Source organism: Rhinoraja longicauda, chromosome 26 (genome assembly GCF_053455715.1).
Source record: "Rhinoraja longicauda isolate Sanriku21f chromosome 26, sRhiLon1.1, whole genome shotgun sequence".
In the NCBI taxonomy this organism is placed as follows: Eukaryota; Metazoa; Chordata; class Chondrichthyes; order Rajiformes; family Arhynchobatidae; genus Rhinoraja; species Rhinoraja longicauda.
The window spans coordinates 5,359,305-5,431,393 of NC_135978.1; the positions used below are offsets into that span (position 1 = coordinate 5,359,305).

General features: G+C 44.6%; 1 protein-coding gene across 1 annotated transcript; it reads right to left on the minus strand.

The window, feature by feature from the left end:
- Positions 1-3,248: 3,248 nt before the first annotated feature.
- On the minus strand, positions 3,249-38,986 carry abhd15a (abhydrolase domain containing 15a). The gene is made up of 3 exons (XM_078422285.1): positions 38,204-38,986; positions 10,207-10,559; positions 3,249-6,707 (listed from the first exon to the last, which is right to left on the minus strand). The coding sequence occupies exons 1-3, from the start codon at positions 38,657-38,659 to the stop codon at positions 6,173-6,175; spliced, it is 1,344 nt and encodes a 447-aa protein (XP_078278411.1). The 5' UTR covers positions 38,660-38,986; the 3' UTR covers positions 3,249-6,172.
- Positions 38,987-72,089: the final 33,103 nt, after the last annotated feature.

The window sequence follows — 72,089 nt, forward strand, 5'->3', positions numbered from 1 at the left end:
CTATGTGCCCACATTGTCTGTGCCGAACAAGACACCAAAACAAATTATAATCATGTGCCGGCATATGATCCGTATTCCTTCATTTCCCACATATCCATGTGTGTATCTAAAAGTATGTTCATGCAACTATTGTACCTTCCTCCACTACACCCTGCCAATGCGTTCCAGGCATCCACCATGCTCTGTGCAAAAAAGAACTTGCCCACACATTTTGATCTTCTCACCTTTAAAGCTATGCCCTCCAGTGTTCCACCAAGGGGAAAAAAAGGTTCTGACTGTCTACACAATCTCTGCTTCTAGTAATTTTATTTACTTCTATCTGATCTACTCTCAACCTCCAGAGTTCCACAGAAAATTCCAGAGGATTTGTCCAATCTCTCCTTGTAGCTAATACCTCCTAATCCAAGCAGCATTCTGGCAATGTGTAGGAAGGAACTGCAGATGCTGGTTTAAACTGAAGATAGACACAAAAAGCTGGAGTAACTCAGCGAGTCAGGCAGCATCTCTGGACACAAGGAATCTTCAGCAACTGGTAAATCTCTTCTGCACCCTCTTCAAAGTCTCCATATCCTTCCTGAACAACGTGTAATGCTCCAAATGCGACTTAACAAAAGTTTTACAGATATGTAGGCCCTTACGAACTGACGACAGATGATTTTCCATCTCTCTATCGGCATACTGTTCACCCGGAGCATGCTGCATCATGGGAACTCATCTCTGCTGTGCAAATATGAGGTGATGTGGAAGTTGAGATGAGATTCCTGCTCGCTGCTTTACTGGCCGCTCCTGTCCCTTCCCCACTGACCTCACGCTGGATGAGCAAGGTCACAGCTCTGGTTTCTGCTGTTGCTGACACATTACAGTTTGCTTTTCTGAAACATGATTTACTATTGGCATTGCTGGTTAGGGTTGCCAACTGACCCGTATTAGCCGGGACATCCCGTATTTTGGGCTAAATTGTTTTGTCCCGTACGGGACCGCTCTTGTCCCGTATTAGGTCCGGGGGGTGCTGTAGGCCCGGACGCTGTAGGCCCCGACACTGTAAGCCCCAAAACTGTAGGTCCCGACAGTTTAGGTCCCGACAATCTAGGTTTCTGACATTTTAGCTTCAGACAGTCTTGGTACGGAGGCCCGGGCGCCGCCTAATGGAGGTTGCGTAGCAACCCGCCTCCCGGCTCGGGGGGCCGCCATTGGTGGAGCGGCAGCACGTGGCCGCTGGCTGGGTGAGGTCACGTGGGGCGGTGACGTCACCTTGTCCCGTATTTGGGAGTGAGGAAGTTGGCAACCCTATTGCTGGTTGACACCAGAGATCAGAGGTCTTCTCGAAATTCTCCTCTGCATTGAGCGGTGGGCTATTGTGGAATGAAAAGTGCAATTTATGATTTGATTGCACTTTAAATGGTGTATTTGACAGGCATTATGTAATATTGTCATATCAACAAAAATCAATGCATGGCCACAGGCTGCTTCTAACTGACTGTGTAAAAGCAGAAAGGTTGAAAGACGGACATTGATAAACTCTCAGATAGCTATTTTAATAATATTTGAGCCTCTTCCCCAGTTGCGCTTGATTTAGTTAATTAGTAACGGAGACAACATTTATTTGCTAAACATATCAATTTTGCTGTAGTTATGCTGAGAGAAAATTTGTGGGATATATGAAACACGAGCATTCTGCTTGCTCAAACAGCACAGGGACTTAATGTATCTTACAAGATATGATAGGGGCCAAAATGAACAATCATCTTTCCAACATGAATATTAGCAGAACAAATGTAACAAAAAAATTACTTTCCCCATTACATTCCATCTAATTCACAGCCATGCAAGGGGCAAGGGGTGATGTAAGGGGCGACTATTGTGAATACAAATCATTTTTAAAATTTAAAATGGGCAATGCTTTATCCCGACTGTCACATGTGATCACTTTAGTTTGATGTTCTGGAGGGAAACTCGGGATGACAATTTTTTTCCTCCCTGTTTATAATTTTACAGTGAACTGCTGGATCATTGTACAAGACATTGGCGAGGCCACACAATAAGTATTGTGTTCAGTTTTGGTCAACCTGTGACGGGAAGGATATGGTTAAGCTGGAAAAAATGCAGAGAAGATTTACAATGATGTCGCCAGGACTCAAGGGCCTGTGCTACAGGGAGAGGTTGGGCTGGCTAGGAGCGCAGGAGGCTGAAGGCTGATCTTACGGATGTGTATGAGAATAGATAGGGTGAATGCAAAGAATCTTTTACCCAGAGTATGGGAATCAAGAACCAAAGGCCATAGGTTTAAGGTGAGAGGGGAAAGATTTAATCGGAACTGGGGCATTTTTTTCACTTTGTGGTGGGTATGTAAAACAAGTTGCTGGAGGAGATCGTTGAGGCAGGTACTATAACAACATTTAAAAGACATTTCAAAAAGGTACATGGATTTGAAAAGTTTAGAGGGAGATAGGTCAAATGAGAGCTGGCAGGGCTAGTGAATAATGGGCATGTTGGTCGTCATGGGCCTGTTTCCATGCTGTATAACTCTATTACAACATTGATGTTAAATGAATATTGGGGCTACAGAATTGCTCTGAATTCCATCGTTCTTTGATATATTTGTAATACTACAGCTTAGGAATGATTAAAGAATCTATTAGAGGTGTATGATTTGCTCTTAATTTTTCTCATTCAGTTCAAATTTGCCAAAGTTGCTGTGGTTACGTTGTATTCACTCTCACAGACACTTACCCTCCAAGATGCAGCACAGAACGCCACAGGAGATCCTTCTTCCCTGTGGCTATCAAACTGTGCAACTCCTCCCTCTTCTGTCGTGGGGTAAACTGAGACTGACTCCCATCCCATCCCCCCCCCTCCCCAATCTTGCACATCCCCAATCCTTTCCACTCGTCACTTTAATTACACGTTTCATGTATTTTGTGTTTTTATGACTGTTGGCAGATCAATTTCCCTCCTGGGATAAATAAAGTTATATCGTACCGTATCGTATTGTTGATGCTGTTGAACAGCATTAGAACGGGCCTTAGACTTTGTGCATACAATTTTCCTCATTGAAGCCTTCACGATGACCCATTTTGTTGCTGTGTCATGATATCATTGCACCTTGCCTTGATTTGCTCTCCCATTAAACTAAGGGCTGATTAAACTACATCAGCAAATGGGAAGGTTGTCATTTGACTGCAATTATGATTTGACTCAATAAATGGTTGAAGTACTGCAATCAAAAGCTTTAATAACAGTTAGGGTTGGATGATGGACATAAGACAATATTTAATGTAATTAAAAGCTAATTTACTGTTGCCGTTATAATCCAAACAGAAGTTAGTTATCAATAATGAGGTGAACCAGTCCTTACCAGTTACACTTCAACATCATAGAAAAACATAATTGTGAAATCAATGGCTGCAAATTTCAAGTTCTCAGAACAGTCTTTTTAGATTTTTTTTTAGATTTAGAGATACCGCGCGGAAACAGGCCCTTCGGCCCACCGGGTCCGCGCCGCCCAGCGATCCCCGCTCATTAACATTATCCTACACACACTAGGGACAATCTTTCTGCAACTTAATTCTGAGACTTGTGAGATGAGACGGTAAGAAACATCAATTCCAGGAGTGCAATCGTTAAAAGAAATACAAAGAGAACTTACCCACTGGGTAATTTAATGAAGTGCATGACTTTCACATCGGTCAGAACAGTTATTCTGTCAGCCTTTGTAAAGTGAAGTTCACAGTCGGCGTAGGTTAGAGAGATTAGTCTCCCAGGACTATGGATATAATGATGACGTTTTCAAGCTGTTGTTTCCAGCAAGTAGTCTCCTTTCCTCTTCATATGGTCAATTATTCCATAGTCATCACATCCATATATTGTAAATCTTTCAACTGCTATCTTTTCACAAATTGATCTGCCATTTATTTCAACATTGTCATTTTAATATTCTGGTTTAAAAAATTGTCCTCTTGACTTAACTCTAAGTTCCTGGTTTCATTCTGGTGAATCTACAAATCAATTCCCTGAAAGTACAACCATTTTGGGGGGTTAGATATTTTAAGGATTATAACATGATCCTTGTGAGCAATTTTGGGCATCATATCGGAGAAAGGATGTGCTGGCTCTGGAGAGGATCCAGAGGAGCTTTACAAAAATAATCCCAGGAATGTGTGGGTTAACATATGATGAACATTTGATGGCACTAGGCCTGTACTTGCTGGAGTTTAGAAGAATGAGGGGGTACCTCATTGAAATGTACCGAAAGGTTTGGATAGTAGATGCGGAGAGGATGTTTCCACTAGTGGGAGAGTCTAGGACTAGAGGTCATAGCCTCAGAATTAAAGGATGTTCCTTTCGGAAGATGAGGAATTTCTGTAGTCAGAGGGTGGTGAATCTGTGGATTTCTTTGCCACAGAAGGCTGTGGAAGCCGTCAATTGATATTTCTAAGGCAGAGATAGATAGATTTTTCATTAGTGCGGGTGTCAGGGGTTATGGGGAGAAGGCAGGAGAATGGGGTTAGGAGGGAGAGATAGATCAGCCATGATTGAATGGCGGAATAAACTCGATGAGCCGAATGGCCAAATTCTGCTTCTATCACTTATGACCTTATGATGAAAGATTTTAGATGCAGAGAAATCTTCCAACTTGCCAACCAGTTCTCTATCCATGTCCATGGACAACCCCAGTCACATGTGCTTTCATTTTGCATTCTAACCTCTGATGTGGGATGGTGTCAAAAGCTATTTGGAAGTGTCGTACATGAGATTTGCCCCCTCTGCATTCCACTGGTTATATGTACAAAACAGTTGTTCAGCATTTTTCTTTTGCAAATTAATGCATGCTATGTTACAGAACAATAATGAGGTTCTACCAGTTACGCATAAACATCACAGAAAAACATAATTGTGAAACAATAACAAAGATAATAAATCTGGAAGAAATGTAAAATCATCAATTGTTGAAAAAATGCCAAAGTTAAGTACAGAAGCATGCCTGTCCTAGGTGAAATTAAGGGCAATATTTTACAGTTGCAACGAATATTATGATTGTTTATCCAAACATTAAAGAGATACGTACTTCTATGCTATCTGGAAAATTGTTAGCTAAATGCAGATTTAATTGGGAATTAAAGTCAGATCAATAGTATGTAATGAAAAGTATTACCAATTTTCTTTTAATGTGGATCTTTGTAGCCAGTTGTTGTCTCTTAAATTCTATTTGTTCCTTGAGTAGTCAGTGACAGAACTCTGGTATTACTGAATATTTTATTTCAAAGATGAGAATTAAACGGAGACGTCCCTCAGTCTTTAGTTGAAAGTGGGAGGGTTTCAAGTCAAGAAACACATTAATGTGTAAGCACATTGCACAGATACAATAAATATAGCTGAAAACCCACAAACAAGATCGCTATGTAATATTTTCTTAAAACACATTAAATATACAAACGTGTGTGTTGTTTTTAACAGCTGCACATATTTTGTTTTTAAATGTCCCCTTCCTTATTTTAATAGAACAATGTAATTGCTGTGGATTTATTAATAAACATGTAAAATCTCAAATTCTTAGATCGCTAAAAACATAAATTTTGTTCCTAACACATTAAGCCACAAAGTAGTAATCCGTAACCCCATAGTTACTTTTATTTTAATAAATAGATTGCAGATAATACAAAATCTAAGGCTAACGTCCCTTGGGTCTTGGCAGTGTCGTTTGATGTATGAACAATGGATAAAAGGTTAATCGCCAACTAAGGTCCACCCCGGGACAGAATATAAAAGTCAACGTTAATTACCACAAACAGTTGCTATAAGCAAATTCTACCCTGTTCTTAGGGGAAATATTAAACTATGGATAAGACTCACAAATACGTTGACGCGTTCTATAGCTGACGATCATTCTAGCCTAGTCGTATAAATTACGTCTTAGCTTAAAATATTATTGAAATGTTGTAGATTCATTTCCACGAACAATCAAAAATAATGGGCATATTCTAGCTGCCTGGAAATTAAGTTACCAAAATAAAAAAGTTTAATCATCAACAACAGGAGGCGTCTGTTAAAATTGCTGCTCCCATGTCCATATTAACGACAGGGCATTTTATGGTGCTAGTAAAACAGAGCTGCTTTAACTTTACCTTTAAAGTCAATAAGAACCATAATTTCCTGATGGATCCTAATTTTTAAATCACCTGGTGTAGGACCTCTGCCAGCTAAAAATTTCATGAATATTGTGGGAGCAAAATGAGTCCCCTCTGTAGCTATTATCTCTGCCGCATTTGTAAGACATAGAGTTTACAGCTGCTGCACATTTTCTTTTTGAAAAACTTTTTGTTCTTTCCTCCGTCACGAGGAATTCACTGACGGATTTAAAATATTCCAGCAACACTTCGTGGCTCCATGCCGAGGACCTGCTCTTCAAGAAGCCGCAATGGCCACCGTGTTTGGTCAGCAGCAGGAAGAAATGAGGGTTGGTTTCGAAGAGCTCGAAGGGCAGGGTTGTGTCTGCGTCTCCTCGGCAGGGATCATCCTGGCTGCAAATGCACAGCACCGGCACGGCCACCTCGTCCACGTCGCGCAGAGGATCGTTCTTCTCCCAGTACGCGTCCCACGACAGGTTGCTCTTCTTGGTTTGGCAGAACAGCGCTTCCTCGAGCTCCTTCAGAGTCTGAGTGGCAAACAACTTATCCATGTCGATGATCTCTCCCAGTGCAGTGGTGTACCTGGAGTTGGCAAGGATATTAACAAAGAGGCCTTTAACATGACATAGAAAAGTACAGCGCAGGAACAGGCCCTTTCACCCAAAATGTCTGTGCCGAATAGTGGTTGCAAAACTCCCTCACTCCCAAATACGGGACAAGGTGACGTCACCGCCCCGCGCCCCACGTGACCTTACCCAGCCAGCGGCCACGTGCTCCCGCTCCAACAATGGCGGCCCCCATTGGTGGAGCGGGAGCACATGGCCGCTGGCTGGGTGAGGTCACGTGGGGCGTGGGGCGCTGGGCGGCGACGTCACCCGATGTCCCTTATTTGGGAGTGAGGAAGTTGGCAACCGTACTAATACAGGTCAAGGGCGGTCCCGAACGGGACAAACTAATTTAACTCAAAATACAGGATGACCCGGCTAATACGGGACAGTTGGCAACCCTAGTGCCGAACATGATGTCAAGATAAACTAAACTCATCTGCTTGCACCTGATCCATTTCCTCCTTTCCCGCCATATCCATGTGCCTATCTAAAACCTCTTAAATACTACGAACGTGTAATCTTCCACCATCACCCCAGGCTGCATGTTCCAGGCACCCACATCACAAATTCACCCGTCACATTAAAGCTATGCCCTCTGGTCTTTGACATTTCCACCATTGGGGGAAAAAGTTCTGACTGTCTACCCCATCAACGCCTCTCATAATATTATACACTCCTATCAGTTCTCCCCTTAACATCTGACGTTCAAAGAAAATAATCCCTTTGTCCAACCTCCCCTTGGAGTTAATACCAGCTAATCCAGCCAGCATTCTGGTAAATCTCCTCTGCACTCCATCACTTTGCAGAGTTATGAACAATTCCCTGGGGGGTAGTGTGAATTGTGAGGAAGATGCAATAAGGCTGCAGGGTGACTTGGACAGGTTGTGTGAGTGGGCGGATACATGGCAGATGCAGTTTAATGTAGATAAGTGTGAGGTTATTCACTTTGGAAGTAAGAATAGAAAGGCAGATTATTATCTGAATGGTGTCAAGTTAGGAGGAGGGGGAGTTCAACGAGATCTGGGTGTCCTAGTGCATCAGTCAATGAAAGGAAGCATGCAGGTACAGCAGGCAGTGAAGAAAGCCAATGGAATCTTGGCCTTCGTAACAAGAGGAGTTGAGTATAGGAGCAAAGAGGTCCTTCTACAGTTGTACCGGGCCCTGGTGAGACCGCACCTGGAGTACTGTGTGCAGTTTTGGTCTCCAAATTTGAGGAAGGATATTCTTGCTATGGAGGGCGTGCAGCGTAGGTTCACTAGGTTAATTCCCGGAATGGCGGGACTGTCGTATGTTGAAAGGCTGGAGCGATTGGGCTTGTATACACTGGAATTTAGAAGGATGAGGGGGGATCTTATTGAAACATATAAGATAATTAGGGGATTGGACACATTAGAGGCAGGAAACATGTTCCCAATGTTGGGGGAGTCCAGAACAAGGGGCCACAGTTTAAGAATAAGGGGTAGGCCATTTAGAAAGGAGATGAGGAAGAACTTTTTCAGTCAGAGAGTGGTGAAGGTGTGGAATTCTCTGCCTCAGAAGGCAGTGGAGGCCAGTTCGTTGGATGCTTTCAAGAGAGAGCTGGATAGAGCTCTTAAGGATAGCGGAGTGAGGGGGTATGGGGAGAAGGCAGGAACGGGGTACTGATTGAGAGTGATCAGCCATGATCGCATTGAATGGCGGTGCTGGCTCGAAGGGCTGAATGGCCTACTCCTGCACCTATTGTCTATTGTCTATTGTCTATAAATCCACTCTAAGATCTAACAAACAGCTTTGCATATGACAATATGAGCTTTATCTCCGTTAAAATAATCTTACATCAAATGCGCAATGCTTTGTTGCCTTTAGAGGTGCCTGAGAGCTTTTCATTTTAGGTGGCAGCTCTAGATTTCATGTCCATCCCTGACCACCCTCTCAGTTTGAACCACGCTGTTTATCCTGGCATTCTATTTAACCCCAAATGCATATCAGTTTCATCACAAAGTAAACTGTTTTCATCTCTAACATATCGACATTTGGACCTTTGCATCAGCCCATCTGCTGTTAAAATAAAGAAATATGTCTTTCTGACTTCCAAACTCAACAAGTCCTATGTCCTAGGTGGACACAAAATACTGGAGTAACTCAGCGGGTCAGGCAGCATCTCTGGAGAGAAGGAATGGGTGATGTTTCGGGTCGAGACTCTTCAGAGTCTGAAGAAGGGTCTCGACCTGAAACTTCACCCATTCCTTCTGTCCAGAGATGCTGCCTATCCAGCTGAGTTACTCCAGCATTTTGTGTCTACCTTCGATTTTAACCAGCATCTGCAGTTTTTTTTGCTACATTAAGTTCTATGTTCTGCTGGTTAGTCTTTCACCCACCTTCCACACACCACAAATCATTCAAAAGTTGTTACCTAAATCCAAACTAAGTTCTTATCAATGTCCACACACTCACTAACCTAAACTGGAATCCATTGTTAGAGCTCCAATAAAAGATTATTTTCCTTTATTGCCAAATTCCTCCCTATCCCTGTTATCTTCTTCAGTGCTATATACAATGTGATCACATGGAGTTCAGTTCAATTTATCACTCTTCAGATAATGAAGCCGATCGTGCCTGCATGTAACAAAGTCCTAAACAACTTTGAAACTTGAACTGATAAAAGTCAAGTAACATTTGTACCACTTCTCCACTGTGTGAGTGAAGCGTGTTTTATTGTCATATGTCCCGAAATGGAAAAATGAAATTCTTACACGCAGCAGAACAACAGATACGAAAACATATTACCCTGTAAAACCCATAATAAACACCAAAAGTTCAATATATATATTTTAAAAATGGCAGTAGCATCATCAAATTGGCATCAAAAATATCTTACCCAGACCAAATGATGTTGTGCCTGATCTCCATAAAATAGAACATAGAAGAGTGCAGCACAAGAATAGGCCCTCCGGCCCACAATCCACTGCGATTTTGCCTCAGACTTCATTTGCATCTCACAAACATCACCCATCTACACTAGTTGCACCTGCCTGCATTTGGCCCATATCCCTCTAAACCTGTCCTATCCATGTACCTGCCTAATTTTAGCAAATTGAAAAAAAAAGGAAAATGTTTCATGGTACCCAAGTCCTTCATCTTTTCATGAAAATTGAATAAGTGCTGAATAGTGAGGTAGTTCACTGAGAATGGTCAATAATCATTGGGAAAGCCTGCAGCATGTTATGAAGTGACCTCCCTGCAGTGTAGGAAAAGGAGCTTCCACAGTACAGGAATAGGTTCCGTAACAAATATTAACTGCAGCATGGGTATGAAAAAAACCTGCAGATGCTGGTTTAAATCGAAAGTAGACACAAAATGCTGGAGTAACTCAACGGGTCAGGCAACATCTCTGGAGAGAAGGAATGGGTGACGTTTTGGGTCGAGACCCTTCTTCATGTACTGTATACCTGCCAAGTTCACAGTGAGCAACAAATACTTTTCAAATCACTCACCTGCTCAGCCAAGTTTTTTGATAAAGGAGCAGAAGCCAATGATAAAGCCAGGGAGATCCTTTCTCAAACCACTCCTGGCATCTGAAGATGGGTGAGATGCAGGCAGCACATGTCACATAGCTGGAGGATCCACACTCGCCAAGGTAAGAGAGCAACAGCCCAGCGCCTGTGCTCTCACTTACAGTGAAGAGCCTGGCATTTGGATGTTTGTATCGAATGTATTTGACTGCTTCTCTGAGATCAGATGGATCACCAAACTGCTGCAGCTTCAGTGTGGTCAAAAGGCATCCATTCTGGCATCTTCTATTAAATATTACTGGGCGGTGGCCACAATCCAGGGCTGAGGCACAAAGCTTCAAAGACAAAATCAGAATTAGCACAATTTATAGTATTGTTTAGTTGAGCCAGATATTTAGCTCCATGTGGCTACAGACCATTAAGGAGCACAAATTTGGAGATGTGCATTGCCTTGGTCTCACACTCTCTAGCACTGTGGACCAAACTGTCAAGAAGCAAATTTTGGTGTGTACTTAACGTTAACGACCATTAAGAACCTCAGTTCAGTATCCATGTTCAGATACTTTCACCAGGATGACCCTCTTGAAGGGCAGTTCATGTGTTAGAAAATACTTTACCATCCAGTTTTGGTTCATTCATTCATTCATCCATTCATTCATTCATTCATTCATTCATTCATTCATTCATTCATTCATTCATTCAGACATCATGAACTTTTTTCTACTCGGAAACGTTTTCTTTCATAATTTGTAAAATTAGACAATCTCAAGACAAAACGGCAGGTTTGTAAATATATTCAATAACATCTTAGTTGAAGTAGGCTTTCCAACATTTCGGGGGTTATGGGGAGAAGACAGGAAAGTGGGGCGAAGAGGGAAAGATAGATCAACCATGATTGAATGGTGGAGTAGACTTGATGGGCCGAATGGCCTAATGACCAAATGCTCCTATCACTTATGAACTTATGATTTTTACTCATTGCTTTTCTCATTATTCAATCACAGACATGGGCATTTCTATGGACATCATCATACAATGGTCATCTTTAAATGTCCTTGATAAAATACCATGTACCATCTTCTTAATATTTGAGTGTCTTTCTCAGCAACTTGGGTCCAATTTCCCACAGTCCCTTTAAGGCTTACGGTCTTGTAATTTGGAAGAATGAGAGATAACCTCACTGAAAGATAATATTCTGACAGGCTTTGACAGGGTAAATTCTGAGAGGTTATTTTTCAAGGCTGGAATGACTATGACAAGGTTAGAAACAAGAAACTGATGATGCTGGTTTATTAAAAAAGGACACAAAGTAATGGCATAACTCATCGGGTCAGGCGGCATCTCTGGAGAACATAGATAGGTGACCTTTCATGTCAGGACTCTTCTTCAGACTGATTGTAGGGGAGGAAAGAAAGCTGGAATAGTGGAGGGGCAAGACAAAGCCTGGCAGGCAATAGGCAGATACAGGTGAGGGGGGGGGGGGGGGGGGGGGGTTGATAGGCAGATGGTTGGACAAAGGCCAGAGATGAAAAGACAGGACGTGTAGATCAGTAACTGTATTCCTGATCCAGTCACTGTATTCCTGATCCATGTCGGGTATTCCTTTGGACTGTTCCTGGAATGTCTTATCTAGCGCATGCGTGCTAGGGAGGTTCAGTTGGACACGGGAGTATTCAAATGGAATGTACGGGCTTGGTCTTTGTTCTGCAGCCTCGTGGTCAATAAAGCACATTATGAAGTTTAACAACTTGTCGTTATTCACACAACTTCATACAGGAGGTATGAGACACAAAGGTTGAAGAGTTGTGAATTGTGAAGCTAGAAGAGGGGATGTAGGTGGAAAGTGTTGGGGAGGGGAGAATAAATGCACTGGGGAGAGAGTGGAGGGGAAGAAAGGTGGGATGGGGGAAAGAAGGGGCGGGGAATTCGATGAAGTAAAATTGGACCATTCAATGTTCATACCATTGGGTTATAATCTACCCAAGCGAAATATGAGATGTTGTTCCTCCAGTTTGCATATGGCCTCATTCTGGCAATGGAGCAGGCCCAGGACAGAAAGGTCAGAATAGGAATGGCAAGAGCAGTTAAAATATCGGGAGAACCAGTAGACCTTGGCAGACCGAGCGCAAATGTTCAGCGAGATGGTCGCCGAGTCAATGCTTGGTTTCGCCAAAGTTACGTGGACACGAGGTAAAGAGTAGACCTGTATTATCAAAGAAGAGGGGAAACTTCACGACTCATCAAATTGAGAATCTTCATTTTCTCCCCCAAATATTTGTGAAATATTTAATAAAGAGTATAATGAAGAGTGCTGTTGATAATTTTTATTCCCTTAAAGGTATATGGCCATTGAATGGGAAGGTGTAGTTGAGGACAGGAATTAATCTTGATCTTATTCAAATGGTAGAGTAGATGCAAGAGTTCAAATAAAGTAGTTCACATTGCAGCACAAAGGTGGCACAGCTAGTGGAGCTGCTGCCTCACGGCGCTAGAGACCTGACCTGACCTGACCGCAGGTGCCTTTTGCATGGAGTTTTCATATTCTCCCAGTGACTGTGTGGGTGTCATGCGAGTACTTCTTTGTAATACTGCCTCTGTAAATTTGCCTCTGTAAATTGCCTTTATTGTGTGTAAAGAGTGGATGTGAAAGTGGGATAACATAGAACCAGTGTGAATGAGCGATCAAAATTTAGCATGGACTTGGTGGGGCCAAAGGCCTGTTTCCATGCTGTATCATACAAATAAATCGATTAACACCTGCATACAGCATGAAGGCAAGGGCTAATAAATGACAAGTAACATTTGTGCCACAACAATGAATCACCATCTCGCAACAAAAGAGTCTTACTCTATAAGTGTCAAGCCTCTGCTATCATTATCATGGTGATCACTATTGGCCAGAAGCTCAACTGAGCCAGACACATGAATACATAGAAACATAGAAAATAGGATCATGAGCAGGCCATTCGGCCCTTTGGCCATTCAATATGTTCATGGCTGATCAACCAAAATCAGTACCCCATTCCTGCTTTCTCCCCATATCCCTTGATTCCGTTAGCCCCAAGAGTCTGAAGAAGGGTCTCGACCCGAAACGTCACCCATTCCTTCTCTCCAGCTTTTTGTCTATCTCTAGCTATATCTAACTCTCTCTTGAAAACATCCAGTGAATTGGCCTCCACTGTCTTCTGTGACAGAGAATTCCACAGATTCACAACTCTCTGGGTGAAAAAGTTTTTCCTCATCTTAGTCCTAAATGGCCCACCCCTTATTCTTAAATTGTGATCCCTGGTTCTGGACTCCCCCAACACTGGGAACATTTTTCCTGCATCTAGCCTGTCCAATTCCTTGAGAATTGTATATGTGTCTATAAGATCCCCTCTCATCTTTCTAAATTCCAGTGTGTATAAGCCCAGTCGATCCAATACGATGGCTACAACAGTTGGTGAGACACTAGGTATTTTTTGGGGAGCAACTCATTCCTGGTATCCCATAACCCTCCCACAGTCTACAAGGTGGAATACTCTCCACTTGGAATCATGCACTTACAACAAACGTCAAGAAGGTCTATACCATTCAGACCAAAGCAGTCTGTTACCTCCACTGCTGTTACCTTCTTAAACTACTCGAACAGCACCTCTCGAACTGGCAACCACTGCCACCGAGAATAAACGAGGTTCGTGCATATGGGGATAACACCATATGCAGATTCCCCTCCAAGTCACACACATTCATAACTTGGAAATATATCATTATCACAGCATCTAAATCCTGGAATTCCCTGCGCAACATTGGTATTGTGAAAATACCTTCACTGGAAACACTGCAGCGGCTCAAGAAGACAGCTCACCACTGCCTTCTCCTGGGCAGTTTGGAAAGAGCAATGAAAGCTGGCCGAGCCAGTGATGCCAAGATCCTGAAAACCGACCGAGTCAAAACAGGACTGTTCTCAATATCTACCTAACTGGTAGTCAGCTTTTCTTTAAAAAAAAAAAATGTCTTGAAAGACACCACATTACAGCTTCTCAAATCAAAGAGAGCTTACAAAAAAAAACAACATACGGCGAATGAGTCTCTAACCAATGCAGATTAGATGCATTTCAAGAGCCTTTGAAGGAACATCAGAGCATTTTCAGATTCCTTTATTATTGATGAGTTCGTGAATCGCACGGCAGAAACGAAGTACAGTAGCGGAACTAATTTGTATGTGAATGTGTAAATTGAATGGCGCACATGTACTCATTATAGGATTACATGTTGCAGTCAGTATAATCAAACCCTTTGATTTTACAGTAACATTATTATAAATGGTGCTGTGATAAGCAAAATGTAGATGATTATCTTTCAACGTAATATTTAATTTTGAAATCCTTGCACCATCTGGGCAGAATATATCTTGTCTAGTTATTCGAAAACTAAAATTGCCAGGTTCAACTTTCAGGCTTGGTATTTAATCCTGTAAATAGAGTACAATTTTAAATGGGAAATGTTGAAAAGCTTCCTCTGGTGCAGATTTGGTTAAGATTCTACAATCAAGGTTCTCTCCCATTGCTGCTGCGTGAACGCAGTGTGCTTTTCCTGTGGTCACTGTAGGGCTGCCAACTGTCCCGTATTAGCCGGGACATCCCGTATTGATTCCCGTATTTTGAAAGTGCATTTTAATCATCTTGAATAATTGATTTCAAAGCAGGAATGCAATTTCTGAAGCTTTCACGCAAGGGATATTTTTGGGCACATTTAAGTTATTTCACATTGTGTTATCAGTTCTTCAGAAATCAATCGACTGTAGATTTGCACTCCTTGTGGTAGCCTAAGTGATGCACAAATATCTTAGTAAAATCAAAAAAGCAAATATATTTAATCAAACACAAATATGAATTAAAATCCACCCTCGCCATAGTAAGTATAGCCTGAATTAACTGTTGAGTCAGTTTGGGTTAATCAAGTGTAAATCCTTGTTCCTGTTTCACAGCAAATGGGGGGACTGTCATATGTTGAAAGACTTGAACGGCTAGGCTTGTATACACTGGAATTTAGAAGGATGAGAGGGGATCTTATAGAAACATATAAGATTGTTAAGGGGTTGGGCACGTTAGAGGCAGGACACATGTTCCCAATGTTGGGGGAGTCCAGAACTAGGGGCCACAGTTTAAGAATAAGGGGTAGGCCATTTAGAACGGAGATGAGGAAAAAAAATTTCAGTCAGAGAGTTGTAAATCTGTGGAATTCTCTGCCTCAGAAGGCAGTGGAGGCCAATTCTCTGAATGCATTCAAGAGAGAGCTAGATAGAGCTGTTAAGGATAGCGGAGTCAGGGGGTATGGGGAGAAGGCAGGAACGGGGTACTGATTGAGAATGATCAGCCATGATCACATTGAATGGTGGTGCTGGCTCGAAGGGCTGAATGGCCTACTCCTGCACCTATTGTCTATTGTCTATTGTCTAGCATTGTGGCCAGACATCACATCATATTAACACAATATATGATGTACATGGAGGCTACTTTCACATTCACTTATTGTGTGGCTTAATACACTGGTGGTTAGGAAAAACAATTACAGGAGGGCTCCTTGGACTCTTGTGTGCAGTCCATGTTAAGTGGAAGTAAGTTTCTCCAGGCCTTAGAACCATGGAGTTTTTTTTCGAAGACAGACACAAAAAGCTGGAGTAACTCAGCGGGTCAGACAGCATCTCTGGAGAAAAGGAATAGGTGACGTTTCGGGTCGAGACCCTTCTTCAGACTGATTTTTTTTGCTGACTACAGCAATAGACTGCGCTATGAAATGCCTGACTAACTCGTGCGAGTCTATCTCGTTACTGGGCAGTTTTTCCAAGGCTTTCGAAAAAATGTAAGCAGAATTCCAGCAGAAAGTTACCAAGCAGGCGGTAATGGATGGCACTAGGGTTGCCAACGTCCTCACTCCCAAATAAGAGACAAAGGATGACGTCACCGCCCCGCGCCCCATGTGACCTCACCCAGCCAGCGGCCACGTGCTCCCGCTCCACGTGGCCGCTGGCTGGGTGAGGTCACTTCGGGGGCGCGGGGCGGTGACGCCACCCTTTGTCTCGTATTTAGGAGCGAGGAAGTTGGCAACCCCAGTGGTCAGTCATGTCATCGTGCAATCATATCCTGTCGGAGGAGGTCAACTCCCAATTCTTTTGGGAGATAGTCGAGATCTGCTTTTAGATCATCACTAGATGAAGCTGTGAACTCATAGACGTGTGGGTTTGTAGGTTAATTGGGCTCCATGGCATTGACCTAAGTGGGTACGGAATCGATGTGAACTTAGGATAACATGGAACTAGTATGAATGGGTGATCAATGGTTGACGTGGACTTGGTAGGCTGAAGTGCTCGTTTCCACTAACCTAAATCAAGCTCCTAATTCGTACGGTTCCCATGTCTTTTGGCTCTGTCATGTTATTGATAATTGTCTATCGGGTCAACTGTATGCTGGTGAATAGCTGAATGTGCCTCAACAAGAGTTGTGGGCATGGCCTTGATCCAATATATCAGTAGTCTCCAGAAACAGGTTCTTTGGCCCACCGGGTCCGCGCCGCCCAGCGATCCCCGCACATTAACACTATCCTACACCCACTAGGGACAATTTTTACATTTGCCCAGCCAATTAACCTACATACCTGTACGTCTTTGGAGTGTGGGAGGAAACCAAAGATCTCGGAGAAAACCCATGCAGGTCACGGGGAGAACGTACAAACTCCGTACAGACGGCGCCCGTAGTCAGGATCGAACCTGAATCTCCGGCGCTGCATTCGCTGTAAGGCAGCAACTCTACCGCTGCGCCACCGTACCGCAGAGAGAGTACAAATGTCCTTTTGACGGGATGGGTTGCAATGGGGACATTTACCAACCTTTGCCAGCCATTCCCTCTACCAGCTTTGTGCCCAGGACACACAGGGCTACTTAATTAGGGGGCGTGGCTGTGTTCTGCAGCTGCGGCTCACCGGCAGTCTCTCCGTTTTTGTTGTTGTTTTTTTGTCATTGTCGTTGTTAAATGTACGTTTTGTTTTATTTTTAATTCTGTGTATGTAGGGGGGTGGTGGGGGGGTTGGGGGAAACCTTTTTTCAAATCTCCTCCTCAACGGAGATGCGACCTTTACCGTGTCGTATCTCCGTTCGCGCTACGGCCTAACACTGTGGAGTCGGCCGCAAAGACTCCGGTCGCAGGGCCTGGACTTACCATCTCGGAGGCTTCGGCCGTGGGCCCTGCAGACTGCAACATCGGGAGTTCGCAGGTCCCTGGCTGGCGACCGGCTTTTGGGAGCTCCAGCCGTAGCAGCTTCGACCGCCCCGAAGCGCAAGGTTCGATCAACCCGCCCGCAGGCCCTTCATCGCCCTGCGTGGCTCGGCCGCAGCACTTTACATCGCCCGGTGGGGGCTCAGGACTTTCATCGCCCTGCGTGGCTCGGCCGCAGCACTTTCCATCGCCCGGTGGGGGCTCAGGACTTTCATCGGCCTGCTCGGCTCGGCCCTGGGACTTTCCATCGCCCGGTGGGGGCTTCAAAAAGTTGGGAGCCTCGATCACCTCGTGGCACCACGGGAGAAGAATGAGGAGGAGATAAGACTTTGCCTTCCATCACAGTGAGGGTATGCCTAGAGCAATCACTGTGATGGCTGTTTTGTGTAAAAAATTATATCTGTGTGTCTTGTGCTTTTTAATGTCTACTGCCGGACCCTGACGTGAGAGGACGCTGGCGTTGTGTATTCGCCGCTTTTCCGTCAGGATAGTTTGTCTGTTTGTTTCTATGTTAATTGTTTTTGTAAAGCGCTTTGAGCATGTGATAAGGCGCTATATAAAATAAATGGATTATTATTATTATTATTAATTAAATAGACAAGTCTTTTATCTTGTGAAATTTGGCGGGGCTCTTGCGGGGCTGCCCGGTAGCGCAGCGGTAGAGTTGCTGCCTTACAGCACCAGGGACCCGCGTTCGATCCTGACTACGGGTGCTGTCTGCGTGGAGTCTTGTACATTCTCCCTGTGACTGCATGGGTTTTCTCCGGGTGCTCCGGTTTCCTCCCACATTTCAAAGACGTGTAGGTTTGTCGGTTAATTGGCTTTGGTAGAATTTGTAAATTGTCGCCGGCGTGTCGGATAGTGCAGGGTTGCCTGTACGGCATTCGTTGGTCAGTGCTGACTCGATGGGCCAAAGTGCCTGTTTCCACGCTGTATCTCCAAACTAAACTAAACTAAAGGGCTGGAAGGGAATATTGTAGTCTTGAGGTAAAGCATCCCCTAAGAATCTTTGCTGTACTTCAGTAATCATTGGTGAGGTTCATAGCATCAAAATAAACATATCACAATTCTGGGAATTCACTTTAATGTTATAGCTACAGAGAAATATAATATTACGGTAAACAGACAAGTATGTGCTAACCACTATTTACTTGAGACACAGGTATGAATAAACCTGAGTGGTATAATTTGCAGAGTATCATAGTCATTATTCTGCATTGACTTTACTTTCGAGGTCTGAATATCGTGAAATTATTTATCGTTTTGAAAAATTGCTGGATAAATTGTAGTCAGGTGACTTCACTGAACTCGTGGTAAACTGAAATTGAATTTCTATTCCAAGATGCTGTGGGAGATGCAGTGTCAATCTTTGTTGTTTTTTCCCCAAATAGACTAGTAAACCGAAATAAATTTTGCAGATTTTGCCCTTTTAAAGCAAGACTTTTCTTCTGGTTCCCCCGCTGTGTTGATATCACCAACATTTGCAAGTCACGGCATAAATGACAAGATGGCTCAGTTCTGACCCCAGTGACATTTGAAAGTGGCAAACATTATTAAATGGAACGAGCAACCTTTTCCCCATCAAAGTATCTTTGTTGTGCTAATGGTTGGAGATCAAATATTTCTTGTAGCAGCAAACAAGATGAAGGTAGTACATCAAAAGAGAACATTGTCTCATTCAAATTGGCACAGTATGAAATTTGGATTATAAAACATGACTGACTTTAGCATCCAAAGGAAATGCAAGCTTAGTTTGCCATTTAGTATAGACATCCCGAATGTAAAACAGTCACTTGAGCCCACTGAGTCCACGCCGACCATTGATCACCCGTTCACACTAGTTAACCCATTTTCTCATCCATTCCTTACACACTAGAGGCCATTTACATAGACCATTCAACCTCCCAACCTGCATGTGCCTGGGATGTTGGAGGAAACCTGAGCACCCAGAAGAAACCCATGCAGCCACAGGGAGAACATGCAAACTCCACACAGATAAAACCCTAGGTCAGGGTCAAACCCAGGTCTCTGGCGTTCTGAGGCAATAGCTCTACCAGCTGCAACACTGTGCCACCCCGCTGGATCAACTAAAATATCAAAGAGTGAATAACACTTCAGTTAAAGAATAGCTCGCACAAGAACTTTGGACAGCGTTGATCACCTGTACAGAGTCATAGAGAGGTATATGCCGTAGGTTATAGTTAAAGATCAAAGCTGTGGAAGTTACAGAACACGGAGGACATACTAACATGCAACAATTTGTCGTGTTTTACATCATTGTCTTCTGTAATTTTATATAACATCTCATGTTATGTTATTTATAGTATTTGTATTTATATCATTTTATTTGTGCTGTTTAAGAAATCTGAGCAGTGCTGCTCTGTGAGTCTTGATTATATTTTCCCACCTGCACAGATTCAGGGTGAATTCAGGGGAGATGTAGGAGAAAATTACCACAAACTGGACAAATCATCCTAGACACATAGACACATAGAAAATAGGTGCAGGAGGAGGCCATTTGGCCCTTCAAGCCAGCACCGCCATTCATTGTGATCATGGCTGATCATCTACAATCAGTAACCTCTGCCTGCCTTCTCCCCATATCGCTTGATTCCACTAGCCCCTAGAGCTCCACCTAACTCTCTTTTAAATTCATCCAGTGAATTGGCTTCCACTGTCTTCTGTGGCAGAGAATTCCACAAAGTCACAACTCTCTGGGTGAAAAAGTTTCTTCTCACCTCCGTTTTAAATGGCCTCCTCTTTATTCTTAGATTGTATCCCCTGGTTCTGGACTCCCCCAACATTGGGAACATTTTTCCTGCATCTTGCTTGTCTAGTCCTTTTATAATTTTATACGTCTCTATACGATACCCTCTCATCCTTCTAGACTCCAGTGAATGCAAGCCTAGTCTTTTCAATCTTTCCTCATATGCCAATCCCTCCATCCCATGGATTAACCTCGTGAATCTACGCTGCACTGCCTCAATAGCAAGGACGTCCTTCCTCAAATTAGGAATCGGTCAAATTCCTGACCGATGTTAATCTCACATTTGGATCTAGTAAACTACTTCTTGATACTAATGAAGTCTGCGCTTTGCAATTTGAACCACAAAGTAGACAACTCAAAAGAATAGCACAGGTCCATTAAGATGAAACTATTTCAAGATAATTAATCGACGGTATCACAAAATATCACAAAGCTCAGCAGGTCAGGCAGCATCTTGGAGAGAAGAAATGGGTGACGTTTCGGGCCGAGACCCTTCTTCATACTGATGTCATGGGCGGGACAAAGAAAGGATATAGGTGGAGACAGGAAGACAGTCGGAGAACTGGGAAGGGGGAGGGGAAGAGAGGGACAGAGGAACTATCTAAAGTTAGAGAAGTCAATGTTCACACTGCTTGACTTCTCTAACTTTAGATAGTTCCCCTGTCCCCAGCGATATGAACATTGACTTCTCTAACTTTAGATAGTTCCTCTGTCCCACTCTTCCCCTCCCCCTTCCCAGTTCTCCCACTCTTCCTGTCTCCACCTATATCCTTTCTTTGTCCCGCCCGCCCCTGACATCAGTCTGAAGAAGGGTCTCGACCCGAAATGTCACCCATTTCTTCTCTGCAAGATGCTGCCTGACCTGCTGAGTTATTCCAGCATTTTGTGATACCTTCGATTTGTACCAGCATCTGCAGTTATTTTCCTACTCAAGATGATTAATGATTACAACATTATTGCGGTAAGATGGAAAAACATCGAAACTATTCAAATGCATCAAGTAACAAATTTCTAACAAAATGGAACTGCGCCAAAATAAAAATCACAAGGTTTCAATCTGGTTTCTTCCCCCGCCTGTATTGAGTGACGTTGTATTGAGCGTTCACATGGTGTGGTTTTGCAAGTATTTGTCTGGCTGTCACTTCAAATGAACTAACTATACATCCTCTGACAACCATGGCTCTGTCAAGGTTTGATATTTAATGGGGTTAGTTCAGTAATCAATAATGGATGACACTGCACATGTCACACCGATGCTGTACATGCACAGATCCTGTGACATGTTTTTGAAGATCATGTCAATTTTATTTTTTAGTGATAAAGATAAACTACTGTTTCTGGAACATTAAATTAGTGGATTTTCAAAGTGAATGTTAAGGATTGTAATTTTGATCACATGTGCATCAATATAAATGGCCTTTCGTGACTGACGAAAATACTTTAGTGTCAATTATCCGCAGAGCAGCCGCTAGATCTGTCTGCTGTGATCATGCCTGCGGTTTCTCAGATTGATGTGGTTTTGGTGCAATTGTGTCACAGATGTGGGTGTTCTAGATAGTCCTCTCAAATGGCGGGCAGTTATGCAGCTTCAGGTACAAGTTGCAGAGCAGCAAGGGCTGAAAGATAAGGAATCTACTTTGTTACTTCCTGTCATCCGAGTGTTTGGTGCTTAGCTTCTGCAAGTATTTGTCAGGCTGTCGCTGCTGATGAACTCTGATAACCACCATCCTATCAAAATGTAACATTCAATGGACCTTCTTCACTAATCAGTAATGGATAAATCTGCTCAACTGTTTCCCCAGGTCACATTGGTCACTCAGGAATCGGCAGCATCAGGCTTTTTATTTGACACCCTTGACAAGGTTCAGAGGCGCGCAGCAGGGTTTGTTTGTAACGACTACTCAAGACAGTCAAGCGTCTCCGATATGTTAAATCGCCTTGGCTGGGAGTCGCTGGAGTCAGGACGCACCGTAGCCCACTTATGTACTGTCTCCAAAGAGACTCATGGCATCATATCCAGTAACATATACCACTTCCTGATAACAACCTGTCCCTAAACACCTCCAAGACCAAGGAGCTGATCATCAACTTCCGTAGGTCACACAACGGGGAATACGCCCCGATCTTTATCAATGGGGACAGTGTGGAGAGAGTGTCCAGCTTCAAGTTTCTGGGCACTCACATTTCGGAGGACCTAACATGGTCCAATAACACTGCTGCGCTGGTCAAGAAGGCACAGCAACGACTGTTCTACCTGAGAACACTGAATAAGTCTGGTCTACCCCAACAGCTGCTGACGACATTCTACCGCTGCACCATAGAGAGCATCCCAACACATGGCATCCCTGTGTGGTACCTCAGCTGCACGGAGGCAGAGAGGAAAGCTCTTCAGCGGGTAGTCCATAGAGCTCAGAGGACCATCGGAACACAGCAACCAGCCTTGGAGGGCATCTACAACACACGATGCCTCAGAAAAGCCACCAGCATCCACAAAGACTCTTCACACCCCTGCAACAATCTGTTCGAACTTCTACCATCGGGCAGACGATACAAGGCCTTCTACGCCCGCACCTCCAGACTCAGGAACAGCTTCATCCCCAGGGCCATAGCTGCTATGAACCGGTCCTGCTGAGCCGGATGGTCACATCGCACAGTGACCCGGCATAGATCTACTTGCACTTTATTCTGTTTTAAAACTGTTACAATTTGTTTCATTGGGTTGTTTAAATTAATACTGACTAGCTAATTAAATGATTGCATCGTATGGAGGCGCATTCCCAATCTCGTTGTACCCCTGTACAATGACAATAAAGATATATTGTATTGTATTCATTCAATCCAATACCCAGAAATTTACAAGACAGTCCTCAGGTCACTTCATTTATGCTACAATTAGAGCAAACAAAAATAGCCGCCTACAGTCACTATCTCCATGGACTATCCCAGAGTGGAACATCCTTCCCGTAACCACCCAATGTGCACCAACCTTGTCACTCTTCAAGTCACAACTCGACAGCTTGGACATGGATCGTCTCACCAAACTTGCCCATGTAGAAATCTAAATGACCTTTTTGCAACCGGTACCCACGCGAGCGAAACCTGCACGAGGTAGCCCAGCTGTTGGCGGTTGCGCAGCAGAAAACCAGAAACGGAATTTCCTCGAAGGTCGAAATGCTGGAGTAACTCAGCGGGTCAGGCAGCATCTCGGGAGGGAAGCAATGGGTCGAGACCCTTCTTCAGACTTTATTTCTTCCTTCCCCTTCCCTTTCTTAGGCAATCCCTCAGGGTCAAGGGTGATTCGCTTCCACTCCATTTCTATGGATTATGCAGTGGCTGGGGGAAGCAATTGCGGGCGGCAGGCAAAGCAGATAGCCACAGATGTAGCAGGAGCTGCTTGATGGGTTGGGTTGGTGTGTTGCTGTTGCACTCCTTTTGGCATTTACACTGGACTTGTGTTGGCTCCTGCCTGGGGTTGCCAACTTCCTCACTCCCAAATACGGGACACGGTGACGTCACCGCCCCGCGCCCCACGTGACCTCACCCAGCCAGCGGCCACGTGCTCCCGCTCCACCAATGGTGGCCGCCATTGGTGAAGTGGGAGCACGTGGCCGCTGGCTGGGTGAGGTCACGTGGGGCGCGGGGCGATGACGTCACCCTTTGTCCCTTATTTGGGAGTGAGGACGTTGGCAACCCTAGTGCCATCCATTACCGCCTGCTTGGTAACTTTCTGCTGGAATTCTGCTTACATTTTTTCGAAAGTCTTGGAAAAACTGGCCAGTAATAAGATAGACTCGCACGAGTTAGCCAGGCAGTGTTCCATTTCATAGCTCAGTCTATTGCTGTAGTCAGCAAAAAAAGTCAGTCTGAAGAAGGGTCTCGACCCGAAACGTCACCTATTCCTTTTCTCCAGAGATGCTGTCTGACCCGCTGAGTTACTCCAGCTTTTTGTGTCTGTCTTCGAAAAAAAACTCCATGGTTCTAAGCACTGGAGAAACTTACTTCCACTTAAGATGGACTGCACACAAGAGTCCAAGGAGCCCTCCTGTAATTATCTTTCCTAACCACCAGTGGGCATAATTTAATCTTAATTTTTGTTTCCCAAATATTTTTAGGTGGAGTAAAATCTGCCACTAAATAAATGTTATTGTTTAAGCCACACAATAAGTGAATGTGAAAGTAGCCTCCATGTACATCATATATTGTGTTAATATGATGTGATGTCTGGCCACAATGCTAGACAATAGACAACAGGTGCAGGAGTAGGCCATTCGGCCCTTCGAGCCAGCACCACCATTCAATGTGATCATGGCTGATCATTCTTAATCAGTACCCCGTTCCTGCCTTCTCCCCATACCCCCTGACTCCGCTATCCTTAAGAGCTCTATCTAGCTCTCTCTTGAATGCATTCAGAGAATTGGCCTCCACTGTCTTCTGAGGCAGAGAATTCCACAGATTTACAACTCTGAATGAAAAAGCTTTTCCTCATCTCCGTTCTAAATGGCCTACCCCTTATTCTTAAACTGTGGCCCCTGGTTCTGGACTCCCCCAACATTGGGAACATGTGTCCTGCCTCTAATGTGTCCAACCCCTTAATAATCTTATATGTTTCTATAAGATCCCCTCTCATCCTTCTAAATTCCAGTGTATACAAGCCTAGCCGTTCAAGTCTTTCAACATATGACAGTCCCCCCATTTGCTGTGAAACAGGAACAAGGATTTACACTTGATTAACCCAAACTGACTCAACAGTTAATTCAGGCTATACTTACTATGGCGAGGGTGGATTTTAATTCATATTTGTGTTTGATTAAACACATTTGCTTTTTTGATTTTTGTGCATCACTTAGGCTACCACAAGGAGTGCAAATCTACAGTCGATTGATTTCTGAAGAACTGATAACACAATGTGAAATAACTTAAATGTGCCCAAAAACATCCCTTGCGTGAAAGCTTCACAAATTGCATTCTTGCTTTGAAATCAATTATTCAGGATGATTAAAATGCACTTTCAATTTCAGGGGAATTCGGTTTAAATCTGATTTTAAAAATAAATTATAAGCTGGATATCTGAAATAATAATTGAAAATTTGTACAAATAAACACCATTAGTGTTTCAGGTTGATTCTAATGAAAATCCCATTTCTCTGCAGAGACGCTAAATGTCTGTTATTTTCTATTTTCTATTTTCTGTATGGCCTGTTTTGGTTGGTAATTTATTCTAAAGTCACTTAAACACTGAACAGAACACAAAGTTACCTGTTCCAAAGGATATATTAGTGAATCAATTGAGTGATTCATGAAGTGCTTTGAAAGGCTGGTCCTCTCACACATCAAATCCAGCATCCCTGACTCACTGGACCCACATCAATTTGCATACAGGGCAAATAGATCCAAAGAGGACGCCATCTCTCTGGCTCTTCACACTGTCCTGATTCACCTGGAGAGACAGGGCACGTACGTGAGGATGCTATTCATTGACTATAGCTCTGAATTCAACACGGCCATCCCCACCAAGCTCATCACCAAACTCCACCAGCTAGGCCTCAGCTCGTCGTTATGAGACTGGATCCTGGACTTCCTGCTGCAGCGACTGCAGGCAGTGAGAATGGGCCCGCGCCTGTCCTCCACTATCACCCTGAGTACCGGCACACCACAGGGCTGTGTTCTGAGCCCCATGCTCTACTCCCTCTTCACACACGACTGTGTTCCTGCATTCGACACCAACACCATTGTCAAGTTTGCAGACGACACAACGGTGATCGGGCTGATCACCAACGGTGATGAAACAAAATACAGAGCGGAGGTGCAGAACCTGGCGGACTGGTGCTCTGATAACAACCTGTCCCTAAATACCACCAAGACCAAGGAGCTGATCATCAACTTCCGTAGGTCACATAATGGGGAATACGCCCCGATCTTTATCAACGGGGACAGTGTGGAGAGAGTGTCCAGCTTCAAGTTTCTGGGCACTCACATTTCGGAGGACCTAACATGGTCCAATAACACTGCTGCGCTGGTCACGAAGGCACAGCAACGACTGTTCTACCTAAGAACACTGAAGAAGTCTGGTCTACCCCAACAGCTGCTGACGACATTCTACCACTGCACCATAGAGAGCATCCTAACACATGGCATCCCTGTGTGGTACCTCAGCTGCACGGAGGCAGAGAGGAAAGCTCTTCAGCGGGTAGTCCATAGAGCTCAGAGGACCATTGGAACACAGCTACCAGCCTTAGAGGGCATCTACAACACACGATGCCTCAGAAAAGCCACTAGCATCCTCAAAGACTCTTCACACCCCTGCAACAGTCTGTTCGAACTCCTTCCATCGGGCAGATGATACAAGGCCTTCTACGCCCGCACCTCCAGACTCAGGAACAGCTTCACCCCCAGGGCCATAGCTGCTATGAACCGGTCCTGCTGAGCCGGATGGTCACATCGCACAGTGAACCGGCACAGATCTACTTGCACTTTATTCTGTCTTAAAACTGTTACAATTTGTTTCGTTGGGTTGTTTAAATTAATACTGACTAGCTAATTAAATGATTGCATGGTATGGGAGGCGCATTCCCAATCTCGTTGTACCCCTGTACAATGACAATAAAGATATATTGTATTGTATTGTATTGAGTGTTTCTACTGAAAATGGGTGATAATATTAACCTGATTCAGGGTTGATTCAGTTTAAAGAAGGAATATTATTAACGGCAGACCTCCTAAGTATGCTGATGAAAGGAAGAGTAGCTTCCATTTATGTAGTATCTTCTGTGACCTCAGAATATTCTAAAGCACTGGTGGGAGATACATTGTGCACCACTGAGTAAATCTGTGTTAACTCTACATTGAGTTTGGAAGAAAGACTTACACTTGTTGAATCTAAGTTGATTGAATAACTTATTCCAACCTTCTGAATAAAAATAGGTTGGTGACAGCTGGTTCTTCAACCCACAGCAATGATTAGCAAGAAGAACATCCTTCTTCTTTGATTATCTGCTTGAACCAAACACCAATTGTTAAATATTGGAACTTACGAAATCTCATCAACAAACAAATCATACTTGGAATTCTGTGGATCAACCATGTGGCATTTAAGCAGTTGTTCTTTGACAATGATTTAAATCAAATTCATAAAACTGACTAGATGTTCCTCCCCAAAAATCCACTGGGCAAGTTAGATTCCCCAACGTATTGATTGAACTGGACCGAATTGGTGGCTAGTGAGCAGTTCAGTACATTGCAAGTCTGGGACACACTGAAGGCCAGATGTGAACACATTTGACCACGTGCTCCACCCCTTCCACTCTCCATTGTGCCCAGGGAAGTTTCATATTTCACTGAACCGAGCGAGAGCTTTATACCCTGCCCCTTCCCTCCTCCAGCATTGCTCCAACCGTGGCTGGGTAAATCACATGGCCCCGTTCATTGAGGCATTTAGAAACATGTTTCAAAACTTTTGTCAGCAAAGATCATCAGACAATAAACAGTCCACAGTCTATGGTGGGGTAGCCATCTTGTGACTGCCTCACTTTATGGAAGGGCTGTGTTAGCATTGCCATGACGACATTAGGAAACACATAACCCAAGAAAGGTGAGTGGAACCATGTGGCTATTGTCACCTGAACTGCTTAAGTGCTAATGACAGTGTGAATTATAATATATTTATGTTGATGGAAAATGGATATGGTACAACTAACTACCTCTATTTTGGCAGGGCGTACAATATGTGCCACATTCAGCAGAAAAGTCTGGAAGGGCAGGGCTTCCAAGGATGTGAGCAGAGCTTCCAAAAAAAAAGAAGTAACTAGTGCCATTATATTTTTTTAATCACTTTCCATTTGGGATGTAGGAGGAAACCGGAGCAGCCAGAGGAAATCCATATGGTCACAGGGAGAACGTGCAAACTCCACACAGACAGCATCCGAGGTCAGGATTGAGCCTGGAGTCTCTGGCGCTGTGAGGTAGCAGCTCTACCCGCTGCGCCACTGCGCCGCCCTTTTTTAGAAATAGTGGGGGAGAAGTCCAAAAACTAGAATCGAGCCTATTAAGCATGAATTTTGGAAACACCTACATGGGTGGGATGGTGGAAGTCTAGAAATCTCTTCTGCAAAAAAAAAAAAAACATTCTTCCTGAGTCAATCATTAACAGTAAATCTGAGGTTACATTTTTTTTAAATTAACCAGACGTTTCAATGGCGAAGGCTAGCGCAGAGAATTAGGTAACAAATCACCCATGATCTTCCCAAGTGACAAAAACAGGCGCAGTACAGTGGATTACCCAACCCACTCCTTTCCCATGTTACAAAGATATTCATTTGTGTTGAATTTATTCAGCAAACAGGAATAAAATGGTACAGTTCAAACCTCTCCATGGTAACGCAGTATGAAGTGTGCAAACAATTACCTTACATATCCAATCCCTAAACCATGGTGCACAGCATCTCCAGTGTGTCCCATCGACAGGAAACTCTGCCACAAATTGTCATGCGTTCTTCTACATGCCATTATCTAACTGAACTGTGGGTGTACCTTCACGACAGTAATGGAAGCAGTTGTAAAAAGTGGGCCCATCATGTAAACGGTGACTATTTCTTCACAAAATGCTGGAGTAACTCAGCAGGTCAGGCAGCATCTCGGGAGAGAAGGAATGGGTGACGTTTCGGGTCGAGACCCTTCTTCAGACTGAGGGAGGTCTGAAGTAGGGTCTCGACCCGAAACGTCACCCATTCCTTCCCTCCCGAGATGCTGCCTGACCTGCTGAGTTACTCCAGCATTTTGTGAAGAAATACCTTCGATTTGTACCAGCATCTGCAGTTATTTTCTTATACTACTTAAATGGTGACCATTGACTACATTGAAAAAATCATTTTAAAGAGAAACACTGCTGTTACGGAGATTGTGTTACTGTGCGGAACCAATTTCCCTCTCAAATTTCTCTCCGCAGCTCCTGTAGATATAGATATTTGATACATTATAGTTTTTGTGGTCCTTGTTATACCTAAGAAGCTCACTTTTCACTCCCAGCCCAACGGGCATCAACAAATCATTTGAGATTAACCACTGAGTTTGGTTTTGGCCAAATATCGAACACATTTCCAGCACCACTCTCGAGGTAACAAATTGCAATGGGTTACTATCTGCTCTCTCTGCTTTGCCCGGCCTGGGGCTATGAAGCATCATTCTATTTTAAAAGAAAGGATTCCATGCAGAAAAAAACCGGAAAGAAATGCATATGACTATCCAAAAATCTAAAATATGGATCATTATGCAAGTGTGGTTTTTAATATCACTTTGATTCATATCCTTGTCTACTGAAAATGAGTGATAATACTAATGTGTCATAAACGGATTCCATTTATAGATGAGTTATGAAAGATTAATTATTAAAGATAAATTATTTTCATGACTCAACTTCCCAAGCATGCTGAAGAACAAAAGGCTTGCATTTATAAGGTCAGAAGTGATAGGAATATAATTAGGCCATTCTACTCAAGTCTACTCTGCCATTCAATCATGGCTGACCTATCTCCCCCTCCTAACCCCATTCTCCTGCCTTCTCCCCATAACCTCTGACACCTGTACTAATCAAAAACCTATCTATCTCTGCCTTAGAAATATCCACTGATTTGGACTCCACAGCCTTCTGTGGCAAAGAATTCCACAGATTCACCACCTTCTGATTAAAGAAATGTCTCCTCTCCTTCCTAAAAGAATGACCTAAAAGAACATCTTTTGTGACTTCACGATATTTCAAAGCACTAACAGATGATGATGCACTGAGTTTGGAAGAGAGATTTACATTATTTCACCCGAGATCATTGAATAGACAGAGCAGACCCTTTTCTTTCATGATGGATCAATAACAGCTACTGCCTCGTCCCATAGAGAATGATCTGTATGTGGAATAGCTATCTTTAACCTAGCCATTGCTGCTGAAATCAGCCACCAGCTGTTAATTATTGAAAGGAAAGTAAAAACCATGGATAATTTGTGGCCAGTGAACTCCTGTTAAAAAAAACAAAGCGATAACGATCAGGTAATCTGTTTGGTGATAATGACTAAGGTTTATCTCACCACTTTGCTTAGAATAGCGCCGAAAGACCGTTTGCATCAATCTTAACAATCAGGCCCCAGTCTGAAGAAGGATCTCGACCTGAAACGTCACCAATTCCTTTTCTCCAGAGATGCTGTCTGACCCGCTGAGATACTTCAGCTTTTTGTGTCTATCTTCGGTTTCAACCAGCATCTGCAGTTCCTTCCAACATATACCCAGTTTAACATCTCATTTGAAAGACAGCACCTCTAACAGTGTCTGATCCCCTCTCTATTGCAGAGATGTATAAGCTTGGGGTTTTTAGCTCGTATCACTGGAGTGCAACTCAAAACAATAATCTTTCGAGTGGGAGACTCAGTCACAAGTAGCAAAACAGAATTACCATGTGAGGCAGTATCTCGTAAGGAGATATAGGTTGATAGGGTGGCGGAGAAGGCTTCGGGCCTTCATCAGTCAGAGAATTAAGTGCAGAGATTGGTACATTATGTGACAGATGGTGGTGAGGCTGTACTTAGAGTATTGTGTCCAGTTTTGGTCACCCTGCTAAAGGAAAGACGCCATTAAGCTAGAAAGAATGCAGAGAAGATTTGGGAGGATGTTGCCAGCACGTGAGGACCTGCGAGGTTGTGCTGGCTTGGACTTTATTCCTTGGAGCGAAAGAGGCTGAGGGGTGATCTTATAGAGGTGTATACAATCATGAATAGAATTATAAAGGGTGAATGTATGGAGTGTAAGCAAATGGAGGGGTGATCATAGATGGGGGGCATAGATAGAGCACAATGTTTGAAGAAGGGTCTCGACCCGAAACGTCACCCATTCCTTCTCTCCCGAGATGCTGCCCGACCTGCTGAATTACTCCAGCATTTTGTGAATAAATCGATTTGTACCAGCATCTGCAGTTATTTTCTTATAGAGCACAATGTATTTTTCCCATGGGAGGAGAATCAAGGATTAAAGTCCGTAGATTTAAGGTGAGAGAAGAATGATTTAATAAGAACCCGAGGGGCAACCTTTTCATACAGAGGGAGGTGGGTAAATGGAACAACGTGCTGGAGGAAATAGTTCAGGTATGTACAGTAACACCGTTTATAAGCACTTGGACAGGAACATGGTAGATTTACCAACTGTCCCGTATTAGCCGGGACATCCCGTATATTGGGCTAAATTGGTTTGTCCCGTACGGGACCGCCCTTTTCCCGTATTAGGCCCGCGGGCCGCGTTCACCTAATGGAGGTTGCGTAGCAACCCGCATCCCGGCCCGTGCAGCCGCCATTGGTGGAGCGGGAGCACGTGGCCGCTGGCTGGGTGACGTCACGTGGGGGCAGCGATATCACCTTGTCCTGTATTTGGGAGTGAGATAGTTGGCACCCCTGGTACATGGATAAGACAGGTTTAGAGGGATATGGGCCAAACCTGGGCAAATTGGACTAGCTTTGATGGGGCATCTTGGTCAGTGTAGGTGAGTTGCCCCGATGAGCATGTTTTCGTGCTGTAGAACTCTATGATTCTGAGTGAATCTAATCTACTTTTCCTTTAAAAAAAAAATAATTTTTAAACATGAGAAACAAAAAAAATTAACTGCTCCTGCTTTCCTGCCACCTGCCTCCTAGCTGATGACAGAAATGATAGCAAGTATTTTATTTTGGGTTCTATTTTATGCCACCCGTTGAGAAGAGCAGATTGCATGAACTGGAAAATTGTTTGAACATTTGCGAAATGGCAGCATGAGGTCATGTTAATATGAACTTTAACTATGTCGACATTATTGCTTAATGTCTAGGAAATACGTAAATGCCCCTTCATTTGTTTTAGATCTGCTACCGGCATTATGGGACTGTCATCACCAGAAAGACAGCAGTGGTTCAATATGTAGCTCACTATCACTTTCTCAAGAGCTTCATGAATGGATAATGCGCACTGGCCTTGCCAGCAATGTCCACATCCCTCTCTCCACCTCCAACAAAAAATAACAGTCAAAACTTGTTTTTTTTCATCCAAGTGGGCGTGTTGTTTTGTGCCTCAACCATGATATCATAGGGAGCACCATTTCTAATTTGAACCACTGGTCACAAAACATGTCCTCACCGGCTCAATGACTGGATGCCTAGTTTTGACAAGGAGTAGGGTGTTGTTTAGGAGGCCTTGGTGGGAGGTATTTCCTCAGACATAGAGTCATACAACAAGGAAACAGGCCCTTTGGCACAACTTGCCCATGCTGACCAAGATGCCCAATCTGTGCTAGTCCCACCTGACTGCATTTGGCCCATGTCCCTCTGAATCTCTCCTATCCATGTACCCGTCCAAATGTCTTTTAAATGTTGCTGCCTCCAATACCTCGTCTGGCAGCTTGTTCCCTTCAAGCACCTATAAAACCTTTCCCTTCTCACCTCAGGTTGTGGGAGGAAGAACCTGCAGATACTGACGTGCATAAGAACATATTGTCTGTTGTTAGCCTGAACCCATTGGCATAAAAAGTGTGACACAAAATGCTGGAGTAACTCAATGGGACAGGTAGCATCTCTGGAGAGAAGGAATGGGTGATGTTTCGGGTCAAGACCCTTCTTCAGACTGATGTCAGGGGAGTGGGTGGGACAGTGATAGAATATAGAAAGTGTTCCAGCTTTTCAATTCTAAATTTGTTCCCACAGATTGGTGGAAAGCAAAGGAAAATCCCACAATTTTAACAAAGGAAAGAGAGAGAGGATGAGTGATCCTTTCTGTTCTGCTGGCTGGTTAGCACGCAACAAAAGCTTTTCACTGTACCTTGGTACACGTGACAATAAACTAAACTGAAACTGAAACTGAGTTAGCCTGATGTCAGTGTAGGAAAGATGTTATAGTCCATAATGAAAAGGATAACAGCGCTGTTAGAAAATTACAGGATCAGGTAAAGTCAATACAGTTTTATGAAAGAGAGATCACACTTGACAAAACTATTAGAGGTTTTAAAGGTAGTATTGTGAAAAACAGATGGAAATGGTATATTTGGACTTTCCAAACGCCTTTGGTAAGGCGCTAAGCCAGAGGTTACCAACAAAGCTAAGACAGCATGAAATTGAGGGTAATATACTGACATGGATTATAAATTGATTAATGAGCAGAAAACAGAGAGTGGACAGGATGTTACTATGTGCTATTGTCCAAGAACATTATGGATGATCAATTACTAAGCGCATTCAGGACTGAGCTTAATAGATTTTGGGGTTTCAAGTTTTACGGGTTTAGTCCAGTGACTGGTGCTGAGATAGATCTGACTGAAAGTCAGCACAGGCAGAAGGAACCAAAATGCCCGACTTCTCCTAATTCTCATGTTCACATCTCAGTCACCTGTCAAAGGCTGCAAAAACTGCCTCTACGAACAACCGTTTAATAGTCAATGCATTAACACTAAACTGTAATGGCTTGGGGATGGGAACATTGGGAATCTCCATACTACCCCGACAGCAGTTTTGTGTTTATCCACTTAAAGGCAGACAGTCAGAACCTTTTTTTCTCCCAGGGTGGGAACATCAAAGACTAGAGGGCACAGCTTTGAGTTGATAGGGGTAGTGTTTAAAGGAGCTGTGCGGGGCATGTTTTCTACACAGAGGGTGGTGGGGTGCCTGGAACGTGCTGCCAGGGGGTGGTGGTGGAGACTGATACCATCGGGGCATTTAAGAGGATTTTAGATGGACAAATGGATGTGCAAGGAATGGAAGAATATGAACCAGGTGCAGGCAGATGAAATTGGTTTCTTGACGACATGTTAGTTTTTCACCCAGAGATTTGTGAATCTGTGGAATTCTCTGCCACAGAAGGCAGTGGAGGCCAATTCACTGAATGTTTTCAAGAGAGAGTCAGATTTAGGTCTTGGGGCTAACGGAATCAAGGGGTATGGGGAGAAAGCAGGAACGGGGAACTGATTTTGGATGATCAGCCATGATCATATTGAATGGTGGTGCTGGCTCGAAGGGCAAAATGGCCTCCTCCTGCACCTATTTTCTATGTTTCTATAAGCAGGTAAATTCGAAATCCTAGCCAAGATGTTCCTGGCACCTCGGATGCAAAGAATGTGCACAGTATTCAGATAAAACAGGATGATTTCCTGCACGATTGGGATCTGCCGTTTAGACCAACGGTGCCGCACTTGAGCGACTCCATCAATGGCGCGGCGCTGTTGGCGAACTGTGTTGTTTTGCTTTCGTTTAGTTTTCACATACAAAAATACAGCACGGGGACAGGCCATTCGGCCCACAATGTCCGTGCCGGCCATGGCGCGAGATTCAACTCATCTCCTCCGCCGTGTCCATCCATTCCCTGCGTATCTTCTTGCCTCCTAGATATCATACCACTGTGGTATCTGCCTCCACCACCACCCCTGGCAACGCGCTCCAAGCACCCACCACCCTCTGTGCACAAAACAAAAAACCCCAGCCTAGTCACATCTCCTTTAAACTTTGTTCCCCTTGATTCTGAGCACTCAGCGTGTCAACATTTATAGACAATAGGTGCAGGAGTAGGCCATTCGGCCCTTCGAGCCAGCACCGCCATTCAATGTGATCATGGCTGATCATTCTCAATCAGTACCCCGTTCCTGCCTTCTCCCCATACCCCCTGACTCCACTATCCTTAAGAGCTCTATCTAACTCTCTCTTGAATGCGTTCAGAGAATTGACCTCCACTGCCTTCTGAGGCAGAGAATTCCACAGATTCACAACTCTCTGACTGAAAAAGTTTTTCCTCATCTCAGTTATAAATGGCCTACCCCTTATTCTTAAACTGTGGCCCCTTGTTCTGGACCCCCCCCCCCCCCCAACATTGGGAACATGTTTCCTGCCTCTAACGTGTCCAACCCCTTAATAATCTTATACGTTTCGATAAGATCTCCTCTCATACAATTCCAGTGTATACAAGCCTAGTCGCTCCAGTCTTTCAACATATGACAGTTCCGTCATTCCGGGAATTATCCTGGTGAACCTACGCTGCACGCCCTCAATAGCAAGAATATCCTTCCTGCCTTCTCTCCATACCCCCTGACTCCGCTATCCTTAAGAGCTCTCTATCCAGCTCTCTCTTGAATGCATTGCCGAGTTGGCTCCTTCAAGCGTGCAACACTGGGAGCGATGGTTGGAGGGAGCGAGGGAGGGAGGGACATCAATCTTGCATTAAACTAGAAACAGCACTGATACAAAGATCCAGCTTCACAGTGCGATAACCAAACCAATGTCAGGCACCAGAGCCCTCCCTCCCTCCCTCCCTCACGCCGCCCAGCCCGGGATTAAACCAAAAGGGACCATCTAACTTCATTTATTTCATACAAGTTTGCAGAAGGGTCCCGACCCGAAGCGTCACCCATTCCTTCTCTCCACAGATGCTGCCTGACCCGCTGAGTTACTCCAGCACTCTGTGTCTACCTTCGGTACAAAACCAGCTTCTGCAGTTCCTTTCTACGCACTTTATTTATTTCACGTCTTTATTATTTGAGCCTCTGCAACGAATTTTTGATCCGCTTGTTTTTTTAAAAATTTATAAAACTTTAAATCCTACCCTGAGAATGATCTCCGAGTGAGCGGGGGGTGGGGGTGGGACAGTTGTGGGGAAGGGAGATCTCACAGGCGGATAGATAACACTTCCCGCAAAGCTCAAAGCAAAGTCTCGGCGACATGTGAAGTTTGCAAAGATTCTAACGCAGAGGTGATCGCCGTCCACAAGTGGCTGCTGAAGGTGTTTGTGGTACGGGATTGGAGGTCAAACAAACGGAAATTTACAGTGCGAGCTAGCAGCGGGTCACACAACGTGAAAGGAACTCAATCTCTAACACATACTCACACACACACAATCACACACACACACTCTCTCTCACACACACACACACTCAAACACACACACACACACACACACACTCAAACACACACAATCACACACAATCATATACACACACAATCATATACACACACAACACACAATCATACACACACACACTCAAACACACACAATCATATACACACACAATCATATACACACACACAACACACAATCATATACACACACACAACACACAATCATACACACACACAACACACAATCATACACACACACAACACACAATCATACATACACACACACTCACACACACACACACACACTCAAACACACACAATCACACACACTCAAACACACACAATCATACACACTCACACAATCATATACACACACACAATCATACACACAATCATAAACACACAATCATACACGCACACACACTGGGAGCTACTGAGTACGACATGAGGCACTTCGGCCCAATAGCCCAGATATAGGAACTATATCACACGCACACTATCTCACACACACACACACACACACACACAAACTGGGAGCTACTGAGCACGGCAGGAGGCACTTCGGCCCCATCGCCCAATACTTGTTCCCTGAAAGATCAATTCTCCGAAGGCAGATAGACACAAAATGCTGGAGTAACTCAGCGGGTCAGGCAGCATCTATGGAGAGAAGGAATTGGTGATGTTTCGGGTCGAGATCCTTCTGAGCCTGAATCTGAAGAGAGATCTCGACCAAAACGTCACCCATTCCTTCTCTCCAGAGATGCTGCCTGTCCTGCTGAGTTACTCCAGCATTTTGTGTCTATATTTGGGATAAACCAGCATCTGCAGTTCCTTCCTACACTATTCTCCAAAGGTCTGGATAGTTACATGGTTCTCACCGTTTCTGTACTTGTCCAGAGACCCAGGGAACTGCAGATGCTGGAATCGTGAACAAAACACAATGTGCTGGAGTAACTCAGCGGGACAGGCAGCGTCTCTCGACCCATTCCTCCTCTCCAGAGATACTGCCTGTCCCGCTGAGTTACTCCCGCAGTTTGCGTCTATCTCCGGTTCGGGTCCCTTCTTCAGACTGATTGTCGTGCAGAGGGGGAAAGGGGGGGAGTTATTCACCGACCGTTTGCCAAAGTTGCCCCACCGACACCTCTCTTTCCCTGCTTTCTCCACCCTACTCCAATCAGTCTGGAAGATGGGTCCCGTCCATCCACTCCTTCCACAGATACTGCCTGAGTTCCTCCAGCACTTTGTGTTTGCTCTGTGCATTTGCCCATCAGCGCCTTTGGAAGGGGCAGATGGAACGTCAGGGCTCACACATTCACAAGTGACAGGAGCAGAATCAGGCCATTCAGCCCATCAAGTCTAGTCCGCCACTCCAATCATGACTCACTCACTCACTCACTCTTTTTATTTCTCTCTCTCTCACACACACTCACATTCTCTCTCTCTCTCTCTCTCTCTCTCTCTCTCTCTCTCTCTCTCTCTCTCTCTCTCTCTCTCTCTCTCTCTCTCTCTCTGTCTCTCTCTCTCTCTCTCTCTCTCTGTCTCTCCCTCTCTCTGTGTCTCTCTCTCTCACACATTCACTCCCTCTCTGTCTCTCCCTCTGTGTCTCTCTGTGTCTCTCTGTGTCTCTGTCTCTCTCTCTCTCTCTCTCTCTCTCTCTCTCTCTCTCTCTCTCTCTCTCTCTCTCTCTCTCTCTCTCTCTCTCTGTGTGTCTCTCCCTCCCTCTGTGTCTCTCCCTCTCTCTGTGTCTCTCTCTCTCACACACACACATTCACTCCCTCTCTCTGTCTCTCCGTCTCTCTGTGTCTCTCTGTGTCTCTCTGTGTCTCTCTGTGTCTGTCTCTCTCTGTCTCTCTCTCTCTCTCTCTCTCTCTCTCACTCACTCACTCTCTCCCCCTCCCTCTCTCTCTGTCTCTCTCTCTCTCTCTCTCTCACACACTCACTCTCTCTCTCTCCCCCTCTCTCTCTCACACACACACATTCACTCTCTCCCCCCCCCCTCTCTCTCTCTCTCTCTCTCTCTCTCTCTCTCTGTGTAATTTTCTCTCTCTCTCTCTCTCTCTCCCTCTCTCTCCCCCTCTCCCTCTCTCACCTTGAGCACATTGCTGGTGATCTTGCCGAAGGAGTTGGGGATGACGAGGACGATGGGCGTCGGGGAGGTGCTGGTGGATCGCCTCCTGCCGCCGGCGGCCGGTACTGCCGCCACTGCCCAGTCCAGAGCCACCAGCCCGTCGTCCGCCAGCTGCAGGTGGTCCCGGGTGAAGTGCAGCCCCTGCCCCGCGGTGCACATCCCGCTCCACGCCGTCTGCAGGTGAGGGAAGCTGCTCCAAGCCCAGGTGGGCTGTCGGGCGGCCCGGGCGGACAGGCATGTTCTCAGCAGGTAGCTGGCCAGGGCAGACGGCTTGCAGACCAGCCGCGGGGCATGGTCACTGTCAGAGCCGCCCTGGATGCACCCAGCCCCAGCCCCAGCCCCAGCCAGCCATCGTCGGGCAAACACAGCCAGCACGGCCACACACGCGATGCACAGAGCTGCAGCCCACAGCAGCATCGCCAGGAATGCCCACTCACACACACTGCGCTCAACTCCAGCAAGTCGACAGGACCAGCTAGTTAGTGTCTCTCTGCTCAAACCCCCTCCACTGTCTGCAATCTAGCAGGACCATCAAAGTGAACAGCGGCTCGCAACGCCTTCCCGCATCAGATCACACACACACACATATATATGTGTGTATGCACATGCATGCATGTGTATATATATCCTCATGAGCTGAGACGCGCCAGACCGCTGTTTGCAAAAATGCTCCAAAGACCACAGCTCCAGCCTTCTTGCACGCAGCCACTTCACGAAGAGAGGAAGTTGCTGCGATCGCACTGTTTCTCAATTCGATGCCTGAAACAAATTAACCGGTCGTTGAACCAAACCTTTAGACTCGGCCCCCCCCCCTAAATAAACTGCAGCCCGCCGCTCTACAAGACGCGTCCACTCACACATACACACACACCCACACTCATACACACCCACACTCATACACACACTCATATACACACTCATATACACACACACACACACCCACACACACCACACACACACACACACACCACACATACACACACTCATACACAAACACACCCACATACACACACACACACACGTCTTTCCAAGCGAGAGTACAGCAGACCGGCGCTTGGCTGTAGTTACAACTCAGAATCTCTCTCGCCGCTCACATCACAATCTCGACAGGTGTTCCATTTGAATGTGTGGGATGGAACTGCAGATGCTGGTTTCAACCGAAGATAGACACAAAAAAGCTGGAGTAACTCAGCGGGGGGCAAACAGCACCTCTCTCTGTCCAGAGAGACCCTTTTTAGGGTCGAGACCCTTCTTTAGAAGGATGAGAGGGGATCTTATCGAAACGTATAAGATTATTAAGGGGTTGGACACGTTAGAGGCAGGAAACATGTTCCCAATGTTGGGAGAGTCCAGAACAAGGGGCCACAGTTTAAGAATAAGGGGTAGGCCATTTAGAACTGAGATGAGGAAAAACGTTTTCAGACAGAGAGTTGTGAATCTGTGGAATTCTCTGCCTCAGAAGGCAGTGGAGGCCAATTCTCTGATTGCATTCAAGAGAGAGCTAGATAGGGCTCTTAAGGATAGCGGAGTCAGGGGGTATGGGGAGAAGGCAGGAACGGGGTACTGATTGAGAATGATCAGCCATGATCACATTGAATGGCGGTGCTGGCTCGAAGGGCCGAATGGCCAACTCCTGCACCTATTGTCTATTGTCTATTGTCTCTGTCTGAGCTCCGGCGATGACCTTGTTCTGGTCCCACTCTGCAAATCTTCGCTCTCCTCCAGACCTCGAGCTAATGATAAGAGTTGCGTGTGGGGAAACTGCCTCCCTTCACCCAGAGCTCGACCCAATATCTTGCATCTAAGGGGGCTCAGAAAGTCGCAGCTAATAGAGGGGGTCGCGGAGGGGGGGGGGGGGGGGGAGAACGTTTGGTTGGGAAAGCTAATGTCGAGAGTTAAACTTGAGAACGGAGAAAAATGTTCATAGAGTCGTATCTTCATAAACTGCCTTAAGGAAAATGTCATGTCAATCATAGAAACGTAGAAAATAGGTGCTTAGAATGGAACATAAAAAATAAAAAGTCAGGTGATCAATTTAAATGAAAATTCATGTTGTAAGATTAGACAATAGACAATAGACAATAGGTGCAGGAGGAGGCCATTCGGCCCTTCGAGCCAACACCCCCATTCAATATGATCATGGCTGATCATCCAAAATCAGTATCCCGTTCCGGCTTTTTGCCCATATCCCTTGACTCCCTTAGCTCTGAGAGCTAAATCTAACTCTCTCTTGAAAACATCCAGTGAATTGGCCTCCACTGCCTTCTGTGGCAGATAATTCACAACTCTCTGCGTGAAAACGTTTTTCCTCATCTCAGTCCTAAATGGTCTACACCTTATTCGTAAACTGTGACCCCTGGTTCTGGACTCCCCCATCATCAGGAACATTTTTCCTGCATCTACCCTGTCCAATCCTCTAAGAATTTTATGTTTCTATAAGATTCCCTCTCATCCTTCTAAATTCTAGCGAATACAAGCCCAGTCGACCCATTCTTTCATCATATGTCAGTCCCGCCATCCCAGGAATTAACCTGGTGAACCTACACTGCACTTCCTCAATAGCAATAATGCCCTTCCTCAAATTGGGAGACCAAAATTGCACACAATACTCCAGGTGCAGCCTCACCAGGGCCCTGTACAACTGCTCCTTGTTCCGAAACTCAAATCCTCTTGCAATGAAGGCCAACATGCCATTAGCTTTCTTTACTGCCTGCTGTACCTGCATGCTTACTTTCAGTGACTGATGTACAAACACACCCAGGTCTCGTTGCACCTCCCCTTCTCCTAATCTGACACCATTCAGATAATAATCTGCCTTTCTGTTCTTGCCACCAAAGTGGATAACCTCACAATTATCCACATTATAGTGCATCTGCCATGCATCTGCCCACTCACCCAACCTATCCAAGTCATCCTGCAGCCTCGTAGCATCCTCATCACAGCTCACACTACCACCCAGCTTTATGTCATCCACAAATCTTTGAGATGTTACGTTTAATTCCCTCGTCTATATCGTTAATATATATTGTAAACAACTGGGGTCCCAGCATCGAGCCTTGCGGCACCCCACCAGTCACTGCATGCCATTCTGAAAAGGACCCGTTAATTCTGACTCTTTGCTTCCTGTCTGCCAACCAGTTCTCTATCCATGTCAATACCCTACCGCCAATACCATGTGCTCTAATTCTGCACACTAATCTCTTGTGTGGGACCTTGTCAAAGGCCTTTTGAAAGTCCAGATACACCACATCCACTGGCTTTCCCTTATCCATTCTACTTGTTACATCCTCAAAAAAATCCAAAAGTTTAGTCAAGCATGATTTCCCCTTCGTAAACCCATGCTGACTTTGACCGATCCCATCACTGTTTTCCAAATGTGCTGCTATAACATCTTTAACAATCGACTCCAGCATCTTCCCCACTACCAATGTAAGGCTAACTGGTCTATAATTCCCTGTTTACTCTCTCCCTCCTTTCTTAAGTTGTCAAGTTCCATTTTAGGGTTAAAGTTAAGTCGAGAGAAAGTGTCAGGAATGACACTTTGGGACAATATTGTCATATTGTCCCAAAACGGAACGATTAAATTCTTACTCGCAGCATCGCAACAGATATGTAAACATAGTACTCTGTAAACACCACAATAAACAACAAAAGTCAGCACATAAAAAAACAAGCAAACAATAGTGGTGCAAAGACAAAAACAATTAAATCAATGCTCCCCAAGTCTGAAGAAGGGTTCCCACCCAAAACATCACCTATTCCTTTTCTCCAGAGATGCTGCCTGACCTGGTGAGTTACTCCAGCCTTTTGTGTCCATCCACCTTAGTCTATGTAAGTTGGAGCTTAGTTGGAGGTTGTCGTGTTTAATAGCCTGATGGCTGTCCAGTCCCTCTCCCATCACCAAAAACACAAAGTGCTGGAGGAACTCAGTTGGTCAGGCAGTATATGTGGAGGGTGTAGGGAGGAACTGCAGAAGCTGGTTATACACCGAAGATAGACACCAAATGCTGGAGTAACTCAGTGGGGACAGGCAGCATCTGTGGAGAGAAGGAATGAGTGACTTTTTGGGTCGAGACCCTTCTTCATAGAAACATAGAAAATAGGTGCAGGAGTAGGCCATTCGGCCCTTCGAGCCTGCACCGCCATTCAATATGATCATAGCTGATCATCCAACTCAGTATCCTGTACCTGCCTTCTCTCCATACCCCCTGATCCCTTTAGCCACAAGGGCCACATCTAACTCCCTCTTAAATATAGCCAATGAACTGGCCTCAACTACCTTCTGTGGCAGAGAATTCCACAGATTCACCACTCTCTGTGTGAAAAAAAACTTTCTCATCTCGGTCCTAAAAGACTTCCCCCTTATCCTTAAACTGTGACCCCTTGTTCTGGACTTCCCCAACATCGGGAACAATCTTCCTGCATCTAGCCTGTCTAACCCCTTAAGAATTTTGTAAGTTTCTATAAGACATTGTAGGAGTGGGGAGAAAGTCAGAAAAGGGAGGTGGGCAGTGGGGCAAGCAATAGATTGATTACTTATTTCCAGCTCTCCGCTCCCTAAAATCGGTCTGAAGAAGGGTCCCGACCCAAAACGTCCCCTGTCCATTCCCTCCACAGATGCTGCCTGACCCGCCGAGTTCCTCCAGCACTTTGTGTTTTGCTCATTTTTCCTGCATCTGCCGTTCCCTGTGTCTCCCTTCTCTGACAATTTGCTTCTAGGCAGTGGCTTCCTTTGATGTAAGGTGTAGCTGTGTGAATCTGTCTGTGGAAGGTTCAGTTGCTTTTTATCAAAGATCATGGATTTAACAGGAACAGCAAAATAGTGAAAAGGAATCCTGTTTGTTGCACAGAGTTTATTTAAAAACGTGACTCTTTTATAGAGCAAAGATACTGGACAATTCTATAAATATATCCAAAAAAAAATGCAAAATGGATGTGGGAAAATAACTTGGTTTACAATCTGTGATTTGATTTATGAACTGCCTGGATACAACGTGGGTGATGTACAAACACTAGAGCAGTTTATGTACTGCAGGTATGGTTCAGAATAAAAATGAGTTCATCTTTTTTCCCTTTTCTGGCTCCAGTTTCCAACAACTCTAACTCTTCCTCACACCCTTCAAACTGAGAACATCATCTGGATTTTGAGATCACACAAGTTTCTCTGAATCCAAGTTCACAATATCGGAGAGGGCTCTATTTCTTTAACTACTTATACTTTAACGCACCCTCATTTCTAACCCCTTCTCTCTCTCATTCCTTCCCCATTTCCTTCTATCTTGGCTGCCACCTATGCAAGTGTGTCAACTAATTTACTATACAATCAACACACATAGAACATAGAAAAATAAAGCACAAGACAGGCCCTTCGGCCCACAATGTTTATGTTGAACATGATGCCAGGGTAAACTCATCTTATCTGCCTCCGGATGATCCACATCCCTCCATTCCCTGAATATTCAGGTGCTGATCCAAAAGCCTCTTAAACACCACTATCATACCTGCCTCCACCACCATCACTGGCAGTACATTCCATGCACCCATCACTCTCTGTGTAAACACTGTCCCTGCATATCTTCTTTCAACTTTGTCCCTCTCACGTTAAAGCTATGTCCTCTAATCTTTCACATTTCCACTCTGGTAAAAGATCCCGATTGTCTGCTCTATCTATGTCTCTCAATGTATCACAAAACAAAAATGCCATCTCGGCTGGAAATCCAAGATCACACAGGTTAATCTGGAATTTAGAAGGATGAGAGGGGATCTTATCGAAACGTATAAGATTATTAAGGGGTTGGACACGTTAGAGGCAGGAAACATGTTCCCAATGTTGGGAGAGTCCAGAACAAGGGGCCACAGTTTAAGAATAAGGGGTAGGCCATTTAGAACTGAGATGAGGAAAAACGTTTTCAGACAGAGAGTTGTGAATCTGTGGAATTCTCTGCCTCAGAAGGCAGTGGAGGCCAATTCTCTGATTGCATTCAAGAGAGAGCTAGATAGGGCTCTTAAGGATAGCGGAGTCAGGGGGTATGGGGAGAAGGCAGGAACGGGGTACTGATTGAGAATGATCAGCCATGATCACATTGAATGGCGGTGCTGGCTCGAAGGGCCGAATGGCCTCCTCCTGCACCTATTGTCTATTGTCTAATCTTACAACATGAATTTTCATTAAAATTGATCACCTGACTATTTCCTGACTTTTTATTTTTTATGTCCCATTCCTTGCATTTGATGTCCTTGTGACCAACAGGTCCTAGGCGATCTCCCACCTTTTGCTTCCGCAGTGTAACAATGTCTTCATGGCCATGAACCTGGAGGAAGCAAGTTAAGTTGATTTACAAGTGACCAGCAAATCTTCATTAATTCTGGCACAACCACTTCTCACTGTAGTAGCTTTGAATCGAATTGAACTGTCCAGCAAGGAACCAGGCCTACTGGACCACCATGTTCACACCGTTTTCATTGATTCTGTGTTATCCCACTTTCCCATTCACTCCCTTCACACTGGGAGCAATTTGCAGAGGACAATTAATAGACAATAGACGCAGGAATATGCCATTCGGCCCTTCGAGCCAGCACCGCCATTCACCGTGATCACGGCTGGTCAATTAACCTACAAATCCGCACATATTTGGGATGTGGGAGGAAACCGGAGCACCCAGAGAAACCTCACTCAGTCAGAAGGGAGCACGTGCAAACTCGGCACAGACACACCTGAGTTCAGGATCAAACCTGGGTCTCCAACACCGTGAGGCAGTGGCTCTACCAGCTGTACCACTGAATCGTTCTCCATGACCAAAGTGTTATAAAAATTTTTCGCTCATATTTCGCTTGGGCAGCTTGGTGATATGAATATTGATTTCTCTAACTTCAAGTAACCCCGGCATTCCCTCTCTCTCCATCCCTCCCCCACCCAAGTCACGCTAGCTTCCCGTTTTCACCCAACAAACAGCTAACAAACAATGGCCTGTTTCCTTTATCATCGTCACTTTTTTTCCATATCTTTAATTCATTGTTCTTTATCTCTCTGCGTCAATTTACAGTGCTAAAGGGATCAGGGGGTATGGAGAGAAGGCAGGTACAGGCTACTGAGCTGGATGATCAGCCATGATCATATTGAATGGCGGTGCAGGCTCGAAGGGCCGAATGGCCTACTCCTGCACCTATTTTCTATGTCATCGTTTAAATCTCTCGTTTCCCTTTCCCGTGACTTTCAGTCTGAAGAAGGGTCTCGACCCGAAACGTCACCCAATCCTTCTCTCCAGAGATGCTGCCTGTCCCGCTGAGTTACTCCAGCATTTTGTGTCTATCTTCGTTATAAAACTTGAGTATTATTTGGGAGATTAGGAGGGCTCCTCCAGTTGCTCCCTCCTCAGACATCTCCCTCGGCACCATTTATTCCCACTCTCGTTTCTCAACTGGTTCATTCGTTCCATACTTAAGCTGCAACTTGACTCTCTGCTCATCTCATTGATCCAATGCTTCTCACCCCTTCCCATTCCCATCCCCTTTACTCCACAAAGATATTCTCACGTTTAGTCTGTCCAATTTCTTCCAAAAGCCCCCTACCTGAGGGAAAACATTTAGACTGAGTGAGTAGTCATGATCTGGAATCCAATGCCTGTGGAAATAGAATCAACTGGTGACTCCAATGGAGAATGTAATAGGTACTTAAAAACAATGATTTGTTAAGTGAAGGGGAAAGGATAGGGAACGGGATAGATGGAAATGCCGTAATGGGACCCAGAAGAATCGATGGGCCAAATGCCCTTGTTCGATGTCATAATAACTTTATAATTCTTCATAGTCCCTGAATTATTTAAGTGGCTTAGAAAGATTCTTTGTAAAAAAAAAAGATGACCAATAGTGTATTGAAAAGACATAATAGAAGCACAGAAATTTGAGACAAGTGAGAAAAATACAAAAAAGAATGCTGTCATTCTGACAGACAGTGGAGGGAGCTGGAGGTGGAACACAAGACAAAGGTGGTTAAAAGCAGTCATTTGTTCCCTTTTCTATTTTTGACTATGAACGCGTGAAATTATAACTTTGTGTATGCAAGCAAAGAATCTCACCGTGCCTAGTCACATGTGACACGAATGTATGGTAGGCACAAAATGCTGGAGTAACTCAGCAGGTCAGGCAGCAACTCGGGAGGAAAGGAATGGGTGACGTTTCACGTCAAGACCCTTCTTCAGATAATAAAGAATTCTGACAATAAAAATATTCCTTCCTTCCGAGCAGGAAATTGATTGGCAATGAGTAAATTTTACAGTAGCATTTTCAGTGTCAATGTACTTTCCAAAATTATATGATAATATGAACTTTTTTAAATTTGCCGAATGATATTTTCTAAGCAAAAATAATATCATGATATAACTGAATTAGTATTGGCGTACATAACAGCAGCAAAGCACGGATGATTAATGGATATTGTTTGTACTCTGCAGTTAATTCATAACCTTCAATTACCTCTCAGCTATTCACTTGTTTTAAAACTAAAATAAGGACAAGCAACACTAATAATCATACAAAATAGTGATACATTTGTATTCCTAGATTCACAACATTATACAACAGCACAGAAACAGGCCCTTCAGTCCAACTTGTCCATGCCGACCAAGATGCTAATCTATGCTAATCTCATTTGCCTGTGTTTGGCCCGTATACCTCTGAACCTTTCCTATCTGTACCTGTCCAAACGACTTTTAAACATTGTAATCGTATCTGCCTCTTCCACGTGCCCTGGAAGCTTGTTCCATGTACCCTCCACTCACTGTGTGGAGTACATACCTCTCATGTCCACATTATATCTTGCCCCTTTCACTTAAACTCTTGCTCTATAGTCTTAGACTCCTCCACCCTGGGATAAGTACTGTGACTATCTACTCTATTTATGGCCCTTGTAAATGTATAAACATTAAAAAGATCGCACTTCAGCCTCCGTCGCTCCAAGGGAAGCAGTCCCAGTGTATTCCATCTCTCCGTGTAACTCAATCCCTCCAGTCCAGGCAACATTTGTACAACCAATACGTTGTACAACTCTAACATGGTGTTGTGGCGGTGCCCGGGGATTAGGCCACTCCCTGGGTCATCCCCCTCGGCACTGAGTGGACAGGGCTGGGGAGGGGTTTGGAGCTATGGAGTTTGCCTGAAGGGGCTAGAGTTTACTCTCGTGCGAGAGACTGAAGAGAGTGGATGTTCTGATGCTATATTAAAGTTACTGTTAATCCTTACCTGGCGTCTTGCTTGATTCCTGCTGCGTCCAGACCCACTACAATGTCCTAATTCCTGTGCTCAGTGCATCAGCAAATGAAGGCAAGCTTGCCAATGCCTTCTTCACCATTCTGTCTACCTGTGCCACCACTTTCAGAGAACGATATACTTGTACCTCAGGTTTCTTATGTTCAGTAACACCTTGCAAGGACCTACCATTCAGCATGTATATCCTGTCCTGGTGTAACTTCTCAAAATAAATCACTTTATACTTGTCTCCATTAAATTTCAGCAACCTTTGTCCACTTTCTAAGTTCATCGGCATTGATTTAACCTCAGGCGACCAACTTCACTGTCCATTATACTTCACCAATTTTGGTGTCATCTTCAAACTTGCTGATCATGCCACCTACTTTCTCTTCCAAATCAATGTTATATGTAACACACGTCAAAGAACTCAACAGCAATCCCTGAAGAACATCACTGGTCCCAGGCCTTCAATCCCTAATTCTCCACTACCACTGTCTGACTCCTCCACCAAGCCAATTTTGTATCTGATTTGGAACCTTTTGGACCAGCCTACCTCAGGGGACTTTGTGAAGGTCCTTGCTTAGTCTATATAGACAACGGCCTCCGCCCTGGCCTCGTCAATCCTCATTATCAGCTGGCCAAATCTCTCGGTCAGGTTTGTGAGACATGACCTCCCACAAACAAAGTCATGCTGACTATCCCTTTCTGTGCTGACAATACCTTTCCAGATGCAAATAAATTCTGTCCCTTTAGATTCCCCTCCAGTAACTTTTCCACCACTGAAGTAAAGCTGATCATCTGCAGTTCCCTGGCTTGCCCTTGCACTCCTTCGTAAATAAAGGCATATTAATTATCTATTGTGAAATTATATTAAGAATATAGTTGTGGATGCAAGGAACTGCAGATGCTAGGTTACAAAAAAAAGACGCAAAGTGCTGGAATTGCTGGAGTTTAGAAGAATGAGGGGGGACCTCATTAAAACATGAAGAATGGTCTCGACCCGAAACGTCACCCATTCCTTCTCTCCAGAGATGCTGCCTGTCCCGCTGAGTTACTCCAAGTTTTTGTGTCTAACTTTGGTTTAAACCAGCATCTGCAGTTCCTTCTTTCACAGAACAATGAAAGGCTTGGATAGAGTGGATGTGGAGAGGACGTTTCCAGTAGGGGGAGACTCTACGACTAGAGGTTATAGCCTCAGAATTAAAGTACGTTCTTTTAGGAAGGAAATGAGGAGAAATTTCTTTAGTCAGAGGGTGGTGAATCTGTGGAATTATTTGCCACAGAAGGCTGTGGAGGCCAAGTCAGTGGATATTTTTAAGGCAGAGATAGATAGATTCTTGATAAGTACAGGTGTCAGAGGTTATGGGGAGAAGGCAGGAGAATGTGGTTAAGGAGGGAGAGATAGAACAGTCGTGAGTGAATGGCTGAGTAGACTTGATGGGCAGAATTGGCCTAGGTTACAAAAAAAAGAACTCCCAAAATGCCGCAAACCAAAACCATAATAAAAACCTATTTTGAGGATTATATTTCAGAAAATAAATCAAATTTACCTGGCTTTATAAAGCTAAGTTATGTATAGAAAAGGTTTCATTCCAAAAATGATTCATATGAACATATTAATTAGAGACAGGAAGAGATGACCTGGCTCCTTTGGCCAGCTCCACCATTTAATAAGACTGTGGCAGATTCTGCAGAGATTTCTCTGTGAGGTGGCAAGTATCTACATTGTATAGACCCCAGACAGAGTGATAGGTGTAGGGCCGAGACCTTTCTTCAGACTGAGAGTCAGGGGAAAAGGTGATGAGAGATATAGACCTCTCGTTTCCCTGTCACCTGACTCTCTGTCTGAAGAAAGGTCTTGACCCGAAACGTCACCTATTCCTTTTCTCCAGAGATGCTGCCTGACCCACTGAGTTACTCCAGCTTTTTTTGTGTCTATCTTTGGTTTAAACCAGTTCTTTTCTGCACTGAGTGATAGGTTTGATGGGCAAAAACATGATCATGCTTCATGATTATAAACATTTTTTGCTATTTGAGTTTTGAGGATATGACTGGGAGTGTACATTAGAGGGAGCCAGTGAGTATGGTGTGTTTGGAATAGGACATGCAGGGATGGATTAATTGACTCTATGAATGAACAATCGATTCTTAGACTAAAAGCAAAGACTGTCAATAATGTTGACAGGCTGGGACTAGCCGGGGCACCAAAGGTGATCCTTTATCATGTAAAAAAGACGCACAAAGTGCTGGAGTCATTCAGCGGGTCAGGCAGCATCTCTGGAGAACATGGAGTCTGAAGAAGGGTCCCTACCCAAAACATCACCTATCCATGTTCTCCAGAGATGCTGGCTGACCCGCTGAGTTACTCCTGCACTTTGTGTCTTTTGATCTACATCCAGTGTTTTGCTGAGGAGACCAAGTACCATATTTCCAAGCTTTCTGATGATATAGGTGTGATTGTGATTTTGGAGGAGGAGGTAAAACAGCTTCAAGTGGATATAGATAAATGAAGTAAATGGGTGAGGATGTGGTAGATGGAATATAATGTGGACAATGTAAAGTCATCCACTTTGGCGCATTTAACAGACAGGTAGAATAATTTTCAAATTGTGATAAATTGTACCACATTGATGTTCAAGGGAGTCGGATGTCTTTGTACATGGGCCATGCAGGTGAGACAGACATAGGGTATGCTTGTCTTGGTTAGAAGAGGACTTGCGTTGAGCGAAGATGGCTTGGATAATTATATATATGGTAGTAGTGAGTGCACCTGGAGTATGGTGTACATTGTAGGTTTCTTTATCCTAGAAAGGATAGATTTGCCATAAAGGGAATGCAGCAAAGGTTCACTAAACTGGTTCCAGTAATAGCAGAAAAAAACCCTGCAGATGCTAGTTTAAACCGAATGCTGGAGTAACTCAGTGGGAACAGGCCGCATCTCTGGAGAGAAGGAATGGGGTGACGTTTTGGGTCGAGACTCTTCTCCAGACTGATAAGTCAAGTCAAGTCAAGTCAATTTATTTGTATAGCACATTTAAAAACAACCCACGTTGACCAAAGTGCTGTACATCTGACCAGGAAAAAAAAAGAAACATACAGTGGCAGGCAGCCAAACACAACGGCGCGGCCATCTTGAACAAAATGTTAATTCAATCACCCACAGTCCAACAATAAAAGCACTAAACAGGCACCCAAAATTACCCAACCCCAAAAACCCCCCAAAACACAGTCCAACAATAAAAGCATCAAACAGGCACTCAAACCACCCAACCCCAAAAACACACAAAAAAGAAACATCCATCAAAGAAACATCCATCACAGTGAGTCTCCTCCAGTCCTCTCTCTCCTCACTGTGATGGAAGGCCACAATGTCTTTCCCTTCTCCTGCTGTCCTCGCCCGCAGTCAGGTTGTTGTGGTTGCAGGCCGCGCCGGACGGTCCACAGCGGGCCAAGCCCAAGGCGCGTCGCGTCGCAGCCGCTCCCGCAGCCTCCGAAGACGGCCGGCTCCGCTGATGAAAAGTCCGATCCGGGGCGGGCGAACACGCTGCTGCCGCTGTTGTTGCACGTCGGGGCGGTCGTGGCTCCCGACATTGAAGCCCCCGCCCAGCAGAGAAATATCCCGCGGCCATCTTAGGCCGCGCCGGACGGTGAAATGTCCGCGACCCAAGCCCCGCGATCCGGGGCGGGCGAACCCGCTGCCGCTGCCGGAGCTCCCGATGTCGGAATCCACGCGGCCCGAACCTAAGGCGAGTCGCAGCCGCTCCCGCAGCCTCTGAAGACGGCCGGCTCCGGTGGTGGTAAGTCCGATCCGCGGGCTCCGCGAACCAGAGCCCTGGAGGCCGACAGCTCCAGGAGTTGGGCCGATGGTAGGCCGCAGCAGGAACGGAGACACGGCCCAGAAAACAAAGGTCGGGTCTCCGTTCGGAAGGGACACACTAATTTACAGTGTTAGTTTCCCCCTCCCCCCCACATACACACATAGTACATAAACACAAAAACACCACATCACAACTACAATTGATAAGTCGAGACCCTTCTGTCCGAAGAAGGGTCTCGACCCGAAACGTCACCCATTCCTTCTCTCCCGAGATGCTGCCTGACCTGCTGAGTTACTCCAGCATTTTGTGAATAAATACCTTCGATTTGTACCAACATCTGCAGTTATTTTCTTATACTCCAGCATTCTTTGTCTATCTACAGGAAAACTATTTACACTTGCCTAGGAGCCAAGTCCTGGAATAAACCATTGGCCATTTATGACTGGGATGAGGAGACATTTCTTCAGGAGAGGGTAGTGGAGTTCAGCCATTGTAAACAGAGATTAATAGATTCCTGGATATTAAGGGAATTAAGGGATATGAGGAAAAGGCAGGTGCCTGGCACAACAGAATTGGCGAGGGCAGACTTGTACCTGATTCCTAAATCCCTACATATATAAAGGTATGATGAACCCTTTCAGCACCAATTCCATGAGCATTCTCATTTCTGGGAACACATCATGGTGGCTCAGTGGGATAATGCTCCATTCAAAACGTTAACTTCCTGATACAACAGTGAAAGTGGTGGCACTTAGCCAAACTTTGATTTATGTACAAGGGCATACAAATCACTTTATCACCGTAGCTTGCCAAAACTGTACGAACAACAACCATGTAGTTACAGCACCACAATAGGAGCAGTTTTGATCAGCCAAAACATTATGACCACCGACAGGCGAAGTGAATAACATTGATTATCTTGTTACAATGGCACCTGTCAAGGGGTGGGATATCTTAGTCAGTTTTTGGAGTTGATGTGTTGGATGCACGAGAAATGGGCAGGAGTAAAGACCTGAGCGACTTTGACTAGGGGCCAAATTGTTATGACCAGACGACTGGGTCAAAGCATCTCTGAAACGGCAAGGCTTGTGGGGTACTCCCGGTCAGCAGTGGTGAGTACCTACCGACAGTGGTCCAAGGTGGGACGAACCACAACACCCAGGGTGTTTGGGCGCCCAAGGCTCATTGATGCAGGAGGGGAATGAAGGCTATCCTGTCTGGTCCGAACCGACAGAAGGTCGACTGTGGCACAAGTCACAGAAATGTTTAATGATGGTCACGGGAGGAATGTGTCACAATACGCAGTGCATCGCACCCTGCTGCGTATGGGGCTGCACACGGAGGACCAGCAGCAAATTAGGCAGGTGGTCATAATGTTTTGGCTCATCGGGTCATAATGTTTTGGCTGATCGGTGTATATAATATTAATAATATAACAGGGAGCTACAGGCTGGATCGAAGGACTCTGAGATGATGAGCATTTGAAGGCATTGGGCCTGTTCTCGCTGGAGTTTAGAAGGATGAGGGGGGACCTCATTGAGACTTACTAAATAGTGAAAGGCTTGGATAGAGTGAATGTGGAGAGGATGTTTCCACTAGTGGGAGAGTCTAGGACCAGAGGCCACAGGCTCAGAATAAAAGGACGTACCTTTAGAAACGAGATGTCTTTGGTCAGAGGGCGGTGATTCTGTATAATTAATTGCCACAGAAGGCTGTGGAGGCTGTCCATAGATATTTCTAAGGCAGAGATTGGTAGACTCTTGATTAGTACAGGTGTCAGGGGTTAAGGGGAGAAGGCAGGAGAATGAGGTTGAGAGGGAGAGATAAATCGGCCATGATTGAATGGCGGAGTAGACTTGATGGGCCGAATGTCCTAAATCTGCGCCCAGAACTCCTGTTCAACTTATAATCTCATGAAGAATTGGAGAGTTTGGTTAAGATAGGCTTGTTTTCCCTGAAGCGAAGGAGGCTAATGGATGACCTGATGGAAGTATATAAAATGATGAGAGATATAGATAGGATAGGTTGTCAAAATCTTTTATCTGCAATATGGGTATCTAATGTCTGGGAGTGGGCTCAACTGGGGAGATCGCGAAAGAACCGGCAACAACCGAGTGAGGTGGAGGACATTTGTCAATGGCCTATGCTCCCTAGAGGAGCCAAGGGCTAAAGAAGAAGAAGAAGAAGAGGATGGGTATCTAAAATAAAAAGAAGGTGCAGATTTGAGGTGAGAGGAAGGACTTTTAAAGGGGATCTGAGGGATATGTATCTTTATACAGAGTGTAGTTGATATGTGGAACGTGCAGTCAGATACAATTACGACCTTTAAGATGCACTGCGTAGAGAATGTATTCCCACTGTGGGTCAGATGGGATAAATGTATTTAGGCAGAGATTGGCATGGGCATTGCAAACTGAATGGCCTATGTCTGTGCTGTAGAACTCTATGGCTTTGGCTGTGAAGAGAGAACAGAGCACTGGGATTAGTCCATCATTTGGAAGCTCAATTGTGCTCGGAAAGGGCAGATGACATTTGAAACAGCTCCCAAAGTTGCCATCTGGAGGTTTTCCTCATCTTTTACGTGAGTCTGTTGCAGAAAAATTGATGGTGACTCAATGCTACGAATAATAAACAATTCAGTTATTTCTGAATAATGCTACTACCAGGACATGAATAAGGTGGCACCTGTTTTTTTTTCATCTAAACATTAATCGGAGTGAAATACAGATTTCTGAAAAGATTTCTTCTCCATTATAAATTGGATTAGACTTTCCTGAACTCACTTGACTTAATACTATCATAACCAGCAAACATACATTTTTATCCAAGTTGCCAATATAGAATAGTTCTCAGGGTTAATACAGTTGCAGTCTAGTTTATTTTCACGTGTCCCGAGGTGCAGTGAAAAGCTTTTGTTGCGTGCTATCCAGTCAGCGGAAATACAATACATGATTACAATCGAGCCATTCACAGCCAACACCCATGCATGATAAGGGAATAACGTTTAGTGCAAGGTAAAGCCAGCAAAGTTCGATCAAAGATAGTCCGAGGGTCACCAATGAGGTAGATAGTAGTTCAGGACTGCTCTCTGGTTGTGGTAGGATGGTTCAGTTGCCTGATAACAGCCTAATAATCCTGTTCAGTACTGTTAAAATAATAACATCTAATCATTGTAACAATCACACTTTGTCGAAATTTCTGTTTGATTATAATTGATTCCTTGGTAGCAAATCAGTTCTATTGATCCGAAATATATTCAATTAACGCGCGACTTCTCGCATGTAATTAATTTTATTTGCATGCATTTTTTGCCTACTTTAAAATACTCCTGTAATTACACCTGAGTCTGGAAATTGTTATATGTGACCAGAAAATAATTCAATTCAGTTGTGCAATGTTTTCGATTGAGACCTTCTTTAGACTCCATGCTCTCCAGAGATGCTGCCTGACCCGCTGAGTTACTCTAGCACTTTGTAACTTTTTTGCACACCAGTTCATTGTCTGTAATTCAATTTAATTTAATTGTCCGCTCGTTTGCCCACTTCATTGGGTTGATTAAACAATTAAGTTAATTAGTCCCTTCTGGTCTGGTCCAGTAAAAAATAAATCTACCTGAAGCAAGTGAATGGAAAAATCTTCAGGAGTTATCAAGATAAATGGAAATTACTTAATTTCAAATAAAGTTAACAAAAAAGTGCTCAGTCTGAAGAAGAGTCTCGACCCGAATCTACCCTTTTCTCAGGAGATGCTGCCTGACCCGCTAAGTTCAGCTTTTTGTGTCCATCTTCGGTTTAAACCAGCATCTGCAGCTCCTTCTGTAGCTTTTGTTGCATTCTAACCAGTCAGCAGAAAGACAATACATGATTACAATCGAGCCGGTCACAGTGTACAGATACATGATAAGGGAATTAAGTTTAATGCAAGGTAAAGCCAGTGAAGTCCGATCAAAGATAGTCCGAGGGTCACCAATGAGGTAGATAGTAGTTCAGGACTGCTCTCTAGTTGTTGGTAGGATGGTTCAGTTGCCTGATAACAGCGGGGACAAAACTGTCCCTGAATCTGGGAGGTGTGTGTTTTCATACTTCTATACCTTTTGGCAGATGGGAGAGGGGAGAAGAGGGGGTGGCCAAGGTGAGACTCATCCTTGATTATGCTGCTGGCCTTGCCGAGGCGGCGTGAGGCATAAATGCAGCTGCCTGGCCCGCTGAGTTATTACAGCATTTCGTGGCCATCAATGGAAGGGAGGTTGGTTTGTGTGATGGTCTGGACTCCGTCCATAAATTCGCTGCCAGTGGGAATAACTGAAGCTGTGATAGAAGAATCTAAATTTCAGTAATAGATCTGCCTTTTCACGGTTTCACCAATAAAGCAGATAGATTAATTCTCAGCTTCTAAGAAATTTTGGAAAGACATCAATCTCAAAGATAGCTAGTTCAACAGTTCCACCTCCACGGTTACTTCTCTGAGGATTGTCACCTTGTCGTGGTGGAGAGGCTTGTGTGGTCCTGAGATCCTGAGAGCGATGGCGTCCGGAGCCACGCTCCTGGTAGGGTCACCCATGGCGGTAAGGTCGAGGGGGGAGGTCGCTGACAAAGAGCAATCCAACCACGACCACAACGATGGAACAGGCAGAGGATGGTGGCTGACTTTAGTGGAGCATCACAACGGCTGGGAGGGCGGATGAAAGCTGCAGCAGAAAAGGGTCCCCGGTCGTCTTGGACTCCATGCCACTGGATCCTGACCCAGATCTGTCAAGGACCGTGTGGTGGCTGTCTGTGCACCAGTCTCCCCACGTTAAACAAAGTCACGCACAGGCGTCCTCTGAGAGAACAGTCATACTCGCTTCGTGTGACCGCTGATGATAACCCCCTGCAGTTGCGATCAGTTATAGACAATAGACAATAGGTGCAGGAGGAGGCCATTCGGCCCTTCGAGCCAGCACCACCATTCAATGTGATCATGGCTGATCATTCTCAATCGGTACCCCATTCCTGCCTTCTCCCCATACCCAGTTTTTCTATAGAGAAAACTGTGCTTGAGCTCGCAATGTGTGGGAACGTCATGTCCTCAGCTGCTCATGGACGGCTGACTGAGGAGGTGAGGTTAGTCTAGTCAGCAGTCAAGAGTGTTTTATTGTCGTATGTCCAGAAACGGAACAATAAAATTCTTACTTCCAGCAGCACAAAAGACATGTACATGGTACTCTGTAAAACCCACAATAAACAGAAAAAAAAGATAGACCCAAAAAGCTGGAGTAACTCAGTGGGTCAGAGAGCATCTCTGGAGAAAAGGACATTTAGGTGACATTTCAGGTCGAGACACTTCTTTGAAACGTCACCTATTCCTTTTCTCCAGAGATGCTGTCTGACCCGTCGAGTTATTCCAGCTTTTTGTGTCCACCTTCGGTTTAAACCAGCATCTGCATTTCCTTCCTACACAATAAACAAATAAAAGTTCCCTCCAACCACCAAGCTATTAAACACTACAACCTCCAAATAGGCTCTGAACTACATAGACATGGAGACATTATTTTTGACTTTGGAATATTATTATTGTTTATTTATTTGTCTGTTTTATAAATGTACATACATATATAAAACTTTTTGGACTGTTAGTACAGTTTTGTAGACAAAAATGATATATATATTTCAAAATGGCTGTAAAAACGTTGCCCGGTAACTACGGGTCGATCGGATTAACTTTGTGGCGGGAAAGCTAAAAAGCAACGGCTATGATGGGGAAAAAAAAGGTTCTCGGTGAAGTTTGAGTTAATAAAAGAGAACCAGGAAGGATTCATTAAAGGCAAATTATGTTTGACTAACCTGATTGAATTTTTCAATGAGTAACATAGAGAGTGGAAGGAATGAAATAGATTTTTGTCTTAATGGGTTTTCAGCTTTCAGATTAGACTGGAAAAACAAGGGACTGTGTTTTTTTAAAGCCACAGAGGTTGAAAGCAGAGTTAAAAACATAGAAACATAGAAACATAGAAAAATAGATGCAGGAGTAGGCCATTCGGCCCTTTGAGCCAGCACCGCCATTCAATATGATCATGGCTGATCATCTAAAATCAGTACCCTGTTCCTGTTTTTTCCCCCCATATTCTTGATTCCATTAGCCCTAAGAGCTAAATCTAACTCACTCTTGAAAACATCCAGTGAATTGGCCTCCACTGCCTTCTATCATATCATATCATATCATATATATACAGCCGGAAACAGGCCTTTTCGGCCCTCCAAGTCCGTGCCGCCTAGCGATCCCCGTACATTAACACTATCCTACACCCACTAGGGACAATTTTTACATTTACCCAGCCAATTAACCTACATAACCTACATGTGGCAGAGAATTCCACAGATTCACAACTCTCTGGGTGAAGAGGTTTTTCCTCATCTCGGTCCTAAATGGCCTACCCCTTATTCTTAAACTGTGTGACCCCTGTTACTGGACTCCACAGAAGCAGGAGTTCATAATGGGTTTAGCATAGATAAAGCGTGGAAACAGGCCCTTTTTGGGCTACCAAGTCCACGCCGACCTTTGATCCCCCCTTCACACTAGTTCTATGTCATCCCACTTTCTCATCCACTCAATACTCACCAGGGGCTGTGCCACCGTGCCGCCCATGATTTTGTACAAGTGATGACACAAATATACTGTAACCCAAATAGCTAAAGTTTCAAGAGCATAAAGTGTGCAATTTTCCTGAATGCGCCCAAAGCAGAAACTCGACTGCTACAATCTCCTTCTTGTGTTTGAGGCAACAGAAATTATGTAACGTCCTCCAGGCGCTGTAGCCAGTACAATGTGCTGTTGTCGAAGGCCATGAGGTCTACCCCTCCACCAGGGAGACGGAGGACAGTGCAGTCGAAAATGCCATGCTGCGCTGTCCGAGCCGGGTGGGGCTGTGGTGTTCGGTGCGACAGTGAATTGAGGAGGTGGCGATGTCTGTTCCCAGCTGGTTCTCCATGCTCCTAGTATGTTGAAACCGGAGCCACAGAGGGTCGCTGCATGACGGTAGAAAGGGTGACGAGATGACAGGCGTTGAGGTCCCAGTTGCTGTGAATCCTGGGCGAGGTGGTGCAAAGGATGTTTGGCGTCCGATGGGGCCTTGCAAACCAGCCTGTGAGTGAAGAACTCTCTGCGAAGCTTGGCGGGTGCGATACCTGCGAGCACCGGCAGGAGATCGCTACAATGATTGATGCAATGTACTGCACTGCATTTTACAACCTTTGTGCAGCTGAGTTCTCCCAGTGATCCCTTCAGTCAGGTGCAGGAAGGAATTGCAGATGCTGCTTTACACCAAAGATAGACACAAAATGGCGGAGTAGGCAGCATCTCCGGACAGAAGGAATTGGTGACGTTTCAGGCCGAGACTCTTCTTCAGACTGCGAGTCAGGGGGGAGGGAGTCTAGAGACATGGAAGGGCAAGGTGCGAGAACAACTGATCAAAGCAGACGATGATCAAAGAAATGTGGAATGGTTCATTGTTAGCTGAGGGAAAGGAGACAACGAGACATACAATCAGGAAGATTAATCAAGAGAACAGTGAAACTAGTCAGAGAACTAGGGTGTGGGAGGGGATGGAGAGAGAGGGAATGCAAGGGTTACTTGAAGTTAGAGAAATCAATATTTATACCGCTGGGTTGTAAGCTACCCAAGCGAAATATGAGGTGCTGTTCCTCCAATTTGCATTGGGCCTCATACTGACAGTGGAGGAGGAACTGGACAAAAAGGTTAGTGTGGGAATGGGAGGGGGAGTTAAAGTGTTTAGCAACCAGGAGGTTGCGTAGGCCAAAGGGGACTGAGCGGAAGTGTTCACCCAAACTTAGATGGTTCATAACATCATAAAGAATAGGAGAATGATGCCATTCGGCCCATCAATACTCCGCCATTCAATCGCAGCTGATCATCTCTCCCTCCTGACCCCATTCTCCTGCCTTCTCCCCATAACCTCTGACACCTGTACTAATCAAAAATCTATCTATCTCTTGCCTTAAAAATATCCACTGACTTGGCCTCCAGAGGCTTCTGTGGCAAAGAATTCTACAGATTCACCACCCTCTGACTAAAGAAATTTCTCCTTATCTCCTTCCCAAAAGAACGTCCTTTAATTCTGAGGCTATGACCTCTAGTCCTAGACTCTCCCACTAGTCGAAACATCCTCTCCACGTCCACTCTATCCAAGCCTTTCACTCTGCTATATGTTTCAATGAGATAGACACAAAGAGCTGGAGTAACTCAACGGGTCTGTAGGAAAGACTCAACGGGTCTGTAGAAAAGGAATAGGTGACGTTTAGGGTGGAGACCGTTCTTCAGACCCTTCTTCGGCGATCTTTGGGTCAGGTTGCAATTCGATGTAGAGCCGTTCCCCCGGGCTGTGCTAAAAATCTTCAAACTCCAATCATTGGTTCTGGCGTAAAAACAACTATTGATCATTATTGGCAGCACACTTTAGCCAAGAGAAAATTACCTGAGGATCTATATAATTGCTTATCCTTTACCATTAAAAAACCCAGAGTGTATTGATCATCTCTCTAATGATCAGCCTGGCTGCTTGGCTCCCTGCATTATGTTCCATTTTCAGCATCTCTTGGCCGCTTCAGATCCATTGTTGTCACTTAACAGTTCTTTCTCCTTTGTCGGTTTCCATAGCAAAATTCTGCGGAGTGAATAACCAACCAGCATGTTACAGTACCAACCTTTACACAATATTTATCTGTGGAATAAATGCAATTTGTGCTCACATCATCTTTATACTGCACGATTATATTCAAAGCAAACACTATGCCAAAGTAATTTGCAATAGAGTTCCATGAGTCTAGAGTTCTCTGACAAAACCTTGCATGGCTGAAGTGGAGGATGGAAGGAGTCTGAAACGTCCAGAGATGCTGCTTGACCCGCTGAGTTACACCAGGATTTTGTGTCTATCTGGCAACGATTGATATTCCAAGTACAGACATTGGGAAAGTATTATTTTTACATTGCATTTTTATTTTATTGAGATTTAAAAAAAAATTTTTTTTTAAAGCTATTTATTTTAAAGAAGAAACGCGATTTCCCCAATGGAAACCCTACGAGGAATGGGCCCAACGGGTCCACTTGGTCTGGTATATTACTAAAATTCTCATCCTGTGTGTTTGTGCGTACCCGAAATACAGCCAAGCCGGTACACGACAGCGCAACAATTTTAGGCCCACCTTACTCACCATTGGCCTGCGGTTCAAATGGTTGTTATATTTTAAAAGTTATATATTTTTTAAACTTTAAAAAATCACTTTTTAAACTTTAATAAATTTGATTGGCTCTACCACCTCACCCCCCCCCCCCCCCCCACGTGGGGTCCGGCGCGTACTGATTGGCTACCTTCGTGTTTGACCTCACAATGGGAGCCCAACAGGTCCGCCCCTGCGCAGTTGGGGCCCGCAGATCTAATACTTATGTAAGATGGCCGCCGGATCCATGAAAAGGAACCTCACTTCCAGCTTTGTAATTTTCTGCCCCATAGCGTTGGTAGAAACGGCAGCAGTTCAAAGTCCATGGGCTTTAACAGTAAGTGTGAAGAGGAACGGGTACCAACGAAGACAAGCCTCAAAAAGGCAGCCAGCATCATCAGAGACCCACACCACCCTGGCCACAAGCCACCCATTTCACCCCTGCCATCGGGAAGAAGGTTCAGGGGCCTGAAAACTGTAATGTCCAGGTTCAGGAACAACTTCTACCCCACAGCCATTCGGCTATTAAACACTACAACCTCAAATAAGCTCCGAACTACATCAACTATTATTGTTATTATTGCACTATTATTGTTTGTTTTATTGTGTGTATATATATATATATATATATATACACATAGCCCTGCTGACTATGGGTTTTGTAGTCTTTGCTGGCAGCCATGATGGTTTGTAGTCCTTGTTGCATCCTCCGGGAGGAAATGTATCTCCTCTCTATGACTCTACCTCTCATGATATCACAATACACACACACACACACACACACACACACACACATAATGTGTGTGTGTGTGTGTGTATATACATATATATATATATATATATATATATATATACACACACACACGCATATCATCCACCTTCTCCGTGGATTGTCACCTTGTGGTGGAGACGCTTGTGTGGTCCTGAGATCCTGAGAGTGATGCCGTCTGGAGCTGCGTCCCTGGTAGGGTCACCCATGGCTGTAAGGTCGAGGGGGAGGTCCCTGACAAAGAGCAATCCAACCAAGACCTCAACGGTGGAACAGGTGGAGGATGATGGCTGACTTTAGTGGAGAGTCACAACGGCTGGGAAGGCGGATGAAGTCTGCAGCAGGAAAGTGTCCCCGGTCGTCTTGGACTCCATGCCACTGGATCCTGACCCAGATCTGTCAAGGACCGTGTGGTGGCTGTCTCTGCACCAGTCTCCCCACGTTAAACAAAGTCACATATATGATCTATATATATGTGTATTTGAGAGTATGTGCACATATACACACACTGAACTTTTGTCCTCTCTCGTTTATTATATTGTTTACAGGGCACTACGTTTACATATTCTGTCGTGCTGCTGCAGGTATGAATTTCATTGTTCTATCTAAACGACAATACAGCACTCTTGGCTCTTGACTCTCCAGAAGTGTGTTCCCCGATGGGAATCCCTGCGTGAACCTTGAGGTCCACTCCAAGGTGAAGTCCAACCTACCACATTGTGGAGGTTGCACTTTTTTTTTCCGGAACTGCAATGCTACAGTGCTGAGAAACTATCGTCCACCCTCTGGTAATTTGCACTTTGCTCCACCTGTTGTAATTGTGTATGGCTTGTTGCACTCATGAATGGTGTCATCTGATTTAATCTGTTAGCACGCAAACTAATGCTTTTCACTGCATCTCAGCAGGTGACAACAATAAACTAATAACAATACCAATAAAACCCATCCATTTCATTTAAACAAGGTAGCTTATGCTTTTACAATCTCTAACCCACTCCTTTGATCTCTTGAAGAAAGGTATGTCATGGATTCTTCCTGCTCCCTCTTTAATATATCTAAGATCCAAATTCCAAGCAATCTAATATTACATTGCACATCAGTGGTATTGGGCCTACTGCCCTCCCTGGCATTGTTGGAACGGCAGTGCATGAGTCTGAAGAAGGGTCTCGGCCCGAAATGTCACCATTCCTTCTCTCCAGAGATGCGACCTGTACTGCTGAGTTACTCCAGCATTGTGTGTCTATCTCCAGAGATGCGGCCTGTCCTGCTGAGTTACTCCAGCATTTTGTGTCTATCTCTAGTGCAGTAAAATATTTTTGCACTGGGATTCTAAACCAGAGCCTTACATTAATAATCCTATAATCCTGGATAACATGAGCTTACATTCCACAATGGCAAATACAAAATGGAAAATCAATCACTTAAATAACCCTCGTCTTTTTTAAATAAAACCAAGTACTTGTGGTAATGATTTCCATGAAGCGATTTAGTTTAGTTTAGTTTAGAGATACAGCACGGAAAAAGGCCCTGCGACCCACCGAGTCCACGCCGACCAGGGATTCCCCCGACACTAACACTATCCTACACACGCTAGGGACAATTTACAATAATACCAAGCCAATTAGTCTACAAACCTGCACGTCTTTGGAGTGTGGGAGGAAACTGGAGAACCCGGGGAAAACCCACGCAGGTCAGATAGATAGATAGATAGCTTTATTTGTCATCCAATATTGGACGAAATTCGGTCACCCACAGTCCAACAATAAAAGCATTAAATATGCATTCAAATTACACAACCCCAAAACCCCCAAAACACAGTCCAACAATAAAAGCATTAAATAGGCATTAAAATTACCCAACCCCAAAAACACACAAAAAAAGAAACATCCATCAAAGAAACATCCATCACAGTGAGTCTCCTCCAGTCCTCTCTCTCCTCACTGTGATGGAAGGCCACAATGTCTTTCCCTTCTCCTGCTGTCCTCGCCCGCAGTCAGGTTGTTGTGGTTGCAGGCCGCACCGGACGGTCCACAGCGGGCCAAGCCCAAGGCGCGTCGCGTCGCAGCCGCTCCCGCAGCCTCCGAAGACGGCCGGCTCCGCCGATGATAAGTCCGATCCGGGGCGGGCGAACACGCTGCTGCCGCTGTTGCTGCACGTCGGGGCGGTCGTGGCTCCCGACATTGAAGCCCCCGCCCAGCAGAGAAATATCCCGCGGCATATCTTAGGCCGCGCCGGACGGTGAAATGTCCGCGACCCAAGCCCCGCGATCCGGGGCGGGCGAACCCGCTGCCGCTGCCGGAGCTCCCGATGTCGGCATCCACGCGGCCCGAGCCTAAGGCGAGTCGCAGCCGCTCCCGCAGCCTCCGAAGACGGCCGGCTCCGGTGGTGGTCAGTCCGATCCGCGGGCTCTGCGAACCAGAGCCCTGGAGGCCGCCAGCTCCAGGAGTTGGGCCGATGGTAGGCCGCAGCAGGAACGGAGACACGGCCCAGAAAACAAAGGTCGGGTCTCCGTTCGGAAGGGACACATATTTACAATGTTACAGTTTCCCCCTCCCCCCTACATACACACATAGTACACAAACACAAAAACACCACATCACAACTACAATTAAGACAAACAAAACCAACAAAAACACAAGACAAATGGACCGCAGGTGAGCCGCAGCTGCTAGGGCAGCGCCGCCATTTCGCCATTTGTCACGGGGAGAACGTACAAACTCTGTACAGATAGCATCCATTCGATCCCGGGTCTCCGGCGCTGTTAGGCAGCAACTCTACCGCTGCGCCCTATTGAAGTATTATAGAAATACATCTTGTCCATGGGCATTCCTCAGGGAAAAATACTCGCTGCCCTTACCAGCCAGGTCTTTCTGTGTCTCCAAACATACTGCAATGTCATTAATCCTTAACTGCCTTAGAAATAGCCCACTCAGCTAAAACAAAATAAACATACAGTTAAATGTCTGCATTCGGACAAGACAAACTCCTATTCATGAACATGTGGGAACTGATGATTGTAGCAGGATAGCTGCCCACAGCGAACCTTACGGTTAATGATTCAGACAACATATCAGATTTAGAAACAAATATTTGTGTGCATGAACTAGTTCAGTTTAGAGACACAGCATGGAGATACAGCATACACCACCGAGTCCATGTCGGACATCGATCACCCGTTCACACTATTTCTACGTTATCTCACTTTCTCAGTCAGCGGAAAGCCTATACATGATTACAGTCGAGCAATCCACAGTGTACAGATTCACGATGAAGGGAATAATGTTTGGTGAAAGATAAAGTCCAGTAAAGTCCAATCAAACAAAGGTCTCTAATGAGGCAGCCCAGGACCACTCCCTAGTTGATGATAGGATGTTTCAGTTGCCTGATAGCAGATGGGAAGAAACTGTCCCTGAATTTGGAGGTGTGCGTTTTCACACGTCTGTACCTTTTGCATGATGGGAGAGGGGAGAAGAGGGAGTGGGATCAAAGAGCTGAAATCTAGAGATGAGGTGACAGTGGTTCACTTTGACACCATGACAGCTTTTGGTTTCCATTAGTCCTGGTAGAATGGGCATCAGGGCGAAATGGTCCAATGGTTGGATTCATACCTTGCACAAAGGGAGATAGTGGAGGATGTTGGATGTCAAACATCTGCAGAACACAGCTGGATTTCCTCAGGTGGATATTTGTGTATCTTCTATCAATCAATCAGAAATTGGGATATTTATTGATTGTTTGCACATTTCAACTCCACATCTGCCTGAAGGTGCTCCATATTGCTCTATTCACCCATCTGTGTAATTGACTTAGAAATATCGCAATCGTTATCTGCCTCAACCACCTCCACTGGCAGCACATTCCAGGCACTTCCCACTCTGTAAACAAACATGCTTTGCAAATCTCTTTTAACTACCTGGCCCTCACCTTAAACCTATCTCCTCTAGTGTTTGTCATTTCCACCACTGGAAAAAAGATTCTGAATATCTACCTTAACTCTGCCTCTCGCAATGTTATATACTCGTATCAGGTCGATCCAATTTACCAATTCAACATGTCTGTGCGGAGTTTGTACGTTCTCCCCGTGACCTGCGTGGGTTTTCTCCATGATCTTTGGTTTCCTCCCACATTCCAAAGACGTACATGTTTGTAGGTTAATTGGCTTGGTAAATGTAAAAGTTGGCCCTAGTGCGTGTAGGATAGTGTTAATGTGCGGGGACGCTGGTTTGCATGTACCCAATGGGCTGAAGAGCCTGTTTCCGTGCTGCATTTCTAAACTAAACATGGATTCCATGTGACTTAATCTTCTGGACCACCCTTCTGAGCTCTGTAATTCTGCACCTCTTTTGCCTCTCTACCTCTCCTCCTAGAAACCTCACAGTGGTGGTGATGGAGGCAGCTACAATAATGGCATTTAAGAGACTTGTAGACAGGCACATGAACATGCAGGGAATGGAGGGGTATGGATCACGTGTAGGTAGATGAGATTAGTTCATCTTGGCATCATGTTGGGCATGGACATTGTGGGCCGAAGGGCTTGTTCCTGTGCTGTACTTTTCTATGTGTAGGAAGGAACTGCAGATGCTTGTTTACACTGAAGATTGACACAAAATGCTGGAGTATCTCAGCAGCCCAGGCAGCATCTCTGGAGAAAAGGAATAGGTGACATTTCAGGCCGAGACCTTCTTCAGACCTGAGTCTTCAGTGAAGAAGGGTCTCGACCCGAAATGTTACTTATTCCTTTTCTCCAGAGATGCTGCCTGACTCACTGAGTTACTCCAGCATTTTGTGTTCTGTACTTTTCTATGTTCTATTGTGCTATGAATGGAACATGTTGGCTGCATGTGCTGTTGTGTATGACTTTGACCCGTTTTATAACATTCCAACTTGTTAGTTCCAGACATCCACTAACATGCAAAGAAAATAGCTCTGTCAGTCTTCAAATTCAGTTCAATTCCTATGTGCATGATCTGCGAGCCACAAAAAGAGAAAGCAACAAGTCAATATTTTGTTTTACACTTCAATGTAGTTCGAGGTTTATATTTAACTTTACAAGCATCTCAGAGGTCACTGTGAGTTTATGTGCAAGGCCAACAGGTTTTTGATAGTGAATTAAATAAGCATTTCCATCACCAGTGGTCAGTGAGGTCCTGAGAGGTTGGCAAGTTGACCAATATTCGGTATATTCTGTGAAACCGGGACAGATCTCATTTGTCCAACCCCTGCTTAATCTCATACTTACTATCTATTCCTTTACCCGTAAAATTAATTGCATAATCTCAGCCCATGACACTAAGCCACAGTTCAACCAAATTCTGGGAATTTGTTAACGAATGTGCATATTCTTTTTATCCAGAGGATTTTGAACTTATAAACCATAAAACTGTCTAAAACGTTTTTGATAACATTGAATTATTTTACTTTACCATCTGAAGTGGGAAAATAAACTGTTTAACCTTTTACTGTACTAACATGGTTTAATATCACACAACGGCTGCAAAATACTGTTTGCTTTCCAGATGTCTTTATTTCTATAATGTACAGGAATGCAAAGGAATAAATAGCTGAGGAAGGGTACAATGTACTGACTTAATGATATGGTGCATTTAGATAATGGGACCGGACATAAGTTTTTTTTTCGTTTATATATTTAGAGAATGGTGAGCCCTTTCTGTTTTTAATTGGTCTTCTTTTACTGTGTAACACGCTTTGATTGTACTGTAGCTAATTAAAGATAAAAGCATTATTTGGGGCTGGGAAATGGTGATAATAAGTTCAGTTCAGTTTAGTTTATTGTTACGTGTACCAGGGAACAGTGAAAAGCTTTTGTTGTGTGCTAACCAGCCAGTTCACAGTGTATGACAAATATGAAGGGCACAACTTACTTTTGTCCTGCAGTATTTTTGTAAAATGGTATAAAGTAGTGATGTTTTAACGTAGTGATGGTCATGGTATAAAGTAATTATGGTTTCCCTTTAACTGTATTCATCATGTCTGCTGTGAGGAAATGCTTTAGTAGTGGAGTGGTGGAGTGACTCAGTGGGTCAGGCAGCATCTGTGGAGGACATGGAAAGGCAATGTTTCGGGTCGAGATGATTCTTCAGACTGGAATGGATAGGTGACTCTTCAGATTCTGCGTTGTATGCAAAATTCTTACTTCCTGTATCTTAATGTACATATTTCAGCATCGATAGAAGTTTAACAGTTTAGGGATGCACATTGATAACTGAAGCTACAACGGCTTTTATCGACAGGCCAATTGGTGGAGCTAGACACAAAATACTGGAGTAACTCAGCGGGTCAGGCAGCATCTCGGGAGAGAAGGAATTAGTTATGAGGCACATCAGGTCCTGTCTTAGTAAGGACCTGGATCCACTCCAATTCACCTCCCATCATAACAGCGGTCATCATGGGCGTAGCGATAGTTGCTGCCTTACAGCGCCAGAGACCCAGGTTCAATGCTGACTAAGGGGGCTCATCTGCATGGAGTTACATAGAAACATAGAAACATAGAAAATAGGTGCAGGAGGATGCCATTTGGCCCTTCGAGCCAGCACCGCCATTCATTGTGATCATGGCTGATCATCCACAATCAGTAGCCCATGCCTGCCTTCTCCCCATATCCCTCGGTTCCGCTAGCACCTAGAGCTCTATCTAACTCTCTTTTAAATTCATCCAGTGAATTGGCCTCCACTGCCTTCTGTGGCAGAGAATTCCACAAATTCATAACTCTCTGGGTGAAAATGTTTTTTTCTCATCTCAGTTTTAAATGGCCTCCCCTTTACTCTTAGACTGTGGCCCCTGGTTCTGGACTCTCCCAACATTGGGAACATTTTTCCTGCATCTAGCTTGTCCAGTCCTTTTATAATTTTGTACGTTTCTATAAGATCCTCTCTCATCCTTCTAAATTCCAGTGAATACAAGCCGTCTTTCCAATCTTTCCTCATATGACAGTCCCGCCATCCCGGGGATTAACAAAATCATGGATATTCACATCAATTATCTGACTTACCCCTTTCTCAATTGCCTCTTGTACATTGCAGTAAATGCTAATTCCATTTACCCAAGGTCTGAAGAAGGGTCTCGACCTGAAACATCATCCATTCCTTCTACCCAAAGATGCTGCCCTGTCCCACTGAGTTACTCCAGCATTTTGTGTCTATCTTCAGTGTAAGCCAGCATCTGCAGTTCCTTCCTACACCAGCCAAATTTTCGTTTGGTTTCAAGTTACAGCGTGGAAACAGGCCCTTCGGTCCACCGAGTCCGCGCCGACCACCGATCCCCGCACTCTCTCACTATCTGACACACGCTAGGAACAATTTACAATCGTATCAAGACAGTTAACCAACAAACCGATACATCTTTGGAGGGTGGGAGGAAACTAGAGCACCCGGAGAAAACCCACGTGGTCACGTGGAGAATGTACAAACTCCGGACAGACAGCACCTGTAGTCAGGATCGTACCCGGGTCTCTGGCGCTGTGAGGCAGCGACTCTACCGCTGCTACGTATTGCGTACAACTGCATATTGTGCATGGGTGCAGCCTGCTTTTATCAGGCCAGAACTGGACCCATGCACATCAGTAGCAACACTGTGCCAGGAGAACACCATCACCCCACGCCTAGCACCAAATGATATATGGAATAACATCAGTCCAATAGCTCCACCAATTGTGTAGGAAAAAAAACTGCAGGTGCTGGTTTAAATCAAAGGTAGACACAAAATGCTGAAGTAACTCAGCGGGTCAGGCAGCATCTCGGGAGAGAAGGAATGGGTGACGTTTCGGGTCGAGACCCTTCTTCAGACTGATCAGTCTGAAGAAGGGTCTCGGCCCGAAACGTCACCCATTCCTTCTCTCCCGAGATGCTGCCTGACCCACTGAGTTGCTCCAGTATTTTGTGTCTAGCTCCACCAATTGGCCTGTCGATAAAAGCTGTTGGAGCTTCAGTTATCAATGTGCATCCCTAAACAGTTAAACTTCTTTCGATGCTGAAATATGTACATTAAGATACAGGAAGTAAGAATTTTGCATACAACGCAGAATCTGAAGAGTCACCTATCCATTCCAGTCTGAAGAATCATTTCGACGCGAAACATCGCCTATCCATGTCCTCCACAGACGCTGCCTGACCCACTGAGTCACTCCACCATTTTATGCCCTATGAAAGATTGCAGCATCTGCAGTTCCTTGCATGTGCAAGTAAGAACTTTGTTGTTCCATTGTTGGTACATACTACACAATTCTTGACTCTTGACTCCTCTGCAGGGATTGTTCAGATCGCCTGCTGACAGCTCCAACTCCTTTATCTCAGCTGCTGGAACCCCCGTATGTGTTTTTGTTACTTCTAGCATACGTGCTTTTGGAACCTGGCTGCTTCGACTGTTTTCGTAACGGTATCACTAGTGCCTTGGAGGTTTTGTGGCAGGACACCAAAGGAACCTCTGAAGACTTTCAAGCTCATTAAACATTATAACAACAATATGCACCCACCATTAACTTAATAAATGTTCTGAGACATTTAACAAATGAGAAGGAAAACAGATGTTTGGCATTAACAATGGAGTTCATGGAGCTGATCCAAGGCAGAGTTCTTGAGGAAGCTTAGCAGCCAAGGCCCGGTGGCGCAGCGGTAGAGTTGCTGCCTCACAACGCTAGAGACCTGGGTTCAATCCTGACTACGGGTGCTGTCTGTTCGTGAGTTTGTACGTTCTCCCTGTTACCACGTGGATTTTCTCCGTGTGCTCCAGTTTCTTCCCACAACCCAAAGACGTACAGGTTTGTAGGTTAATTGGCTTCGGTAGAATTGTAAATTGTCCCTTGTCTGTAGGATAGTGTTAGTGTTTGGGGTGATCGCTGTTCGGCGCGGACTCGTTGGGCCAAAGGGCCTGTTGCTAAAACTATGTGTTTCTAAAACTAAAACTAAAGACAAAAGTAGTGACTCAGAGCATTCCTGACTCTAAGACAGAGATTTCTGAAGACATTACTACCTCCAATTTGGTTTCTGATGGTATCAGACCTGGCAATTCTTTCTTGATTAGTACAGGTGTCAGAGGTTATGGAGGATGAGATTAGGAGAGGGGCAGAATCCCTGCGTAGAGGGATCTTCTCTGAGGGGCCCCCTCTCCTTGGATCCGTGCACAGCTCGGAACAAAACCGAAATCCACTGCTAGATATGGCTAGATGTGGTGCTGGCTCGAAGGGCCGAATGGCCTACTCCTGCACCTATTGTCTATTGTTCCCCAACACCTCCATCGGCTGCTAGTTCATGATTCTCCCATTCTGCAAAATGGAAGAAATTCTATCCCCTCCGTCCACAACGTTACAAGAATTTTGTCCACATGAATGAAATTCTTGGAATAAGAGAAAGGATGAGTTATTGGGAAAGCACGGGGAGGTCATGATTTAACAGATGTGTTGCATTAACTTTATGTAGTCAATCTTTGGAAGTGAAAATTGGGGAACATTCCAGGTTCAGTCCAACTGACTGGAATATATAACACATGTGTCCTGAAGATAGTAAAATTATTCAAGGAACCTCGACCCGAATGCTAAAGTTCCCATCTGATAAAGATCATCACATTGAGGCGTTAACTGTTTCTCTCTCCACAGATACCACCTGACCTTTAGAGCCTTTCTAGCCATTATGATTTTTTAATGACAGAGTGTACGAGTTTTTAAGTAATTGGGTTTTTACAATGATCCAGTAGTTTTCTGGTCATCGTTACTGATGATTAAAAAAAAAAATTAGCTTAAAAACTGAGTGGTGGGATTAGAACGTAGGCCTCTTCCTATTAGTGTCATCCATTAGATTACTAGTCTCTTAACTTTGTCGCGCCACTACCATGCCGAACCTATCCATTTTGTGGGTGGTGCTCCTTCATGCCAACTTACGAGATGCCTCTATTGGTTTAGTTTAGTTTAGTTTAGAGATACAGGGTGGAAACGACCCCTTCAGCCCACCGGGTCCGCGCCGACCAGCGATCCCCACATATTAACACGACCCAATACGCACTAGGGACAATTTTTACATTTACCAAGCCAATCAACCTACAAACCTATACGCCTTTGGAGTGTGGGAGGAAACCGAAGATCTCGGAGAAAACCCACGCAGGTCACGGGGAGAACGTACAAACTCCGTACAGACAGACAGCACCCGTGGTCGGGATCGAACCCGGGTCTCCGGCGCTGCATTCGTCGTAAGGCAGCAACTCTACCGCTGCTAAACCGCGACCGCCCTAATGAAGGTTCTCAACTTGGAGAGTTTTCAAAGTAGTTATTTCAGCCTCTTTGGATGGAAGTTTTTTTAGGTTTTTAACTAACGTCAACGCCAAGCTGCTCAGTTTGGCAGCTCACTACAAATCCAGCTTTAATACTTTAATCAAATTCAAACAATGTGTTTTCAAAGAAAAGAAAAAGTGAATGAGCACAGTTGGAGTAGAGTGTTGCCTTTTGCAAGGATTGATTTGAAATGATTTAACGTTACTTCACTTAAGTATCATTTATGTCTCACTTTATGTGTTACCATGCAAGTCTCACTCATGTACATGCTTTTTATATTTAATATTTTTTTCCAGTACATAACCATGGGATAAACAAAAGCTTTTCATTTTATCCCGCTACATGTGACAATAAGTTCAGAAGTCATAGGAGCAGAATTAGGCCATTCAGCCCATCGAGTCTTAGAAACATAGAAACAGAAAAATAGGTGCAGGAGTAGGCCATTCGGCCCTTCAAGCCATTCAATATGATCATGGCTGATCATCTAAAAATCAGTACCCTGTCCCTGCTTATTCCCCACATCCCT

Excerpts from the sequence above, each read along its gene's own strand:
- abhd15a (XM_078422285.1), bottom strand. The coding sequence starts at position 38,659 with ATGCTGCTGTGGGCTGCAGCTCTGTGCATCGCGTGTGTGGCCGTGCTG. Across the intron at positions 10,560-38,203 it reads TCACCAGCAATGTGCTCAAG|CTTTGTGCCTCAGCCCTGGA; the intron begins GTGAGAGAGGGA and ends TTGTCTTTGAAG. Across the intron at positions 6,708-10,206 it reads CAAAAAACTTGGCTGAGCAG|GTACACCACTGCACTGGGAG; the intron begins GTGAGTGATTTG and ends TGCCAACTCCAG.